Genomic DNA, 72,089 nt, shown 5'->3' on the forward strand with positions numbered 1-72,089 from the left:
CATTAATATTAAAATTTGTATTAGTAATTAATATTTCTCAATATATAATATATAGATATGAAGTGTGTTAATTATAAATTGTTATAATATTATTATTACTAATATTAGTATTATCATTAATAAAATTAGTATTATTATTATAGTTATTATTATTATTATAATTATAATTATAATCCTTATAGATATTGTTATTATAAAAATTATTATTATAAATATTATTTATTATTGACAATATTAAGAGTAGTAGTGTTATTATAATTATATTTATTATTAAGATTAATTATATCATATAGACTTATACGTATTATATACACAGAATATTATATATAGGTATATATACAAAGAGATAAATACTAGTACGCAGATTTATGTATTAAGAATCAGTTTGGGTTCATATATACAGATTCATACGTATTATACACAGATAATTATGTAAATATGGTTAAATACAAAATACATACAATTATGACCGTATTCTGTTTCCATTGTTGTCAATCTGTAGGTAATTTGTTCTTGTCTCATAAATCGTACCAATTAGGAATTTCATCAACAAGAACAAAACAAAATCTGTTAGCATCAATTATTCTTTTCTTTATTTTATGTCTGACAGAATAAATTTTGTCGAGTAAATCAAACAATAATACAAGAATTAATTGAGTCAATTTAGTTGAAATTACATTAATGTAAATCGATTGAAAACAACATAAAGCAAACTCAACAACTCCACTAGCTACGTCGATTTCTAATAACATAAACCGAAACCCATTTCATTTCATCACAAAACTACAATGTCAACATGCTGCTATATTATTTTTTTTCTTTTCTTCTTCAATCACCAATCATGACCCAACCATTCAAACACCCCTTCATATTGCAGCTGCTGTAACCGATTGTTTATGCCAACCATCGACTTAATCACTTCAACACCGTGAAACCACCTTGATCAACCAAAAACCAACACCTTGAGCAACCTTCATGACCCATCTGCTACAACCATCGAACCAACACCAAACCCACCTTTCAACCATCATCATTTATCCTCATGAACTCCATCGAAATTATTATTATCTTTGTATTCCTCTCTTGTCCGAGAACCACCATCTCTTACCCTCGAACCATGATAATCACCATCAACCTCACAAACTACTAACACTCTTTCGTTCTTTCTTATTTGAACAAGAATCAACGAACAACCCGTCACCATAAACCACCATTAAAACACCACCTTCGAACACCATGGAAAAACCACTACTTTCTTCTCTCTCTCTCTCTTAATTTCTCTCTCTACGTTTTCCTCTCATCCTTCAATTTACATAGTGAATTACTCTTTGTTACATCTGTTTTCTGTTACAATTCACAAATCCATTCGAATGTCACCAACACCACCTATAGATTTACCACCGTCTTCCCTTTGATACCTTCTATTTCTGTTTGAAAACAACCGACAAACACCTTTAAAGTCGCCACCTTAAGCCGTTAAACACGATCATCTTCAACTGCAACCTGCAGCTTCTTTCTTTCTGCTTGATACTGCCAAAACAGCAACGTGTGTTACTGCTATAGTATTGTTTCTATTTTTTCATTTCTTTCACTATGATAGATGATAAGATTTATAAAGAAAGGAATGAGATATGTGGTGATAAAAAGGAAGTAATAATTAAAGATGATCAATGATAACAATAAGGGAATTTGGATGGGTTCCAACTAGTTGATGATTAATTAATACGGATATATTGTTGATTGCTGGCCGACATTTTAAGTCACTCAAAAGTGACGTTGTGATGCTTGATAGAAACAGAATACAATGCATTTGTTAATCTAATTCTTTATTTATTTAATTTGGGCCGAAAATGATAGTGATACTAGGCCGAGTTCTAATTAAAGGGTTGGGTCGATTAATTAGTTGGATTTTTCTGTTGGGCCGTTGATGGAACCAAGACAATAAATGAGTTAAATAGATTGAGGCTGCATATATGATCAGAAAAACAGCAAATACATGAGTGGTTTGGAGTGTGTCTCGTTAGTTGAAGGTCGTGGGCTCAATCCTAGTTCATGCCATATTTTTTTTAGGAAAAGCTTTGAAGGTAGTTATATCCTTATTATCATTTTATTATTATTATTATTAGTGTTATCATTATTAATAAAGTTATTATTATTAGAAACTCATTAATACCAAAACTATCATTTTTTAACAAATAAATATTTTGTATACAAAATGCATTTAGTACATACACTATAACGATATTAATATCTCATATAACTATATATTAACATTATATAGATAAATATTTACATGTAACTAACTATTGATTTTCAAACATAATATATATATATATATATATATATATATATATATATATATATATATATGGATATACATACTAATATAACTAAATGAATAGATATTAACTATTTTAAAATATATATATAAAATAAATATATATAACATATAATTTGAGAGATAATATAAATATATGTTTTAAATGGAATTTAATATAAACCCTAAATAACTACAAATATATATATTAATAGATAAATTTATTTGGATTTCATTATATATTTTAATATATATACAAATGATATAGGTTCGTGAATCCGAGGCTAACCTTACACTTGTTCAATGACGTCATATGTATTTTTACTACAAAATACAGTATGGTGAGTTCATTTGAATCCCTTTTACTCTTTACATTTTTGGGCTGAGAATACATGCAAATGCTTTATTAACGGTTTTACAATATTTATATGCGTGAGTTTCATTTACTCCCTTTTTAAATGCTTTTGCAATATATATTTTTGGGACTGAGAATACATGCGCAATTTTTATAAATGTTTTACGAAATAGACACAAGTAATTGAAACTACATTATATGGTTGAATGATCGAAATCGGATATGCCCCTTTTTATTAAGTCTGATAATCTAAGAATTAGGGAACAGACACCCTAATTGACGCGAACTCTAAAGATAGATCTATCGGGCCCAACACGCCCCATCCAAAGTACCGGATGCTTTAGTATTTCGAAATTTATATCATGTCCGAAGGAGGATCCCGGAATGATGGGGATATTCTTATATGCATATTGTTAAGGTCGGTTACCAGGTGTTCAATCCATATGAATGATTTTTGTCTTTATGCATGGGACACTTATTTATGAGAACTGGAAATGAAAACCTTGTGGTCTATTGAAATGATGGAAATGATTATTTATGTTAAACTAATGAACTCCCCAACCTTTTGGTTGACACTTTAAAGCATGTTTATTCTCAGGTATGAAAGAAATCTTCCGCTGTGCATTTGCTCATATTAGAGATATTACTTGGTGTCATTCATGACATATTTCAAAAGACATTGCATTCGAGTCGTTGAGTTCCTCAAGATTATTATTAATTCAGTTATAGTTGAATATATTATGAAATAGTATGCATGCCGTCAACTTTCGATGTAATGAAAGTTTGTCTTTTAAAAACAAATGTAATGTTTGTAAAATGTATCATATAGAGGTCAAGTACCTCGCGATGTAACCAACTATTGTGAATCGTTTGTAATCGATATGGACTTCGTCCGGATGGATTAGGATGGGTCCTCTCACTTGGTATCAGAGCGATGGTCTTAGCGAACTATGTTTGCATTAGTGTGTCTAACTGATAAGTCCTTAGGATGCATTAGTGAGTCTGGACTTCGATCGTGTCTGCATGTCAAAAGTTTTGCTTATCATTTCGTGTCAAAAATTACCTGTTTATCATTCTTAGAGAATCACTTGCTTATCATTCTTAGTCTAGACACGTTTTACTGCATTGACTGCATGAATAGTGTTTAGACAAAATTCATATCTTAGCGTATCTGCTACTTCATATCTTAGCATATCTGTTACTGTAACTTTGCCTGACAACTTCCGTAGATTCCTCCGTAACTTATAGGATTTTAGTATTATATATGCATATGTAAATTATGTATTGCAGGGTACTAATCTACATCCTATAATCTATTTCTTATCGAAAATCCTTCATCTGATCGTACGAGATGAATCCTGCAACCAGTTCGAGTCCCTCAGATTCCGATAGCTATCCCGATAGTTATTCCGACAGCTATTCCGACGTGGACGTTCACCTAAGCTCCGAAAGCAGCGTCACCAGAATGAATCAACCAACCAACCATCCCCAATTCATATGATGAGTTCGTAGTCGACTTAATTAATGGAGACGAGAAGAAGATAATCCTTTCCATCAACCAAATTCACCTCTTGGTGAAGAACCTGAAGCACTTACCGACGAACCACATCGAAACACCATTTTCACCCTCATTTCCCGAATATCTCACCACGATTATATTCTATCAAAAATTCTAAACCTTATTCATCCATTCGTTCCTACTGACAATCATCCTGGAGTAATACAAGAAGTCAGCGAACTTCGCGCCCGAGTTATAGTCTTGGAAAAATATGGTGCAAAATTTACCAGCTTCAGCAACATCACTGGCACCAACAGTACCACCAACATCAATACCAGTACCACCAATAACCCAAGTTTCAACATCACACGCCTCAACATCTCATTATGTACCCAGAGCATAATCATCATTCTACGTATCATTTTACATTATTTATCTTCGTTCGACATGGCGATTATGAAAACTCTAATGTTTTAGAGATTATATATTCTAGTTCTAACGGTAAACCAAATGAGTTTAATATCATATTAACTCAATGAATCCATGATTACATCTGAAGAAAATATATATGTATATATGTTTTCATAAAGATTGTAATTAAAAATTCTTTCGTACAAAGTGTTAATCGTGAAAATATTTTTAACGGGTAGGTAATACCCGAGGAATATTCAGATTTCACATTAATAAATTACATTGTACATTCTTTGAAGCTGATTCAACAGTCATTTATTATCCTACTTACATCCACAGATATACGAATCCGTTCACCACAGAATAACCATTTTCATCCAATTTCATATTTGGATTTTGATTTATCAGAATCCAACAAGTGGCATAATGAAGAAAACATTGGATAAAATAAAATTTGTTAGAAACAAAAAAATTAACTATGAGTAATTTTGTTAAGAATCCACGCTAACTGTTCCTAGCTAGTTATTCCTAGCTAACTTATTACATTTTATTTATCGAAATTTAATTATCGCAATTTACATTCTCTCAATTTTATTTATCGTCATTTAATTTCTGTTATTTATTTTTACGCACTTTAAATATTGGGACATGTATACAAGGTTTTGACATATCATATCGACATATCTATATATATTATTTGGAATCACCATAGACACTCTATATGCAGTAATGATCGAGTTCTCTATACAGGGTTGAGGTTGATTCTCAAATAATATATATACTTTGAGTTGTGATCGAGTCTGAGACATGTACACGGGTCACGATACATATCAATTAATTCGGATATTATGTATTAAACTGTATATGAATTATTAGACTGTCAATGTGGACTATCGACTGTGGACTAAAAATATTGGACAATTAAAATGAATTAAAATATTGATTATAATATATGAAACTAAACAATTCTTCAAGTTTGCCACTTGATTTCATCTTAAACCTCATTTATATCTTGACGATTACAATCTGCGTTCAAACTTTTCATGATTCTTGAAAATACCTCAATCGAGAAGATGAACCAACCGCACTTCATCTATGGAAGAAGAGATTGATGCATATAGTTATGCACCTGAAAAACATTCGGAACTTGAGTAAACGTTTAACACGTATCTGTGCTAGCTTCTTTGGCATTGTTATTACCCAAAATAACTTGGTAATCCCTTTCAAAGTAGCAAATTTTGTCACAGCTCCAGCAAGTCAACTTCGACTTTTCATTCGAAGTAGCCTTACTATAATCCTAATATATACAATAACCCTTTTGATACCGGAGGATTCTTTTATATTCCACCACATTACCAGCAAATGTACCAGCAACCTTGTCGCTCCTTAGTTTAAATTCCTCCAATAAATTACTATATTTATCTATTGAAGTCTCGTCATGTACTCATCCGCATCTTGTAACGAGAACTGCCATAACAATTACCAAGAATCAGCAATCAGTACTTTGAAAACTCACATCATATCTACATCAACAGTTATATGTAAACATATAACATTTATCTCTTAGAATTATGATCTTCCATTATGAAATTCTGCAAAGCACTCTGTCTACAAATCAATACCACAAATTCTGAAAAAGCTGAATACAGCAGCAAAAAAAAAAACTGTACACGACCTTAACCGTAGAAAGTTGATGATAAAGAATGGAGTATTGGAAACACTCAATAGAAAATTTAGTACCGAAAAGCGGATTATGCGAAACTATGAAGGAAGCCGTGGACGAATCACAAAGAATAAGTTTGACTTAAAAAAAAAATATATTCCAAATGATTCAATGCCTGCTGAAGTCTTTAGCGAATATCTTGATCCTTACTCTAAACCATTGCGGACAATAGTTTCCATCACCCTCTGATCTTAGATATTCAAAGATATTATCGTATCTTTCATAATAAATATCCTCCATATTTCTGAAGATATTTTCATAATTATTCTTATCTGAAATCATTAATCTCTTAGTGCTATCAGTGTTACATCATATAGAAACTGTTAGTTTCTTTATTCTGTAAACGTTCGAGCTTAAAATATGAATGTTATTGAAGTAATGTTGGGAACTGATGCATGAGTTAGTATAATATAATGACACTTGATCAACGTGATTATATTACAGTAAGTCATGCTGAGTTTCTAAATGGAATATGATGATTCACAGATTATAACGTCATCATGTGACATCCTATATAACTCTTTCATTCTGATTAACTTCTGAACATATCAAGAAAATATATTCTTGATAGTTCTATTCTCAGTTATTCTGGTAATTTGACAGGGTATAAATCACAGCAAATAAGAGAAAGCATTAACTGTGAATGACAATGATTATAGAAGACGGAAACAGGTACTCCAAAATATAAGAGAAAATATAAAGCCCAATAACAACACGGAGGTTTCAAACCGTGGATATTAATACGAATAGCAATATAAAGACACGGTAGAATTAAGAATAGTATTCCCCCAAGGTAATAGTAGAAGTAAACAGATTTTTCTGGAGAAAGATTGAAAAGAAGAATGACAGAAATGATAATTTGGAAAATGTCAAGGATTAGAATGGGATTAAGCATTTTACAATATTTTGGATGTATGGACTAAGAAAGAAAGCATAGGAATGGTGAGAATAATGGAATGGAAGAGTTTGATTTATAATGGAAGTATCAGACAGAGTAATCGAGGCAGATCACGGTATTTAATTATAGAGATCTTAATTTCTTTATTCGCCGAAGAAATCAAATCTTTTAGATTTCGAAGATTTTCTTCAAATCTATTGAATTTCGGAATTCAACCCTGACTCTGTCAAAAGTTAAGACGAATCTTTACTTTTCCTATTTCAATCTTTTGCGATAGTTTCGTTCGTATTCTTAGAATAATCGAATTATTTTAGCATTATTATTCAATACTGATAAAACTCTATTTATCAATTCATATTCATCATGAAAACATTTTTATTGTTAGCCATGACCACCTCACTCAAATTTCGGGACGAAATTTCTTTAACGGGTAGGTACTGTGATGACCCGAGAATTTTCGACCAAATTTAAACTTAATCTTTATATGATTCCGACACGATAAGCAATGTCTATTAAACAGAATCTCAAAAACTTTGAACTGTGCTCATGTATACATTTGATCTTTGACTAATCCCGACGATTCACGAACGATTGTTGTTAATAAATATATATATAAATGTAAATATATGTGTATGAATAATAATATGAAATAATAAAATATGTAATACAATTTAAAGATATAGTTATTATACTAATTATATTATGACTACTTTCATTAATATTAAAATTTGTATTAGTAATTAATATTTCTCAATATATAATATATAGATATGAAGTGTGTTAATTATAAATTGTTATAATATTATTATTACTAATATTAGTATTATCATTAATAAAATTAGTATTATTATTATAGTTATTATTATTATTATAATTATAATTATAATCCTTATAGATATTATTATTATAAAAATTATTATTATAAATATTATTTATTATTGACAATATTAAGAGTAGTAGTGTTATTATAATTATATTTATTATTAAGATTAATTATATCATATAGACTTATACGTATTATATACACAGAATATTATATACAGGTATATATACAAACAGATAAATACTAGTACACAGATTTATGTATTAAGAATCAGTTTGGGTTCACATATTCAGATTCTTACGTATTATAAACAGATAATTATGTAAATATGGTTAAATACAAAATACATACAATTATGACCGTATTCTGTTTTCCATTGTTGTCAATCTGTAGGTAATTTGTTCTTGTCTCATAAATCGTACCAATTAGGAATTTCATCAACAAGAACAAAACAAAATCTGTTAGCATCAATTATTCTTTTCTTTATTTTATGTCTGACAGAATAAATATTGTCGAGTAAATCAAACAATAAGACAAGAATTAATTGAGTCAATTTAGTTGAAATTACATCAATGTAAATCGATTGAAAACAACATAAAGCAAACTCAACAACTCCACTAGCTACGTCGATTTCTAATAACATAAACCGAAACCCATTTCATTTCATCACAAAACTACAATGTCAACCTGCTGCTATATTATTTTTTTTCTTTTTTTCTTCAATCACCAATCATGACCCAACCATTCAAACACCCCTTCATATTGCAGCTGCTGTAACCGATTGTTTATGCCAACCATCGACTTAATCACTTCAACACCGTGAAACCACCTTGATCAACCAAACACCAACACCTTGAGCAACCTTCATGACCCATCTGCTACAACCATCGAACCAACACCAAACCCACCTTTCAACCATCATCATTTATCCTCATGAACTCCATCGAAATTATTATTATCTTTGTATTCCTCTCTTGTCCGAGAACCACCATCTCTTACCCTCGAACCATGATAATCACCATCAACCTCACAAACTACTAACACTCTTTCATTCTTTCTTATTTGAACAAGAATCAACGAACAACCCGTCACCATAAAACACCATTAAAACACCACCTTCGAACACCATGGAAAAACCACTACTTTATTCTCTCTCTCTCTCTCTCTTAATTTCTCTCTCTACGTTTTCCTCTCATCCTTCAATTTCCATCGTGAATTACTCTTTGTTACATCTGTTTTCTGTTACAATTCACAAATCCATTCGAATGTCACCAACACCACCTATAGATTTACCACCGTCTTCCCTTTGATACCTTCTATTTCTGTTTGAAAACAACCGACAAACACCTTTAAAGTCGCCACCTTAAGCCGTTAAACACCATCATCTTCAACTGCAACCTGCAGCTTCTTTTTTTCAGCTTGATACTGCCAAAACAACAACGTGTGTTACTGCTATAGTATTGTTTCTATTTTTTTCATTTCTTTCACTATGATAGATGATAAGATTTATAAAGAAAGGAATGAGATATGTGGTGATAAAAAGGAAGTAATAATTAAAGATGATCAATGATAACAATAAGGGAATTTGGATGGGTTCCAACTAGTTGATGATTAATTAATACGGATATATTGTTGATTGATGGCCGACATTTTAAGTCACTCAAAAGTGACGTTGTGATGCTTTATAGAAACATAATACAATGCATTTGTTAATCTAATTCTTTATTTATTTAATTTGGGCCGTAAATGATAGTGATACTAGGCCGAGTTCTAATTAAAGGGTTGGGCCGATTAATTAGTTGGATTTTTCTGTTGGGCCGTTGATGGAACCAAGACAATAAATGAGTTAAATAGATTGAGGCTGGATATATGATCAGAAAAACAGCAAATACATGAGTGGTTTGGAGTGTGTCTCGTTAGTTGAAGGTCGTGGGCTCAATCCTAGTTCATGCCATTTTTTTTAGGAAAAGCTTTGAAGCTAGTTATATCCTTATTATCATTTTATTATTATTATTATTATTAGTGTTATCATTATTAATAAAGTTATTATTATTAGAAACTCATTAATACCAAAACTATCATTTTTTAACAAATAAATATTTTGTATACAAAATGCATTTAGTACATACACTATAACGATATTAATATCTCATATAACTATATATTAACATTATATAGATAAATATTTACATGTAACTAACTATTGATTTTCAAACATAATATATATATATATATATATATATATATATATATATATATATATATATATATATATATATATATATATATATATATATATATATATATATATATATATAACTAAATGAATAGATATTAACTATTTTAAAATATATATACAAAATAAATATATATATAACATATAATTTGAGAGATAATATAAATATATGTTTTAAATGGAATTTAATATAAACCCTAAATAACTACAAATATATATATTAATAGATAAATTTATGTGGATTTCATTATATATTTTAATATATATATACAAATGATATAGGTTGTGAATTCGAGGCTAACCTTACACTTGTTTAATGACGTCATATGTATTTTTACTACAAAATACAGTATGGTGAGTTCATTTGAATCCCTTTTACTCTTTACATTTTTGGGCTGAGAATACATGCAAATGCTTTATTAACTGTTTTACAATATTTATATGCGTGAGTTTCATTTACTCCCTTTTTAAATGCTTTTGCAATATATATTTTTGGGACTGAGAATACATGCGCAATTTTTATAAATATTTTACGAAATAGACACAAGTAATTGAAACTACATTATATGGTTGAATGATCGAAATTGGATATGCCCCTTTTTATTAAGTCTGGTAATCTAAGAATTAGGGAACAGACACCCTAATTGACGCGAACTCTAAAGATAGATCTATCGGGCCCAACAAGCCCCATCCAAAGTACCGGATGCTTTAGTATTTCGAAATTTATATCATGTTCGAAGGAGGATCCCGGAATGATGGGGATATTCTTATATGCATATTGTTAAGGTCGGTTACCAGGTGTTCAATCCATATGAATGATTTTTGTCTCTATGCATGGGACGCTTATTTATGAGAACTGGAAATGAAAACCTTGTGGTCTATTGAAATGATGGAAATGATTATTTATGTTAAACTAATGAACTCACCAACCTTTTGGTTGACACTTTAAAGCATGTTTATTCTCAGGTATGAAAGAAATCTTCCGCTGTACATTTGCTCATATTAGAGATATTACTTGGAGTCATTCATGACATATTTCAAAAGATATTGCATTCGAGTCGTTGAGTTCCTCAAGATTATTATTAAGTCAGTTATAGTTGAATATATTATGAAATAGTATGCATGCCGTCAACTTTCGATGTAATGAAAGTTTATCTTTTAAAAACGAATGCAATGTTTGTAAAATGTATCATATAGAGGTCAAGTACCTCGCGATGTAACCAACTATTGTGAATCGTTTGTAATCGATATGGACTTCGTCCGGATGGATTAGGATGGGTCCTTTCATAATAGATAGGGGATATTGTCTAATTGAGCGACAACTCATTGGAACCTGTCAAACCTATCTTCAAATTAGTTAATCTAATAATTATTAAAATGATTATGTATGTCCTATTTAGTGACGTTTATACGACATCTTTTACGATCATTTAATTAATTATTCGGGTTGGGTAATTGATTATTCATTCTGATCAAGTGGATAAATTAATATTCATATCTCATTAAAATTGGAGTGAATTACATACAAGGATAATTGGTGTAATTGTTAACAAAGTATTAAAACCTTGGATTACGCGCAGTCGATAACCTGGTGTAATTATTAACAAAGTATTAAAACCTTGTTACAGTTCGAATCCATAATTAGTTGGAATATTTGACTTCGGGAATAAGGTTAATTTGACGAGCATTTTATAATTATGACCGATGGACTATTATGGACAAAAATCAAATAGGTATCAAATAATCCAGGACAAAGGACAATTAACCCGGATAATAAATTAAAGTCAACACGTCGAACATCATGATTACGGAAGTTTAAATAAACATAATACTTTTATTTCATATTTCATCGTACCTTTATTTACTGTCATTTTAATTACTGCAATTTACTTTATCGCAATTTAAATTCTGTCATTTATATTATCGTCATTTATCTTTACGCTTTATTTAAAATCGACAAACCGGTCATTAAACGGTAAAAAACCCCCTTTTTATAATAATAATAATAATAATAATAATAATAATAATAATATGACTTATATATATAATTATATATATTTATATAATATAGTTGTTAAAAATATAGCGTTAAACTCAGCTAGCTCCATGTGGAACGAACCGGACTTACTAAAAACTACACTACTCTACGATTAGGTACACTGCCTATAAGTGTTGTAGCAAGGTTTAAGTATATCCCATCTATATAAATAAATAAAACTTGTGTAAATTGTATCGTATTTCGTAGTAAAAATATAACTATTTTGTATATACCGCTGCACACATCAAGTTTTTGGCGCCGCTGCTGGGGACCCGGCGAAAACACTATATTTTTCCGCTATATTTCTTATTCTCTAATTTTGTAAAAATATTTTGTAAAAACATAAAAAAAATAAAAAAAATTGTATTTTTATAACTTTGGTTCCTTTTTATATTTATATCGTTTTTATCGTTTAATTCGTAAATTGTATATTTTTCGTTCGTATTTAGTTTAAACTTAGTTTTTGCCGTAGTATTTTATATTTTTAGATTTTTAGACATTGCCGTAAATTCCCTTAAGTGCTTTTTCTTTAGATTAAGATTTAGGTGCTTTAGAATTTTACGACGTCGCTTATCGCTTTAGTTTTAAATAGATTTTAGTGCCTAATTAAGTTATTGCCATTTTGGATATAGAATTCCTTTTAAGCTTTAATTCCTTTAGGCGCAACTTTTTAGATTTAGTTTTTAAAATTTTAAGTTTCGACGTTTTTCTTTCTTATTTTTTTTCGATTTTTATTTTTCGACGTTTTTCGACGCGCTCTTTTTCTTTCTTATTTCTCGACGCTCTAGTTTTTAGGACATAGAATTTTCTATTTCTTCTCTAAAATTTCAAAAGGAAAAATTATTTTAAGCGTTTAAATTGATAGACATCCAAAATTTTCTGGTTCGTAGTAATAGTTGGATTTGTTAGTGGCGAGTTGTGGGCTTCCGATTTAAAGGGTCCTGGCTACCTGCTGCATCTATTGGCTATTCGAAACGTGGGCAAAATCAGAAAAGTCTATTAATTTGATAACTTATATAATTTTTATTTTTATAACTAATAGGATATTCAGTGAATGCACCGAGCAAAACGTTCACCACCTGTAACTCGATCAAGACATCTAGCCAATATTATCACCGTTGATTTTTCTTTAGAATCGTTATCTAGTCAACCAAGTACTCCAATTCGAATTTCCGATAATCCATTTTTTGAACACGACCTCACCATTGAGAACCCAGAGGATATTCAAGGACAATTGAGAGATCCTGAACCACTAATATTTCCTCCGGAATCACAAATCATTCAACCAGAGATTGTCGAGGAAGAAACCATTAAATCAGAATCCTCTAGTGACTCGTATTCAACAAATTCAATTATGGAAGTAACGGAATCTCTAAGTATGGAAGACCGAATGAGAGCTACACGCACGGGCCAAGGACACGCCATTATTAAACCAGACATTAATGCGACAGATTATGAAATCAAAGGACAAATCCTACACATGGTAACTAATCAATGCCAATATAGTGGTACGCCAAAAGAAGATCCAAACGAACATCTTCGAACCTTTAATAGGATTTGTACTCTATTCAAAATCAGAGAATTTGAGGATGAACAGATCTATCTCATGTTGTTTCCCTGGACTTTAAAGGGAGAAGCCAAAGATTGGTTAGAATCGTTACCTGAAGGGGCGATTGATACATGAGATGTTTTAGTTGAAAATTTTATTGAACAATTCTTTCCGGCATCTAAAGCCGTGAGACTTCAAGGAGAAATAGTTAAGTTCACACAAAAGCCAAATGAAACTCTATATGAGGCGTGGACAAGATTTGAAAAGTTGTTAAGAGGATGTCCACAACATGGTTTAGATACTTATCAAATAGTACAAATATTCTACCAAGGATGCGACATTGCTACATGAAAAGACATCGACATAACAGCTGGTGGTTCCATTATGAAGAAAACCGCAACTGAAGCTTACAAAATTATTGATAACACAGCATCCCACTCTCATGAGTGGCATCAGGAAAAAGATATCTTTCATTCATCTAAAGCGGCTAGAGCCGATTCTAGCCATGACTTTGATTCAGTTTCCGCAAAAATAGATGCTTTCGAAAGACGAATGGAAAAGATGACTAAAGATATTCACGCAATACGAATCAATTGTGAGTAATGCGGTGGACCACACTTAACGAAAGATTGTCACATTGAACAAACGATGGAACAACGAGAGAATGTTTCCTACATGAACCAAAGGCCGGGAAATAATTATCAAAATAATTATCAACCGCCATGGCCAAACTTCAATCGAAATCAAAACATTCTTTACAATCCAAATGGACCCAACAATAACTCGTACAACCAACAAGGTCCGAATAACCAACCAACTCAAAACAACACTTTCAATCAACAAAGACCTAGCTTGTATAAACCATCACAACAAACCGAAGAGAAAAAGTCAAATCTACAAGAAATGATGGCAAAGCTAATGGAATCTCAAACACAATTTATTACAACTCAAACCCAAACAAATGAGAGGTTTGATCAGTCATTAAGAAATCAACAAGCTTCCATTTTGAATCTAGAAAAACACGTAGGTACTCTTGCTAGCATGATGAGTGAGAGGGAACAAGGAAAGCTACCGAGTAACACTGAAGTAAATCCTCGGAATGAGAATGTTAATATGGTTTCAACGAATTCTGAAAAACCAGCACCAGAAGATAGGAAGGTTTTCGATGTGAGTAACAATGAAGAAGTTACACCACCACCACCACCACCCGAGTATGTAAATCTAGTGGTGGCACCATACAGACCACCCATCCCGTTTTCAAGAAAAGGAGTTGAGTATGAGCAAGTAATAGGTAATAAAGTTTGTGATACCTCTGGAAAGAAGAAGAAGAATAAGAAAGTACAAGAAACAAAAACCGTAAAAATAAACCTGGAGAAGACAGTTCCACCGAAACCTCCACCCAGGTTGGGTGATCCGGGTGAATTTATTGTTCCTTGTCTACTTAGTGATTGTGTCATGTATGATGCACTAGCAGATTTAGGTGCGAGTGTGAGTGTTATGCCTCTTTCATTATATAAGAGATTAGGAGTAGGTGAGTTAAGTCTAACGGAAATGAGTGTTCGACTCTTTGATCAAACCATTAGGCACCCAGTTGGAATTGCTGACAACCTACCCATTCAAGTAGGTAATTTAACCTTTCTAGTCGAATTTATTGTCATTGACATAGAAGAGGACCCAAACATTCCTCTAATTTTAGGTCGACCATTCTTAGCATCCACCGGGGCGTTATTTGATGTAAGAGATGGTATAATGACACTTAGTAATGATGAAAAATTGATCACCTTTGTGATTCGGAAATCTAAATCTCCACCAACTAAAACCGTTAAACCAACAAAAATGATTGGTAAAAACCATATTGATATACCAACTCCAACGGTAGTGCTTAACAATAATAAAACGCCTAAGTGTGGGGAAGATGAAGTAACACCTAATGATGACCTGATAACAAAGAACCCCGTTGTTGAAACGAAATTAAATGACCCCGTTATTAATAGTTCAATGAAGAAACTTATTAAACAGATTCGCGATGCTAGAACCATGGGGAACTTTAAGTTATGTAACCGGTTAGTATCCAATCTATCGCCTAAAGAAAAGGCGAAACTAGTTGAATTTGTGGAAATTACACAGGAATCCGACCAATGGCTTAAAGCAAAAGTCACAGATATGCAAGTTGATTATGGTCCAAACGAAATTAACGATGAAGTTAATCACAATTTCAAAACCACAGCTACCTAAGTGTGGGGAGATTCAAATGTTCTAAAAAGAAAACATTGTCTAGAGTTAGTTGTTCTGTTCTCATGTAGTTCCGAGAATGGAATCCGATTGGTCTTTTCCGCTAGCAGACACTAAAGAACTAGTTTTCTCCCCCCATTCTAAATTTTTTGTTTTATAGGAAATTTATATGCATTTTTAAATTTAAGTTTTGTGTGATTTTAGAAAAAAAAAATTACGTTATTTCATTAAGTTTAAAAAATGATTTCTAAAAATTCATCATAAGTTGAAGACTAGGTCATAGAACCGAAATTGCTTTACCCGAGGGCGGGGCGAAAAATTTTGTTATTATTATTTTTAATTTTATTGATCTAAAGTATACCAAAAAAAAAAATTAAAAAACCCAAAAATCTTTGCTTTTAAAACAATCGCTTTAAAAATGACAAATTTTAAATTTTGTCGAGGGACCGACTAGGTAAACATACCGAAACTACCTAAAGTAAAAGGAAACAAAATTTTAAAAAAATTATTCATTTAAATTGTTTTAATAAATAAAGGTTTTTATAATATATATATATATATATATATATATATATATATATATATATATATATATATATATATATATATATATATATATATATATATATATATATATATATGTTTGTAGTTTATCGTATGTACAAAACGTGGTAAAACAGCGCATTTTCAAAGACTGACATTAAAGTTCAGCAAAAGCTACTAATTTTGACGACAAGACGCAAAATATCAAATGTGATATAAAATAATATGTTTGCAAACTCGGTATTTTTAATCACTTTTCTACACTAATCACCCTCATGAATTTATAATTATAGTCTGATTTCATGCAAATGAGGGCATTGCAAAATCTCAAGTGTGGGGAAGGGTTATAAATTCTCTCAGGTTTACACTTAGTTTAATTGCCAAATTTTGTGAAAATTTGAAAAAATTTCAACTAAATGAATTCAAAATCATGTTTATACATATTTATGAACGATAAAATTAGGTGTTAATGCCGAAATTATTGTTACCTCGGAGAGAACATAAATGGAGAAACAACCCAAAATGTTAGAATTCATTTAAAATGGAATAGAGGAGAATAAAAAGGCAAAGAAAAGAATAAATAAAAGCTAAGTGTGGGAAGAATTTACCAAATTCTTTAAAACATATATCACATATTTTTGTACAAGATTATTGCAGGTACTTTTGTTTTGGACGATATTAATCAGTTTTACCCGATTTACTGTAATATATTTAAAAGAAAGATGAATCTACACGATGAATCAATTCCATCATTAAAAGGAAGTAAAGTCTTCCGAAAAAGACACGCGCTTCTTAATTTAGGTCAGGAAGTTGTCGTCCAGACCAGCTGTAGGTTGACGAAAAATCTAGAAAAGTCATCTCTAAAATCAGCAGGAAATCCACGGACCTCAGCATCAAACAGGGTCGCCAAGTGGTCAGACTTATCCTAACCATGAGAGGATCTGTCTCGTAAAATAGGGAGGGCACCGTGAAAATTTGCTTGATAAGACTAACGAATCAGACCCCCAGAAAGGATAATCTCCTTAAAGATTAAAAATCAGCTTTTAAGCATGATATTACTCAATCCTTGAGATTGACCTTAAAGATTGAGAATTACAAACTCATGGAATTCGATGATATCTAAACTCGAGCTTGAACGAGAAAATATTTTGATCAAAATTACAAACCGATTTGTTTTCTGAAAACCTATTTTCAATGCGTTCATTACCATTGAACGTAAAATCCTAGGAATTCACCTGGAATTCGTTAGGTCACCTGAACCAAATCGGGTATCAACCGTAAGAACGGTGATTGCATAGCATGGTCGAAGACAGGACCTTGTGCAAGACTGAAAAACTATAGGGTGATCTTTACTATTGCTCCTACAAAGGATAGTAATTGCATCCGACACAATATAGACCATAATCAAAAGCATGTCAAGGGACATTGCCTTAACAGTTGCTTGTTCAACGCTTTCCTTTACAACCGGACGGTAGTTTACCAAAAGGTAATATACAGAGCAAGTATACTGGACGTGTTGCTTTCCCAATACAAGGTTAGCAAGTGGATGACACAAAACCATAAGTTTTGAGCTAAAATTTTCAAATCTGAAACCCACCAAACCCACAAAAACAATTTGCAAACACCGGTGAAGGGTTATTCTGAAAAACTTATCTGGCATAAAATCTAGAATGAATTTTTAAAAGATCAAATGTTTTCATAAAGATCCAATTTTCTTAAAGGATCTAAATTTTTATAGTCATGTGGGACTGTAAACCACATCGTTACTATCATTATTTATACTGCTGTATCAAAATAACTGATGTATAAAGTGTGAAAATAAAAAAGTGATTCGAGTGAAGTGTGATTTAATTTCAAATTCTGTATTGCTTGAGGACAAGCAACGTTCAAGTGTGGGGATATTTGATAATGCTAAAAAGGAACATATTATTAGTATCAATATCCTTCCAATATGTAAAGCTTTTAGTTGCAATTGTTCTATTTTTATGTAATATTCGTTTAAATAAATAAGTGCGAAGACAAAAGAAGAAAACGACTATTTGAAGACGCAAATGACCAAAAAGCTCAAATGTACAAGATATAATTCAAGTGGTTCAATTTATTGATGAGAAACGTCCAAAAATGATAAGAGTACAAGCCGCAAAACGCAAAGTATAAGATATTAAATAGTACGCAAGGACGTTCAAAAATCCGGAACCGGGACCTGAGCCAACTATCAACGCGCGACGCAACGGAGCTAAAATTACAAGTCAACTATGCACAAGAATATAATATAATATTTAAATAATTATATAAATTATTTATATATTATATTAAATAACGTCGACAAACTAGCAAACAAAAAAATATGTGAGCTGGATCTGACGGCCATGCGATCGCATGGGAAATAGGCATAAAACCCATGCGAGTGCATGAGCCCATGCGAGTGCATGAGATTTGCACTAAAATCTCATGCGACCGCATGAGTTACTGTAGCAGGCCAAGTTCTATAAAAAGTCAGTTTTTCGGACGAGTTAGGTACACAAATATCAATATTTTTCTTTCTCTTTACATGTAAAATATCTATTTATAATTTTAATTTTAATTTTAATTTAAGTTAATAATAATAAGGTTATTGTAAGAATGTTTTACGGGTTTTAAGTCAAAATTCTGTCCGTGCAGCGCTACGTGATTAATCACCACTGTAAGCTATGTTCTTCCTTTTTAAATTAATGTCTCGTAACTAAGTTATTATTAAGCTTATTTGAGCCAAAGTAATCGTGATGTTAGACTAAATATTAAGACGGGGTTATTAGATTTTGTACCATAATTAAGGTTTGGACAAAAGACCGACACTTGTGGACATTGGACTATGACTATTAATAGATAGGGGGTATTGTCTAATTGAGCGACAACTCATTGGAACCTGTCAAACCTATCTTCAAATTAGTTAATCTAATAATTATTAAAATGATTATGTATGTCCTATTTAGTGATGTTTATACGACATCTTTTACGATCATTTAATTAATTATTCGGGTTGGGTAATTGATTATTCATTCTGATCAAGTGGGTAAATTAATATTCATATCTCATTAAAACAGGAGTGGATTACATACAAGGATAATTGGTGTAATTGTTAACAAAGTATTAAAACCTTGGATTACGCGCAGTCGATAACCTGGTGTAATTATTAACAAAGTATTAAAACCTTGTTACAGTTAGAATCCATAATTAGTTGGAATATTTGACTTCGGGAATAAGGTTAATTTGACGAGCATTTTATAATTATGACCGATGGACTATTATGGACAAAAACCAAATAGGTATCAAATAATCCAAGACAAAGGACAATTAACCCGGGTAATAAATTAAAATCAACACGTCGAACATCATGATTACGGAAGTTTAAATAAGCATAATACTTTTATTTCATATTTCATCGTACCTTTATTTACTGTCATTTTAATTACTGCAAATTACTTTATCGCAATTTAAATTCTGTCATTTATATTATCGTCATTTATCTTTACGCTTTATTTAAAATCGACAAACCGGTCATTAAACGGTAAAAAACCCCTTTTTATAATAAAAATAATAATAATAATAATACAACTTATATATATAATTATATATATTTTATATAATATAGTTGTTAAAAATATAGCGTTAAACTCAGCTAGCTCCCTGTGGAACGAACCGGACTTACTAAAAACTACACTACTCTACGATTAGGTACACTGTCTATAAGTGTTGTAACAAGGTTTAAGTATATCCCATCTATATAAATAAATAAAACTTGTGTAAATTGTATCGTATTTCGTAGTAAAAATATAACTATTTCGTATACACCGCTGCACACATCAGACCCCGTCGTAGTATTTTATGTATATACTAATAATAATACTAATACGACTAATAATAATATTAGAATTAATAATAATCTTTATTAATAATAATAATAATAATAATAATAATAATAATAATAATAATTAATATATATATATATATATATATATATATATATATATATATATATATATATATATATATATATATATATATATATATATATATATATATATATATATAACAGAGAGATTGAGAGATGTGTGTGTTCTCTCGAGCCAAAAACTGTCGAATTTATAGATGTTGCCAGGAATCTTACCCCATGCGATCGCATGGGTTTCATGCCCTTTTGCCATACGATCGCATGGCCAGCTGGTACGCACCCAATATGTTTTGTTTTCTTGTTTGTCGACATATTTTTCACTGTAGCAAATAGTGTGTACTGTAGCAATAGTGTTTACTGTAGCAAATAGTATTTACTGTAGCAGAGTCGTTTACTGTAGAAAATAGTGTTTTACTGTAGCAAGTCGGTTTACTGTAGTAAATAGTGTTTTACTGTAGCAAAGTCGTTTACTGTAGCAAATAGTGATTTTCGAAAACACTGTAGCAAAATGATTTTTACTGTAGCAAATAGTGATTTTCGAAAACACTATAGCTTTTCGGGTACTGTAGCAATTCGAAAATACTGTAGTAAATTAGTGTTTTACTTGTTCATCTTAAACGTTTTAGTTAACTTATCTAAATATCAATCGAATCAATAAACGAATGTTACTATGGTTTACTAAATAACTTGAAATTATATATATGTATATATCTTTATTTAATATACATAAATCAGCTTTTAAATACACATTGCAAATTATTTATGAATAATTAATATTCCAACTTATTGTGTGTGTATATATATATATATATATATATATATATATATACAAATAGATGTTCGTGAATCGTCGGTCAATAGTCACAGGTTAACTGAATATATAACATCAGTTTAAAAAGTTTGAGAATCAATATTACAGACTTTGCTTATCGTGTCGGAAACACATAAAGATTAAGTTTTAATTTGGTCGGAAATTTCCGGGTTGTCACACATGTGCTTATCATTGTTGATGACTATACCCGATTTACATGGATTTTCCTTCTACGGACCAAGTCAGAAACCCCCGCCATTATCATTGAGTTCATTAAAAAGACTCAACGCTCTTTTAACAAACATGTTAAGAGTATTCGAACTGATAATGGGACGGAATTTAAGAATGATCTGCTTGATAGTTATTTGAAAGACCAAGGCATTGAACATCTGTTCTCTGCTGCACGAACCCCACAACAGAATGGAGTAGTCGAATGACGTAATCGTACATTGTGCGAGGCAGCTTGAACGATGCTTGCTTACTCCAAACTACCTCCACAAATGTGGGGGGAGGCCATTTCCACTGCATGTTATACCCAAAATCTATGCATCATTAATAAACGCTTTGATAAAACTCCTTATGAGTTACTATATGGTATACGCCCGAATTTCAAATATTTCCGTGTCTTTGGTTGTATATTCTATGTGCTTAACAATTTTGATAGCCTCGGAAAGTTTGATCCTCATGGCGATCAGGCCATATTTCTCGGTTATTCTTCAAACAAAGTTGCATATCGTGTCTATCATAAACGGACGAAGACGATTAAGGAAAGCATTAATGTACGGTTCGATGAGTTATCGGGAATGGCTTTTGAACAACTCAGTCAAAACCCGATCCTAACCTGGCTAATACTTCTTCCGCAAAAAATTCAATTTTCTTGATGAAGGGTGTTCCTACGGTAACAACAGAGGAACTGGATATCTTGTTTGATAGTCTCTATGCTCCTTAACGGAATTCAAATGTTCAAGTCGTACCGGTTACACCATCACAGTCAACTACTGTGGAGACTCAACCAAGTCTTTTTGATGTAGATACAACACCAAATGATTCACCTGTTGCTTCTTCATCCTCCCTCCTACCTCCTATTAGTGATAATCTTGAACCAATTCAAGATTCATCCGTTGATACAACTCCAGTTGTTTCTCCAGATACTCATAAGAATCCATTAGAAAGTGTTACATCAGATCAAGTGGATCAAGGATTAACGTCAACAACGGTTGATGTTTCCATTGATACCACTGATGTACAACCTCTTCCACATAACAACCGATGGACTAAAAGTCATCCAATAGATCTTATTATTGGTGATGCTTCTACTCCAGTCTCAACTCGAAGGGCTACTCGGAATATGTGTCTATACACTGCCTTTTTTAGTAAGATTGAACCAACAACAGTTGATTAAGCTTTACTAGATCCGAACTGGGTGGTTGCAATGCAAGAAGAGATCAATCAATTTGAACGGTTAAAAGTATGGCGATTAGTTACAAGACCAATGGGTCAATGACCGATAGGGGTTAAGTGGATTTTTAAAAACAAGAAGGATTCTGATGGAATTGTGGTGTGATGACCCGTCCTAATCCACCTGGACGAAGTCTTCAACATATGGTCCAGTTGCGAGGTACCGTCCTAATATGCCATGAACGACTCCATGTAATATGAGCAAATGCACAGCGGAAGATTTATTTCATACCTGAGAATAAACATGCTTAAAAGTGTCAACCAAAAGGTTAGTGAGTTCATAGGTTTATCATAATAATCATTTTAGTATATTAATAGACCACAACATTTCCGTTTATAAATATATGTACACTCGCAAGTGTATAAAACCGTTCTGCTTATGTTGAGGCCTCAGTAACCAACCTTAACAATAATATAATAAGACATCTTCGCAAAGATGGATATGTACACTCGCAAGTGTATAAATAATCCTCGAAGTACTAAACATCCGCCCACTAGTTCTTATGTCTAGTGCAGCCTACAGGATGGGGGTGTTAAGCCCGATAGATCTATCTTTAGGATTCGCGCTTATATGCTCTTATAACATATAACTAAATTACCTAGCACATCAATCTGCAGAATATTATTTTTAATCACTTGTCTCTATTTCATAAATCATTTATAAAAACAGCGCATGTATTCTCAACCCAAAATTGTAAAGAGTAAAAGGGAGCAAATGAAACTCACCATACTGTATTTTGTAGTAAAAATACATATGACAATATTGAACAAGTGTAGGGTTGGTCTCGGATTCACGAACCTATATCATTCATATATATATTAAAACATATAATCATAATTGAACAAATTTATTTATTATATCTTTAATTTATATATTGCGTATGTTTAATTTGTGTATGTTTTCATAATGGTTAATATTTATACAGTTATATTAATATATCCATATTTATATACATAATTGTTTAAATGTTTTATTTAAAAAAAATTGATAGTTTGTTTTTTGTATGTATTTATATCAATAATATTAATAGGTTGGATATATATATATATATATATATATATATATATATATATATATATATATATATATATATATATATATATATATATATATATATATATATATATATATATATATATATATATATATATATATATATATATATAGTTATGTGAAGTTTTAATATAATTATAGTATATGTACCAAGTATATTTTAGGTACAAAATATTTATCTGTTTAAAAGATAGTATTGATAGTAATAACGATTTACTAACAATAATAATAATTTTACTAATAATAATAATAATAATAATAATAATTTTGTTAATACTGATACTTATAATAATATTAGTAATAAAGATAATAATAATCTTAATATCAATAGTAACGATAATAATAATTATAATTATGATAATATTTATTTTAATGATAATAATATGTAATTACGTTATTATAGTAATGCTAATAATTAACTTAACCATAATAACAATAATAATTATAATTGTAACTATAATTATAATAACAATATTTGATAGTTGTAGTTAAAATTCTATTAATAATAATTATTATAATAATAATAATAATAATAATAATAATAATAATAATAATAATAATAATAATAATAATAATAATAATAATAATAATGATATAAATTATAATTCTATTCATAATAACAATTATAATAATAATAATAAAGGTTTTTGGAAATCAAGAACTACCTCAAAAAGCCTTTAAAAATAAAGTCCCGAACCGGGCTCGAACCCGCGACCCCTTGCTAACCCGACACCCTCCAAAACCATTCGGCTATCTCCTAATTTCTGTTTATATTCTTCACACAATTTATTATAACCCGTATATGTATCACTCCATTCTCCTTCTTCTTCATCTTGATCAGACGCCCAAATCAATCAACAAAATAACAATTTTTGGTTTTGGACTTTCAAACGAAACAGACCCAATATGTTGTGTATTTATTTAACAGACATTATCGATCAGCAGAATGAAAAAGAAAATAAAAAAAAATACCGCTGTTATTCATTTAAGGACTCATAATCACTTTTCGAAATCTAGATTGTTTTACCTTATACTTACAAAATAAAAGATGTTTTAAATCGTTAATAGAATCTTTAAAAGTCGTCAATTTCTCCAAAAACTCAAAAACGACCTCGAATTTTTCCTTGAATACTTCGTTGACTTTTTAAAACATAATCTTTGACTCAAAAATTGAAACGCGTTAGGATGAATTGAACGATGAAATCTTGCAGATAGCTTAAATAAAACATTTACAACAGAACTGCATTAAATTATTTTGAAATTAAACTCAAATTCAATGTTTTTGGAGTATGGATGAAGAACAGAGGTATGTCGTGCAATATTTATAAAATTCTAATTGATTCTCACAATGCAGATATTCGAAATTTATAAAGGATATTGATGATGAGAGAACTGAACGAATTACCCTTATCTTTGAATACTGTGTTTGGTTTATAGCCAATTGGCATCGAGAGTCATGGATCAATTATAAAGAGAATAAAAATAAAAATAAAAAAATAAATTAAAAGTAGATTGAGACCTACAACCGAATTTGTTTGTTAATGGGATCAACTGGAATCAATCGTACCAATTAACAGACAGATTAAGCAGTTTGGAAAATGACAGGGATTTGAACTCGTTCATATCTGTGTTTATTTGTATAAATACTATATACCGTATTTATGTGTATACATTTATATATATAAATCTGTATTTTGTATTTGTATATGTATTTTTTTATATATCAGTTATTTATATATCTTGTATATATATATATATACCTATATATATCTAATTATTGAATTTTGATCTATAAATATATTAATTATATTAATAATAATAATATTATTACTAATAATATTATTAGTAAGGAGACTATTAATAATAAATGATAATTAAAAATATTATTACAAAAATAATGATAATTTGAATAGATTTAACTACTTAATAATGATAAATAAATAAAAATGATAAGAATAATCTTATTAGTTATATTAATATTAATAATAATAATAATAATAATAATAATAATAATAATACTATTAATAATATAATAACTTTTTCATATCAAATTTTATCTATATACATTTTTTTATATTTGAAATAATAATATTAATAATACTAATACTAATATCAATATTAAAATAACGAAATTATTGGTAATATTATTATTATATTTCAAATTATCAATTAAATATAATACCATTTATTATTTATGTAGTGTTATATTATATGATGACATTTATTGAAAAGTTAAGATTTATATATTTTATATATTTCCACTACTACCTAATTAATCATGTTTAAATACCAAGTTTAAGTATTCTTTCTAATCATATAATAGTTTGTTAATATATTTAATTCACGATATATAGTTATTTACATGTATAATTATTTATATATATGTATATATATATGTATATGTATATATATATATATATATATATATATGTATATATATATATACATTTCTATTTACGATTAATGGCTCGTGAATCGTCGAGAGCAGTCGAAAGGACAATTATTTACATGAATATAATTCCAAAACTTTTTGAGACTCGACAATACAGACTTTGCTTATCGTGTCGCAACCATATTAAGATTAAAGTTTAAATTTGGTCGAAAATTTTCGGGTCGCCACAGTACCTACCCGTTAAAGAAATTTCATCTCGAAATTTGATCGAGGGAGTCATAGCTAACAATAAAAATGTGTTCATGACAAATATGAGTTGATAAATAGAATTTTATCATTGTTGAGTAATATGGATAGGATAATTCGATTACTCGAAGCGTACGAGTGAAGCTATCACAAATGAGTGAAATGCGAAAGACATGTTTCATCATAACTTTTGACTAGTCATGGTTGAATTCCGGAATTCAATGGATTTAAAGAAAATCTTCTGAATCTAGAAGATTTGATTTTTCAGCGAATAAGAAAATTAAGATTCTCTAATTAAATGCGGAGATCTGCCTTGATTTTTCTATCAGATATTTCACTATAAATTAACTTCTTCCATTCTGTTATTTTTACCATTCCTATACCCAATTCCCAAATTCAAAAGATTATGAAAATTCTTAATCCAGTTCTGATCCTTGTCCTTATCCTTATTATCGCAACATTCATTCTCCTTTTCTAACTTCCACCGGAGGAATCTGTTTTCTTCTACTTCGCCCTTGGGGTTATAGTGTTTTTAATTCTCTCGTGTCTTTATGTTGCGATAAACATTGATATACACGATTTGTAATTTCCATGTTGTTATCTGGTTTTATATCTTCCCTTATGTTTTGGAGCTCTTTCCCTTTTTCTTCTCTTCTCGACCCCTAGTAAAGCGAGTGACGGTCCAGAATTCGTAAATATGGAGTTTCGAAGAACTTAATGTTCTAATCAAGAAAGAACATAATAGCACGATTTATTTGTCAAATTACCAGAATCACTGAGATTAGAACTATCAAGAATATTTTCTTGATATGTTCAAAGGTTAATTAGAATGAAAGAGTTATGTAACATGGCACATGATGACGTTATGATCTGTGAATCATCATGCTCCAATAGAAATTTAGCATGACTTACTGCAATATAATCACGTTGGTCGGGCGTCATTATATTATACTAACTCATACTTCAATTCCCAACACTTCTCTACAATTCATTCATAATTTATACTTAGATTTTACAGAAGTTCCCAATATAATGAAATACAGAAAACACGTAGAGGTAGATAATTTCGGACAAGAATATTTATGAAAATATCCTCAGAAATATCGAAGATATTTATGATGATATTTTGGAATTTCTAAGTTCGAAAGTTGATAAAGAAAAATTTTCCGCAAGATTTTAACATGACTTCAGAGCAAGATATTCTCTACAGATTTCATCGGAAACAGAATCATCAGGATTCTTTATGTACAAGTTAAGTCCTCGTGATTTGTTTAGAGTCTCCTTCATGGTTAGCTCAATTCGTTTTTCAGTACCAAATCTTCTATCGAGCGTCCCAACACTCCATTCTTTATCATCAAACTCTTGGCCAATTAGGCCATCTACAATTTTACTGTTTCCTCTGCATTTAATGCAGCCATATCTGAATAGTCGGTTATCATTCCGAGGTGGTTTTAAGAGAACTGTGTTTTGAGATGATTAAACGCTGATGGTAGTATGGTGGAATATAAAAGGTTCTCTGGTAACAATAAATGAGCACGCATATATATCAAGGTTATAATAAGGTTATTTTGAATGAGAAGTCGGAGTTGTCTTGTTGGAGCTGTGACAAAATTTGCTACTTCGCAAGGAATTACCAAGTTATTTTGGGTAATAATAACACTAAAGGAATTAGCACAGATACGTTTTAAACGTCTACTCAGTTTCCGAATGTTTTCAGGTGCATAACTATGTGCATCAATCTTTTCTTCCGTAGATGAAGTGTAGTTGATTCATCCTCTCAATTGAGGTGTTTTCAAGAATCATGAAAAGTTTGAACGCATATTGTAATTATCAAGATACAAATGAGGTTTAAGATGAAATCTGGTTACAAGGATGTTTAAGATGAAATCAAGTGGCAAACTTGAAGAATTGTTTTGTTTCATATGTTATAATCAATATTTTAATTCATTTTTAATTGTCCAATGTTGATAGTCCAATAATCGGTTTATATATATATAATCTTAGAATTAACCCACGACGTATTATATACGTATTGTCTTTGCATCAACGCAGAGACGTATTGTATACGTATTGTCTTAGAATTAACTAAGACGTATTGTCTTAGGATTTATCAAAACGTATTGTATACTTATTGTGTTAGGATGTACCAAGAATATTATTATACATATATACAATTACAGAATTCGTGTACATGTCTCAGACTCGATCACAACTCAAAGTATATATATTATTGTAGAATCAACCCCAACCCTGTATAGCGAAATCAAACATTATAGCATATAGAGTGTCTATGGTTATTCCAAATAATATATATACATGCGTCGATATGATATGTCAAAACTTTTGAATACGTGCCCCAATATTTAAAGTGCGTAAAATAAATAACGGAAATTAAATGACGATAAATAAAATTTGCGAGAATATAAATTGCGATAATTAAATTGCGATAAATAAAATGTAACCAGTTAGTTAGAAACAGTTAGTTAGGAACAGTTAGCGTGGATTATTAACAAAATTCTTCTCATAATTAAATTGTTTGTTTCTAACAAATTTTATTTGTCCAATGTTTTCTTCATTATGCCACTTATTGGATTCTGATAAGTCAAAATCCAATTATGAAATTGAATGAAAATGATTATTTTGTGATCAACAGATTCGTATATCGGTGAATATAAATAAGATAGGAAATGACTGTTGAACCAGATTCGCAGAATGTACTGTGTAACTGATTAATGTGCAATCTAAATATTCCTCGGGTATTACCTACCCGTTAAAATATTTTTACCATTAACAGTTTGTACAAAAGAATTTTAAATTACAATCTTTATGAAAACATATAAACATATATATTTTCTTCAGATGTAATCATGGATTTAATGAGTTAATATGATATTAAACTCATATGATTTTCGTTTTGAGCTAGAATAAGTAATCTCTAAAACTACTAGGAATCATATATTCTTCGCAGAATATTAATGAAGTTATGGATCAATACTTCATCGTTCATTGTTGTTGGTACTACTTGGTATCTATGGTGCGTATGATATTGATGTTCAAGATAAAGATTATGATGTTGAGGTGTGAGATGCGGATGTTGATGTTGGTGGTGGTGACGGTACTGTTGATGTTGTTGATGGTGGTACTGGTTATGCTGCTGGTGCTGCTGATGGTGGTACTGTTGCTGCCGGTGTTGCCGCTGGTGCTTGTAATCTTTGCACCATATTCTCCAAAGCTGTAACCCGGGCACGAAGCTCGTTGACTTCTTCTATTACACCGGGATGATTGTCGGTTCGGACAAGCGGATAAATAAGATCTAGAATTTGATGTAGTATATAATCGTGACGAGATACTCTGGAAATAAGAGAGAAAATAGTGTTTTGGACAGGTTCGCCGGTAAGTGCTTCAGGTTCTTCGTCAAGAGGGCAATGTGGTGGATGGAAGGGATCACCTTCTTCTTGTCTCCAATGATTGAGAAGGCTACGAACCCATCAGATGAATTGGGGATGGCTGATTGGCTGATTCACTCTGGTGATGCTGCTTCTGAAGCTTAGATGAACATCCATATAGGAATAGTTGTCAGAATCCGAGGAATTTGAACTAGTTGTAAGTTTCATTGTGTACGAGTGAATAAAGGATTTTTCGATATGAAAAGATTTTCGGATATCGGATGATATTCTAATTACATAGAATATCTATGTATAGTACAGAAGATTTCATGGATTACGGAGAGAATTAAGGAAACGTGTCAGACAAGATTTAATGTGATGGGATATGAATTTGTCTGTACACTATCCATGCAATAACTGCGATAAGACGCATCGAGACTGAAAATGATAGGTAGATATCTTTCGACAATTGGTGGTAAGCAAAAACTTTTAACATACAGACCAGGTTCAAGTCTAGACTCATTAATATAACCTAACAACTACTAGGTCGAAGTCCATGTAGTGACCCGAACTTTTCCATGTTTATATATATTAATTGAGATTGATATTTACATGATTAAATGTTTCCAACATGTTAAGCAATCAAACTTGTTAAGACTTGATTAATTGAAATATGTTTCATATAGACAATTGACCACCCAAGTTGACCGGTGATTCACGAACGTTAAAACTTGTAAAAACTATATGATGACATATATATGGATATATATATAGTTAACATGATACTATGATAAGTAAACATATCATTAAGTATATTAACAATGAACTACATATGTAAAAACAAGACTACTAACTTAATGATTTTTAAATGAGACATATATGTAACGATTATCGTTGTAAAGACATTTAATATATATATATCATATTAAGAGATATTCATACATGATAATATCATGATAATATAATAATTTAAAATCTCATTTGATATTATAAACATTGGGTTAACAACATTTAACAAGATCGTTAACCTAAAGGTTTCAAAACAACACTTACATGTAACGACTAACGATGACTTAACGACTCAGTTAAAATGTATATACATGTAGTGTTTTAATATGTATTTATACACTTTTGAAAGACTTCAATACACTTATCAAAATACTTCTACTTAACAAAAATGCTTACAATTACATCCTCGTTCAGTTTCATCAACAATTCTACTCGTATGCACCCGTATTCGTACTCGTACAATACACAGCTTTTAGATGTATGTACTATTGGTATATACACTCCAATGATCAGCTCTTAGCAGCCCATGTGAGACACCTAACACATGTGGGAACCATCATTTGGCAACTAGCAAGAAATATCTCATAAAATTACAAAAATATGAGTAATCATTCATGACTTACTTACAAGAAAACAAAATTACATATCCTTTATATCTAATCCATACACCAACGACCAAAAACACCTACAAACACTTTCATTCTTCAATTTTATTCATCTAATTGATCTCTCTCAAGTTCTATCTTCAAGTTCTAAGTGTTCTTCATAAATTCTACAAGTTCTAGTTACATAAAATCAAGAATACTTTCAAGTTTGCTAGCTCACTTCCAATCTTGTAAGGTGATCATCCAACCTCAAGAAATCTTTGTTTCTTACAGTAGGTTATCATTCTAATACAAGGTAATAATCATATTCAAACTTTGGTTCAATTTCTATAACTATAACAATCTTATTTCAAGTGATGATCTTACTTGAACTTGTTTTCGTGTCATGATTCTGCTTCAAGAACTTCGAGCCATCCAATGATCCGTTGAAGCTAGATCCATTTTTCTATTTTCCAGTAGGTTTATCCAAGGAACTTAAGGTAGTAATGATGTTCATAACATCATTCAATTCATACATATAAAGCTATCTTATTCGAAGGTTTAAACTTGTAATCACTAGAACATAGTTTAGTTAATTCAAAACTTGTTCGCAAACAAAAGTTAATCCTTCTAACTTGAATTTTAAAATCAACTAAACACATGTTCTATATCTATATGATATGCTAACTTAATGATTTAAAACCTGGAAACACGAAAAACACCGTAAAACCGGATTTACGCCGTCGTAGTAACACCGCGGGCTGTTTTGGGTTAGTTAATTAAAAACTATGATAAACTTTGATTTAAAAGTTGTTATTCTGAGAAAAATGATTTTTATTATGAACATGAAACTATATCCAAAAATTATGGTTAAACTCAAAGTGGAAGTATGTTTTCTAAAATGGTCATCTAGACGTCGTTCTTTCGACTGAAATGACTACCTTTACAAAAATGACTTGTAACTTATTTCTCCGACTATAAACCTATACTTTTTCTGTTTATATTCATAAAATAGAGTTCAATATGAAACCATAGCAATTTGATTCACTCAAAACGGATTTAAAATGAAGAAGTTATGGGTAAAACAAGATTGGATAATTTTTCTCATTTTAGCTACGTGAAAATTGGTAACAAATCTATTCCAACCATAACTTAATCAACTTGTATTGTATATTATGTAATCTTGAGATACCATAGACACGTATACAATGTTTCGACCTATCATGTCGACATATCTATATATATTTCGGAACAACCATAGACACTCTATATGTGAATGTTGGAGTTAGCTATACATGGTTGAGGTTGATTCTAAAATATATATAGTTTGAGTTGTGATCAATACTGAGATACGTATACACTGGGTCATGGATTGATTCAAGATAATATTTATCGATTTATTTCTGTACATCTAACTGTGGACAACTAGTTGTAGGTTACTAACGAAGACAGCTGACTTAATAAACTTAAAACATCAAAATATATTAAAAGTGTTGTAAATATATTTTGAACATACTTTGATATATATGTATATATTGTTATAGGTTCGTGAATCAACCAGTGGCCAAGTCTTACTTCCCAACGAAGTAAAAATATGTGAAAGTGAGTTATAGTCCCACTTTTAAAATCTAATATTTTTGGGATGAGAATACATGCAGGTTTTATAAATGATTTACAAAATAGACACAAGTACGTGAAACTACATTCTATGGTTGAATTATCGAAATCGAATATGCCCCTTTTTATTAAGTCTGGTAATCTAAGAATTAGGTAACAGACACCCTAATTGACGCGAATCCTAAAGATAGATCTATTGGGCCTAACAAACCCCATCCAAAGTATCGGATGCTTTAGTACTTCGAAATTTATATCATATCCGAAGGGTGTCCCGGAATGATGGGGATATTCTTATATATGCATCTTGTTAATGTCGATTACCAGGTGTTCACCATATGAATGATTTTTATCTCTATGTATGGGATGTGTATTGAAATATGAAATCTTGTGGTCTATTGTTACGATTTGATATATATAGGTTAAACCTATAACTCACCAACATTTTTGTTGACGTTTAAAGCATGTTTATTCTCAGGTGAATACTAAGAGCTTCCGCTGTTGCATACTAAAATAAGGACAAGATTTAGAGTCCATGTTTGTATGATATTGTGTAAAAACTGCATTCAAGAAACTGATTTCGATGTAACATATTTGTATTGTAAACCATTATGTAATGGTCGTGTGTAAACAGGATATTTTAGATTATCATTATTTGATAATCTAAGTAAACCTTTTTAAACCTTTATTTATGAAATAAAGGTTATGGTTTGTTTTAAAAATGAATGCAGTCTTTGAAAAACGTCTCATATAGAGGTCAAAACCTCGCAACGAAATCAATTAATATGGAACGTTTTTAATCAATAAGAACTGGACATTTCAGTTGGTATCCGAGCGTTGGTCTTAGAGAACTAGAATTTTGCATTAGTGTGTCTTATCGAGTTTGTTAGGATGCATTAGTGAGTCTGGACTTCGATCGTGTTTACTTGAAAAATGATTGCTTAACAAATTTTGTTGGAAACTATATATTTTTAACATGTGAATATTATGTGATATATTAATCTCTTAACGCGTTTGATATTATGTGATAGATGTCTACCTCTAGAACAAGTCCCATTGACTCACCTAATAATAATGAAGGGTCAAATGTAAATTGGAATGATTCGTGGACTGATTCACAAGTTCCCGAAGAGGAACCGAAAGAAGAGTCGGAACCGGAAGAAGAATCGGAACCGGAAGAAGAATCGGAACCGGATGAAGAAATAGAACCGGTGGGGGAAATAATAAAACGGTTAAGTAAAAGAAAATCCTCAACCAACCAACCAAGGTTAATTATGGTCAATGGTGTTTCCGCCAAGGAAGCAAAATATTGGGAGGATTACCAATTCTCCGATGTATCGGATTCCGACGAGAATTCCGATGATGTTATAGAAATTACCCCAACTGAATTTAAAAAGGCAAAAAAAAATAATAAGGGAAAGGGCATAAAAATAGAGAAATCTAATTCCAAACCCGATGAACTTTATATGTATCGTCAACCCCCGAAGCCCTTAAGTTGTAACAATGACCCGGGAACCTCTAAACCACCAGGTTTTTCTAAACCGTTGTGGAAAACGACAGCTCGTATTAGGGGAACATCATATATCCCTAGAAATTTGGCAAAACGAACTAAAACCGAAGAAGAAGAAACGAGCGAGTCAGAATAAGATAGTTGTATTCATGTGGTGTAATATATGTAATATAGTGTGCTTATGCTTTATGATATATGTAAAAATTGCTTGTATTAATAAGTATTTTTTTTTTATGAATCTAACTCTTGTCTATTTTACAGTATAAAAACACAAAATGGATAGACAACCCAATATTTTAAGAGACCTACCCGGAGACATGATTGATGAAATCTTGTTTAGAGTCGGTCAGAATTCATCGACACAACTATTTATGGCGAAATCAGTTTGTAAGACATTCGAAGAACGTTCCAAGAATGTCTTGGTTTATAAGAGACTTTCGCTTGAAAGATGGGGGATATCACATTGGGAAACCCATAAGTTACGATGTGTTTACTTTGACGCATATATTGCGGGGAACCCAAATGTTATTTTACGCAACGGGTTAAGAAATTATTTTGACTCAATGTATCCGAATATAGGACTTCATGATTTAGAAAAAGCGGCTAACATGCAACATAAAGAAGCATGCTATGCTTACGGGTTAGTAATGTTCGCTTCTCACCAAAGTGAAAAAAAGAACATCGGGCTACAACTATTAAACAAAACGTTCCCACAAGTGACGGAGTCGGTAATTGGGGAAAGAAATGAGGTTTTTAGGTTATTACGAGACTGTTGGTCATTACGTAACCCTCGTCCCTTTGACGACGTTACAACACGCTGTCTTATCAACAGCCATAACGGTTATGTTCCACAAGACCAAGGATGGGAAGTAGTCCTAGTAAAACCAGAATGCATGACTTGTTTCTGGACGTATGAATTACGTGTCTTTATTGCCTTTGCTGAACGACTTGTGTACTAGCTAGAATCATCTTCACAACCATCTTGTATCAAATTTATTGTGTGCTATATTTCATGCTATATGTAAAATAAGCGGTATTGTAAGTTTGTAAAATATTGTGTAAAAGTTTGAACGCGAAATATTATTATAATCAGTTTTTCATATAGAATTGTAGTAGTTGAATTGTATATTAGCTACTAAGTATGAACTTAACGGGTAGGTACTACCCGAATTTAAACTTATAAAACGCTAATATGAAGAAAAAGCTTTTATAAATGAGTTCATATTATGCTACGAAATACTATTAACTACTCTTAATATTCTGTATGATTAACTTGTTCCATTTGACTATTTTGAAGGAAATGGCACCGACTACTCGACACACCATGAATATGAATGAAGAGGAATTCCGTACTTTTCTAGCTTCAAACATAGCCGCAGTACAGGCTGCGCTACATACCAATAATAACCTTGGATCTAGCAGTACAGGAAATCGTGTAGGATGCACCAACAAAGAATTCACTGCCTGCAAACCTTTGGAATTTGATGGAACCGAAGGACCGATCGGATTGAAACGGTGGACCGAGAAGGTCGAATCGGTGTTTGCCATAAGTAAGTGTACTGAAGAGGACAAATTGAAGTACACTACGCATACCTTCACAGGTTCTGCGTTAACATGGTGGAATACCTATCTAGAGCAAGTGGGACAAGATGATGCGTACGCACTACCGTGGTCAGCATTCAAGCACTTGATGAACGAGAAGTACCGTCCCAGAACCGAGGTCAATAAGCTCAAGACAGAACTTAGAGGGTTACGAACCCAAGGATTTGATATTACCACATACGAAAGACGATTCACAGAATTGTGCCTATTGTGTCCGGGAGCGTTCGAAGATGTGGAAGAGAAGATCGACGCGTTTGTGAAAGGATTACTGGAAAGAATCCAAGAAGATATAAGTTCACACGAGCCCACCTCCATACAACAGGCATGTAGAATCGCTCACAAACTAGTGAACCAGATTGAAGAAAGAATTAAAGAACAGACTGCTGAAGAGGCCAATGTGAAGCAAGTCAAAAGAAAGTGGGAGGAAAACGGTGATAAGAATCACCAATACAACAACAACAGCAATTACAACAATAATCGCAACAATTATCCCAACAATCGCAACCTCAATCGCAACTTCAACAAACGGCCCAACAACAACAACAACAACAACAACAACAACAACAACAACAACAACAACAACAACAACAACAACAACAACAACAACAGCAACTACAACAATCATCCCAACAACAATAACAACCGCAACAACAACAACAATTAGAAGCAGCTATGCCAAAGGTGTGAAAAGTATCACTCGGGGTTCTGCACCAAATTTTGCAACAAGTGTAAAAGAAATGGTCATAGCGCGGCGAAGTGTGAGGTCTATGGACCAGGGGTTAATAGAACGAAAGGAACAAATGGTGTCGGACCGAGTAATGGCGGAGCAAGTAGTGTCGGAGCAAGTTATGCCAATGTAGTTTGTTATAAATGTGGAAAATCGGGCCACATTATTAGAAATTGCCCGAACCAGGAGAACACGAATGGACAAGGCCGCGGAAGAGTTTTCAATATTAATGCGGCAGTGGCACAGGAAGACCCGGAGCTTGTTACGGGTACGTTTCTTATTGACAATAAATCTGCTTACGTTTTATTTGATTCGGGTGCGGATAGAAGCTATATGAGTAGAGATTTTTGTGCTAAATTAAGTTGTCCATTGACGCCGTTGGATAGTAAATTTTTACTCGAATTAGCAAACGCTAAATTAATTTCAGCAGATAATATATGCCGGAATCGAGAAATTAAACTGGGTAGCGAAATATTTAAGATTGATTTGATACCAGTAGAGTTAGGGAGTTTTGATGTAATAGTTGGCATGGACTGGCTGAAGAAGGTGAAAGCAGAGATCATATGTTATAAAAATGCAATTTGCATTGTACGAGAAGAAGGAGAACCCTTAATGGTGTACGGAGAAAAGGGCAACATGAAGCTACATCTTATTAGTAATTTGAAGGCACAAAAACTAATAAGAAAAGGTTGCTATGCTGTTCTAGCACACGTCGAGAAAGTACAAACTGAAGAAAAGAGCATCAATGATGTTCCCATTGCAAAAGAATTTCCCGATGTATTTCCGAAAGAATTACCGGGATTACCCCCACATCGATCCGTTGAATTTCAAATAGATCTTGTACCAGGAGCTGCACCAATAGCTCATGCTCCTTACAGACTCGCACCCAGCGAGATGAAAGAACTGCAAAGCCAATTACAAGAACTTTTAGAGCGTGGTTTCATTCGACCAAGCACATCACCGTGGGGAGCTCCTGTTTTGTTTGTCAAGAAGAAAGATGGTACATTCAGGTTGTGTATCGACTACCGAGAGTTGAACAAACTTACCATCAAGAACCGCTACCCACTACAGAGAATCGACGACTTATTTGATCAACTACAAGGCTCGTCTGTTTATTCAAAGATTGACTTACGTTCCGGGTATCATCAAATGCGGGTGAAAGAAGATGATATTCCAAAGACTGCTTTCAGAACACGTTACGGTCATTACAAGTTTATGGTCATGCCGTTTGGTTTAACTAATGCACCAGCTATGTTCATGGACCTTATGAACCGAGTGTGTGGACCATACCTTGACAAGTTTGTCATTGTTTTCATTGATGACATACTTATTTACTCAAAGAATGACCAAGAACACGGTGAACATTTGAGAAAGGTGTTAGAAGTATTGAGGAAGGAAGAATTGTACGCTAAGTTTTCAAAGTGTGCATTTTGGTTGGAAGAAGTTCAATTCCTCGGTCACATAGTGAACAAAGAAGGTATTAAGGTGGATCTGGCAAAGATAGAAACTGTTGAAAAGTGGGAAACCCCGAAAACTCCGAAACACATACGCCAGTTTTTAGGACTAGCTGGTTACTACAGAAGGTTCATACAAGACTTTTCCAGAATAGCAAAACCCTTGACTGCATTAATGCATAAAGGGAAGAAATTTAAATGGAATGATGAACAAGAGAAAGCGTTTCAGTTATTGAAGAAAAAGCTAACTACGGCACCTATATTGTCATTGCCTGAAGGGAATGATGATTTTGTGATTTATTGTGACGCATCAAAGCAAGGTCTCGGTTGTGTATTAATGCAACGAACGAAGGTGATTGCTTATGCGTCTAGACAATTGAAGATTCACGAACAAAATTATACGACGCATGATTTGGAATTAGGCGCGGTTGTTTTTGCATTAAAGACTTGGAGGCACTACTTATATGGGGTCAAAAGTATTATATATACCGACCACAAAAGTCTTCAACACATATTTAATCAGAAACAACTGAATATGAGGCAGCGTAGGTGGATTGAATTATTGAATGATTACGACTTTGAGATTCGTTACCACCCGGGGAAGGTAAATGTGGTAGCCGATGCCTTGAGCAGGAAGGACAGAGAACCCATTCGAGTAAAATCTATGAATATAATGATTCATAATAACCTTACTACTCAAATAAAGGAGGCGCAACAAGGATTTTTAAAAGAGGGAAATTTAAAGGATGAAATACCCAAAGGATCGGAGAAGCATCTTAATATTCAGGAAGACGGAACCCGGTATAGGGCTGAAAGGATTTGGGTACCAAAATTTGGAGATATGGGAGAAATGGTACTTAGAGAAGCTCATAAAACCAGATACTCAATACATCCTGGAACGGGGAAGATGTACAAGGATCTCAAGAAACATTTTTGGTGGCCGGGTATGAAAGCCGATGTTGCTAAATACGTAGGAGAATGTTTGACGTGTTCTAAGGTCAAAGCTGAGCATCAGAAACCATCAGGTCTACTTCAATAACCCGAAATCCCGGAATGGAAATGGGAAAACATTACCATGGATTTCATCACTAAATTGCCAAGGACTGCAAGTGGTTTTGATACTATTTGGGTAATAGTTGATTGTCTCACCAAATCAGCATACTTCCTGCCAATAAGAGAAGATGACAAGATGGAGAAGTTAGCACGACTGTATTTGAAGGAAGTCGTCTCCAGACATGGAATACCAATCTCTATTATCTCTGATAGGGATGGCAGATTTATTTCAAGATTCTGGCAGACATTACAGCAAGCATTAGGAACTCGTCTAGACATGAGTACTACCTATCATCCACAAACTGATGGGCAGAGTGAAAGGACGATACAAACGCTTGAAGACATGCTACGAGCATGTGTTATTGATTTCGAAAACAGTTGGGATCGACATCTACCGTTAGCAGAATTTTCCTACAACAACAGCTACCATTCAAGCATTGAGATGGCGCCGTTTGAAGCACTTTATGGTAGAAAGTGCAGGTCTCCAATTTGTTGGAGTGAAGTGGGGGATAGACAGATTACGGGTCCGGAGATTATACAAGAAACTACCGAGAAGATCATCCAAATTCAACAACGGTTGAAAACCGCCCAAAGTCGACAAAAGAGCTACGCTGACATTAAAAGAAAAGATATAGAATTTGAAATTGGAGAGATGGTCATGCTTAAAGTTGCACCTTGGAAAGGCGTTGTTCGATTTGGTAAACGAGGGAAATTAAATCCAAGGTATATTGGACCATTCAAGATTATTGATCGTGTCGGATCAGTAGCTTACTGACTTGAGTTACCTCAACAACTCGCGGCTGTACATAACACTTTCCACGTCTCGAATTTGAAGAAATGTTTTGCTAAAGAAGATCTCACTATTCCGTTAGATGAAATCCAAATCAACGAAAAACTTCAATTCATCGAAGAACCCGTCGAAATAATGGATCGTGAGGTTAAAAGACTTAAGCAAAACAAGATACCAATTGTTAAGGTTCGATGGAATGCTCGTAGAGGACTGAGTTCACCTGGGAGTGTGAAGATCAGATAAAGAAGAAATACCCACATCTATTTCCAGAAGATTCGTCAACACCTTCAACAGCTTAAAATTTCGGGACGAAATTTATTTAACGGGTAGGTACTGTAGTGACCCGAACTTTTCCATGTTTATATATATTAATTGAGATTGATATTTACATGATTAAATGTTTCCAACATGTTAAGTAATCAAACTTATTAAGACTTGATTAATTGAAATATGTTTCATATAGACAATTGACCACCCAAGTTGACCGGTGATTCACGAGCGTTAAAACTTGTAAAAACTATATGATGACATATATATGGATATATATATATATAGTTAACATGATACTATGATAAGTAAACATATCATTAAGTATATTAACAATGAACTACATATGTAAAAACAAGACTACTAACTTAATGATTTTTAAACGAGACATATATGTAACGATTATCGTTGTAAAGACATTTAATGTATATATATCATATTAAGAGATATTCATACATGATAATATCATGATAATATAATAATTTAAAATCTCATTTGATATTATAAACATTGGGTTAACAACATTTAACAAGATCGTTAACCTAAAGGTTTCAAAACAACACTTACATGTAACGACTAACGATGACTTAACGACTCAGTTAAAATATATATACATGTAGTGTTTTAATATGTATTTATACACTTTTGAAAGACTTCAATACACTTATCAAAATACTTCTACTTAACAAAAATGCTTACAATTACATCCTCGTTCAGTTTCATCAACAATTCTACTCGTATGCACCCGTATTCGTACTCGTACAATACACAGCTTTTAGATGTATGTACTATTGGTATATACACTCCAATGATCAGCTCTTAGCAGCCCATGTGAGTCACCTAACACATGTGGGAACCATCATTTGGCAAATAGCAAGAAATATCTCATAAAATTACAAAAATATGAGTAATCATTCATGACTTATTTACATGAAAACAAAATTACATATCCTTTATATCTAATCCATACACCAACGACCAAAAACACCTACAAACACTTTCATTCTTCAATTTTCTTCATCTAATTAATCTCTCTCAAGTTCTATCTTCAAGTTCTAAGTGTTCTTCATAAATTCTACAAGTTCTAGTTACATAAAATCAAGAATACTTTCAAGTTTGCTAGCTCACTTCCAATCTTGTAAGGTGATCATCCAACCTCAAGAAATCTTTGTTTCTTACAGTAGGTTATCATTCTAATACAAGGTAATAATCATATTCAAACTTTGGTTCAATTTCTATAACTATAACAATCTTATTTCAAGTGATGATCTTACTTGAACTTGTTTTCTTGTCATGATTCTGCTTCAAGAACTTCTAGCCATCCAATGATCCGTTGAAGCTAGATCCATTTTTCTCTTTTACAGTAGGTTTATCCAAGGAACTTAAGGTAGTAATGATGTTCATAACATCATTCGATTCATACATATAAAGCTATCTTATTCGAAGGTTTAAACTTGTAATTACTAGAACATAGTTTAGTTCATTCTAAACTTGTTCGCAAACAAAAGTTAATCCTTCTAACTTGACTTCTAAAATCAACTAAACACATGTTCTATATCTATATGATATGCTAAATTATTGATTTAAAACCTGGAAACACGAAAAACACCGTAAAACCGGATTTACGCCGTCGTAGTAACACCGCGGGCTGTTTTGGGTTAGTTAATTAAAAACTATGATAAACTTTGATTTAAAAGTTGTTATTCTGAGAAAATGATTTTTATTATGAACATGAAACTATATCCAAAAATTATGGTTAAACTCAAAGTGGAAGTATGTTTTCTAAAATGGTCATCTAGACGTCGTTCTTTCGACTGAAATGACTACCTTTACAAAAATGACTTGTAACTTATTTTTCTGACTATAAACCTATACTTTTTCTGTTTAGATTCATAAAATAGAGTTCAATATGAAACCATAGCAATTTGATTCACTCAAAACGGATTTAAAATGAAGAAGTTATGGGTAAAACAAGATTGGATAATTTTTCTCATTTTAGCTACGTGAAAATTGGTAACAAATCTATTCCAACCATAACTTAATCAACTTGTATTGTATATTATGTAATCTTGAGATACCATAGACACGTATACAATGTTTCGACCTATCATGTCGACACATCTATATATATTTCGGAACAACCATAGACACTCTATATGTGAATGTTGGAGTTAGCTATACAGGGTTGAGGTTGATTCTAAAATATATATAGTTTGAGTTGTGATCAATACTGAGATACGTATACACTGGGTCGTGGATTGATTCAAGATAATATTTATCGATTTATTTCTGTACATCTAACTGTGGACAACTAGTTGTAGGTTACTAACGAAGACAGCTGACTTAATAAACTTAAAACATCAAAATATATTAAAAGTGTTGTAAATATATTTTGAACATACTTTGATATATATGTATATATTGTTATAGGTTCGTGAATCAACCAGTGGCCAAGTCTTACTTCCCGACGAAGTAAAAATCTGTGAAAGTGAGTTATAGTCCCACTTTTAAAATCTAATATTTTTGGGATGAGAATACATGCAGGTTTTATAAATAATTTACAAAATAGACACAAGTACGTGAAACTACATTCTATGGTTGAATTATCGAAATCGAATATGCCCCTTTTTATTAAGTCTGGTAATCTAAGAATTAGGGAACAGACACCCTAATTGACTCGAATCCTAAAGATAGATCTATTGGGCCTAACAAACCCCATCCAAAGTATCGGATGCTTTAGTACTTCGAAATTTATATCATATCCGAAGGGTGTCCTGAAATGATGGGGATATTCTTATATATGCATCTTGTTAATGTCGATTACCAGGTGTTCACCATATGAATGATTTTTATCTCTATGTATGGGATGTGTATTGAAATATGAAATCTTGTGGTCTATTGTTACGATTTGATATATATAGGTTAAACCTATAACTCACCAACATTTTTGTTGACGTTTAAAGCATGTTTATTCTCAGGTGAATACTAAGAGCTTCCGCTGTTGCATACTAAAATAAGGACAAGATTTGGAGTCCATGTTTGTATGATATTGTGTAAAAACTGCATTCAAGAAACTGATTTCGATGTAACATATTTGTATTGTAAACCATTATGTAATGGTCGTGTGTAAACAGGATATTTTAGATTATCATTATTTGATAATCTACGTAAAGCTTTTTAAACCTTTATTTATGAAATAAAGGTTATGGTTTGTTTTAAAAATGAATGCAGTCTTTGAAAAACGTCTCATATAGAGGTCAAAACCTCGCAACGAAATCAATTAATATGGAACGTTTTTAATCAATAAGAACGGGACATTTCGGTCCAGACTCATTAATGCATCCTAACAACTACTAGTTAGACACACTAATGCAAGACCTGGTTCGCTACGACCACCGTTCTGATACCAACTATGATGACCCGTCCTAATCCACTTGGACGAAGTCTTCAATATATGGTCCAGTTGCGAGGTACCATCCTAAATATGCCATGAACGACTCCATGTAATATGAGCAAATGCACAGCGGAAGATTTCTTTCATACCTGAGAATAAACAAGCTTAAAAGTGTTAACCAAAAGGTTGGTGAGTTCATAGGTTTATCATAATAATCATTTCAGTATATTAATAGACCACAAGATTTCCGTTTATAAATATATGTACACTCGCAAGTGTATAAAACCGTTCTTCTTATGTTGAGGCCTCAGTAACCAACCTTAACAATAATATAATAAGTGTAACACCCTAGTTATTATCGTACAGAAGTGTATATAGTGTACATAAAGCGAGGGGAACTGTGTGTAATTAAACTGTGATCAGAATCTGTTCAGACAATAGTGCGCGCCGCGCACCCTTAAAGGAGCGCGCCGCGAACCACTACTGTAGCCGGGTTCTTTTTCTTTTAATCAGATATTTTGGAAGGGTATTGAGGTAATTTCACTTGGGGACGAGTTAAGGTCACAGATCAGTGGTTTGGGTGAGTCATAACTCCACTTTCAACAACCATTTTCATCCTACTTTAATTCTAGTAAGAGAACCCCAAAATTTAGAGAGAGAAAGCTCAAGTAAAGGAAGAAGGAGCTAGTTTCGGGTCTTAGCTCGGGTTATAAAGTTGTTCATCTCCTCGCTAGCTACAATTTGGTTGTGTTGGTAAGTTCTAATTTTGATTTCCTTGATTTAATTTGTTTAAAGGTTAGAACTTGGGTTAGTGATGAACACAAAACCCATTAATGGTGATTTTGGGGGTTTTGGGTAAGATTGAGTCATTAGGACTCAAGGATGAATAACCTAGGGTTTCAAGGTAATAATTGGTGTTATTGAGTCTATAATGGTTAGTTATTCACTAGCTTACTTGTGTTGTTAATAAAATTGGTTCTAGGGTTCATGGTGGACTTGAAATGGGTCAAATGGGTAGGTTTGACCTAGTGGGTTAAATTATGTATGAAAACACCCTATTTATGTGTTGATGGAAGTCTTAGAACCTTAATCGCTAGCTTTTAGTGATTAGTTGGGAGTATTGACCTCTAATGAGTGTTTATAGTGCAAATGGGTCATAAATACACTAGTGGGTCTAGTTGGTGGAAAGTCCAACTTATTATGTGAATTAATTGAGAATTAATTGTGTTAGGTGACTCGCTTTGAAGTTACAAGTGTTATTGGAAATCTCGCCAAGTCGACAAGGTAAGTGGAATGATTATACATGTGTGTATTTAATGTATCTATTTGTAGGGCGGGGAAGGGGCCGGGGTATATGTTGTTTATACCACCAAGAGTTAGTGATATATTTCGTTGTACACTAACGATGGATATTTCGTTGTTCAAATTGCCCAAGAGTTAGTGATATATTTCGTTGTACACTAACGATTGCTTGAACGGATATTTTGTTGTCCGTGTCACCTCGGGGTTAGTGATATATTTCGTTGTACACTAACGGTTGTTATGAACACCGATGGGAAATTCGAAGTACCATTCCCTTGTGTGTTGGTTAACCTTAATTATGCGTTGTATTGTAGTATATTATATCATTCGGGTTATATATATGCTATTGCGGTGCTAGCTTGTGATCTTGAAGGGTTTAGAGTTATACTTGTGATGGTATGCTATGTAAATTGCTAGCGTGTATGAAGTAATTGTATAAGTGCTTGCAAGTAGGTGTATTATATATGTATATGTATAATTATTGCATTCACTAAGCGTTAGCTTACCCTCTCGTTGTTTACCTTTTTAGGATCCGGCTTGGTTAAAGGAAAAGGTATTCGCTTGGACTAGTGGCGCCTCGGGGGTTTTAGCTTTTTGGAAGTTCGACCAAGATTTGGGTAGTTTAACCCCAAACACCATGCTCTAGTGACGTTTGGCAATTAAACTTTTTGTGGTCGAAACTCGTATTTCATACTTAATGGCATTTTGGTCATATGTGGGCCCCGCAATGTAAAACTCGTTTTATCATTGATTCGTGCTTGTTTTACTTATACTAATATGATGTGAAAAGTATTTAGCCTAATAATGATGGGAAGTGTTAGATCTTTTTACGAAAATGGAACATTTTGGACAGCGGGCTGCCAGGCCCTGTGCGCGCTGCGCACAGGTAGGGGTGCGCGCCGCGCACCCAGCCTGGGCAGGCCTGCTTCGAATATTTTTTTTTTATTTCGTAGTTTTGGTTGGTTAACGGGTTGGGTCGTTACAAGTGGTATCAGAGCATGGTCTAAGGGATTTAGGTGACTTGAGATAGGCGCCTAGACTTAGACTTTTGTGTTGTGGAATTATATGTGGGACTTGTAGGACTACGGGTCAGTGCGGGGTTTGGCTAGTTCTTTGATGCATAAGTGGACAACTATGCTATGTTATGATGTTACTAATTGTGTGATATCGTTTTGAACATCGAGCAAGATGATTGTGATACGTTTGAGCATGGCACGGCATGTGAGCGTAATAGTGAGTCGCGACCACTATTACGGTTGCAAGTCAAGTCAAGTCAAGCAAGGATGTGCGACAAGTATCGAGCTAGATGTGGTGTGTGTGCGGTCATATGCATAGGTATATATGTGTATTAAATTGTTGGTGATGTCTAATCCGTTTTTAATCTTTAGAATGAAGACGAGAAAAGGAACGAATACGAATGGCAATGGTGGTCCCTCTCATGTAGAGGAAGATGAGATGACTACCAAGATCGAGACCACTTTAGAAAACTATGTTTCGGTTTTCTCACGAAGGGTTAAACAAATATTCGAAGAGTCGGTTTCGGAACAAATTGTTGATATGATTCAAGAACGGATGACTAATGCCATTAAAGAAGAAGTTGAAAAGAGGTTTCCTAGACCTCAAAATGTGGGCGAGTTGGAGATTAGCTATAAGAACTTCTTGGCGACTAAGCCTCCTCACTTTCATGGGGATCCCGACCCCATGAAAAGTGCGGCTTGGATCTCCGATGTTCAAGGTTGTTTTCGCACGACCGAGTGCCCACCCGAAAAGAAGACTAGACTTGCTACTAGTTTGTTGAGGGGTCATGCTAAAGATTGGCTCGATGGTAAAATTGATATGGTGGGTGATGCGGCTTTTGTAGGGTTATCTTGGGCGGATTTCAAGAAAGAGTTTTTCCTTGAATATCGTACGCAAGCGGATCTTTCCAAATTGCGCAACGAGTTAAGGAACATGCGTCAAGGGTCTTTGGACCTAAACACTCTCAAAACCAACTTTCACGCAAAGGCGCATTTTTGCCCTGAGTATGTGGGGAATGATCAATTGTTAATGGAAGACTTTCATGTGACCCTTAGAGACGATTTGAAGGGTAAAATTAGTATTGGTCAAGTTGAGACTTTTGCTAAGCTTTTGGCGGTGGCGAAGGGGTTTGAAGCGCAAGCTCCGAGTCCGGTTAGTTATGCGCCAAGTAAAAGAAAGTTTGAAGCTTCTAGTTTTTCGAACAAGAAGAGTAAAGGAGTATCCGAAAGTGTTGGTAGTGTGAAGAAGGGTGCTCCTAGTGTTCACGTAACCACATGTTACAATTGTGGGTAAAAAGGTCACTACTCTCGTGATTGCCCAAAACCGCATACTAATGTGATCACATGTTTTAATTGTCAACAAGAAGGGCACCGAAAGTCGGAGTGTCCCGAACTCCGAAATGATCAAGTTAAAAGAATGGAGAAGGAAGCGGGGTCGGCTAGGGGACGTAATTATTTGATGACCAATGACGAAGCTAAGCAATCCAATGAAGTTGTTTCAGGTACTTTCATGGTTAACTCTAATCCGGCAAGGATTCTATTTGATAGAGGTGCAAATTCATCTTTGTGTCTCCAAAATTTGTGCCTAAATTTAATAAACCGTTAGCTAAGTTAAGTCGTCCAGTAGAAGTCGAAATAGCGGATGGCAAGACGGTGCTAGTGGTTGATGTATGTAAGAATTGTAATGTTGTATTTGGTTCCGAGAACTTTAGTATTGATCTCATTCCGATGACTTTGGGTGATTTTGATATCGTGGTTGGTATGGATTGGCTCGATCATAATAGAGCTGATATTTCGTGCCATGAAAAATCTATTCGTGTAAAGACCCAAAGCGGGGGAGAGTTAATTATTCATGGCGATAAGCGTAGAAGACTTATGCCGATATGCACTTTTGCACGGGCACGTCGTTTCCTTGTTAATGGTGGCATGGCTTTTCTTGCCCATGTTGTCGATACTCGTGATGAGCCACCACCCATTCGTGAAATTCCGATGGTAAGTGAATTTGAAGATGTTTTTTCGGACGAATTACCGGGTGTTCCGGCGGAAAGACAAGTCGAATTTCGCATTGAGTTGGTTCCGGGAGCTACTCCCATTGCTAAAACTCCTTATCATTTAGCACCAACGGAAATGCAAGAATTGTTGAATCAAATTCAAGAGTTACTTGAGAAGGGTTTTATTCAACCGAGTGCTTCGCCATGGGGTGCTCCGGTCTTGTTCGTGAAGAAGAAAGATGGTAGTATGCGTATGTGCATCGACTATCGGGAGTGAAATAAAGTGACGATCAAAAATCGTTATCCGTTGCCTAGGATTGACGATTTATTCGACCAACTTCAAGGCACTACGTACTTCTCAAAAATTGACCTACGGTGTGGCTATCATCAAATGCGAGTCCGTGAGGAAGATATCGAGAAAACGGCCTTTCGTACTCGTTATGGGCATTTCAAATTTGTGGTTATGCCTTTCGGTCTTACGAATGCACCGGCGGCGTTCATGGATCTTATGAACCGAGTGTGCCAACCTATGTTGGACAAGTCGGTAATTGTGTTCATTGATGATATTCTTGTCTATTCTAAGAGCATAACGGAGCATGAACACCACTTGCGTGAAGTATTGAAGACGTTGAGAAGAGAGAAGTTGTATGCTAAATTCTCAAAATTTGAATTTTGGCTAAGGGAGGTTCAATTCCTTGGCCATATTGTGAACAAGAATGGTATTCAAGTGGATCCGGAGAAGATAGAGACGGTAAAGGATTGGGGACGACCGACTACGCCTACGGAAATCCGAAGTTTTCTCGTATTGGCCGGTTACTATCGTCGGTTTATCCAAGACTTTTCTAAAATTGCTTCTCTATTGACGAGATTGACGAGGAAGAACGCGAGTTTTAATTGGGAAAACGAGCAAGAAATCGCTTTTCAATTATTGAAGGAGAAATTGTGTAAAGCTCCGGTCTTAGTATTGCCGGAAGGTGTAGATGATATGACGGTCTATTGTGATGCTTCTTTGAATGGTCTCGGGTGTGTTCTAATGCAACGAGGTAAAGTCATCGCTTACGCCTCTCGCCAATTAAAGGAACATGAAAAGAGATACCCGACTCATGATCTCGAATTAGCGGCGGTGGTCCATGCTTTGAAAATTTGGCGCCATTACTTGTATGGTGTCAAGTGTACGATTTATTCGGATTACAAGAGTTTGAAACATCTTTTTGATCAACAGGATTTGAATTATCGTCAACGTAGATGGATGGATGTGGTGAAGGACTATAATTGTGAGATACTCTATCATCCGGGCAAAGCGAATGTGGTCGCGGATGCGTTAAGCCAAAAGAGTCACCACCCGGCGTTACGATTGGGATTGTTACATATGGTTATTACTAACAATTTTCTCGAAAAGCTTGGTGAAGTTCAAATAGAGGCTTACGTTCACAACAAGCATGCGGAACGAATCGTGGGGCAATCGGAATCCATTACTATGGGTTCGCGCGGGTTGTTGTCTTTTCAAGAAAGAGTATGGGTGCCAAAGATGGGTGACTTCCGAAAGGTGCTTCTTGATGAAGAACATAAGTCTAAATATTCTATTCATCCGGGTGCGACGAAAATGTATCTTGATTTGAAGAAAGATTATTGGTGGCCGGGCATGAAACGCGACTTTGTTAAGTATGTTGAGCAATGCGTCACGTTTTTGCAAGTTAAAGCCGAACACCAAAAGCCGTATGGTAAGTTGCAACCGCTAGAAATTCCAATGTGGAAGTGGGAGCATATTACCATGGATTTTATAACCAAGTTGCCGAAAACGGCAAGAACCCAATTTGACACTATTTGGGTGATTGACGAAGAGTGCGTTGTTTCTTCCTATTAAAGAAGCAATATCGTCGGAGGCACTCGCGAAGATGTTCATTAAAGAGGTGATATCGAGACATGGCATTCCCGCATCTATTGTTTCGGATCGGGACACGCGTTTTATTTCTCGATTTTGGAAGAAGTTTCATGAAGACATGGGTACGAGGGTGAATATGAGTACGGCGTATCATCCTCAAACGGATGGTCAAACTGAACGTACGAATCAAACATTGGAGGATATGTTACGTGCGTGTATTATTGATTTTGGCGGTAGTTGGGACGAACATTTACCATTGGTGGAATTCTCGTACAATAATAGTTTTCACTCTAGTATTGGAATGCCACCATATGAGATGTTATACGGTAGGAGGTGTCGAACCCTGATTTGTTGGGGTGAAGTAGGTCAAAAGGAAGTCGGGAGCACCGACTTGGTATTGGAGACAAATAGCAAAATCGATATGATTCGGGCTCGTTTAAAGGCGGCACAAGATAGACAAAAGTCTTACGTCGATAAACGTAGGCGACCGATCGAATTTGAAGAAGGCGATATGGTGATGCTTAAGGTTTCACCATGGAAGGGTATTATTCGGTTTCGAAAACGGGGAAAGTTAGCTCCTCGGTTTATTGGTCCATTTAAGGTTTTAGCTCGTGTTGGTGAAGTTGCGTATCATTTGGAATTATCCGAAGAGCTTGCGGGGATCCATAACACATTTCATGTTTCCCATCTTCGTAAGTGTCTTGCGGATGATTCATCATGGATGCCATTAGATGAGATCGAATTAAACAAGTTAGAGTATGTTGAAGAGCTGATAGCTATACTTGATGAGAATGTGAAAATGTTGCGTAACAAAGAGGTGAGGACCTTCAAGGTCCAATGGCGTCGTAGTAAAGGTTCCGAATTTACATGGGAACCCAAAGAATTTGTGTTGGTTTATCTTCCTGCTTGTCATGCAGCTTGGATCGCGAGGACGCACTCCGATTCAAGTGGGGGAGATTTGTAACACCCTAGTTATTATCGTACAGAAGTGTATATAGTGTACATAAAGCGAGGGAAACTGTGTGTAATTAAACTGTGATCAGAATCTGTTCAGACCATATTGCGCGCTGCGCACCCTTAAAGGAGCGCGCCGCGTACCACTACTGTAGCCGGGTTCTTTTTCTTTTAATCAGATATTTTGGAAGGGTATTGAGGTAATTTCACTTGGGGACAAGTTAAGGTCACAGATCAGTGGTTTGGGTGAGTCATAACTCCACTTTCAACAACCATTTTCATCCTACTTTAATTCTAGTAAGAGAAACCCAAAATTTAGAGAGAGAAAGCTCAAGTAAAGGAAGAAGGAGCTAGTTTCGGGTCTTAGCTCGGGTTATAAAGTTGTTCATCTCCTCGCTAGCTACAATTTGGTTGTGTTGGTAAGTTCTAATTTTGATTTCCTTGATTTAATTTGTTTAAAGTTTAGAACTTGGATTAGTGATGAACACAAAACCCATTAATGGTGATTTTGGGGGTTTTGGGTAAGATTGAGTCATTAGGACTCAAGGATGACTAACCTAGGGTTTCAAGGTAATAATTGGAGTTATTGAGTCTATAATGGTTAGTTATTCACTAGCTTACTTGTGTTGTTAATAAAATTGGTTCTAGGGTTCATGGTGGACTTGAAATGGGTCAAATGGGTAGTTTGACCTAGTGGGTTAAATTATGTATGAAAACACCTTATTTATGTGTTGATGGAAGTCTTAGAACCTTAATCGCTAGCTTTTAGTGATTAGTTGGGAGTATTGACCTCTAATGAGTGTTTATAGTGCAAATGGGTCATAAATACACTAGTGGGTCTAGTTGGTGGAAAGTCCAACTTATTACGTGAATTAATTGAGAATTAATTGTGTTAGGTGACTCGCTTTGAAGTTACAAGTGTTGTTGGAAATCTCGCCAAGTTGACAAGGTGAGTGGAATGATTATACATGTGTGTATATAATGTATCTATTTGTAGGGCGGGGAAGGGGCCGGGGTATATGTTGTTTATACCACCAAGAGTTAGTGATATATTTCATTGTACACTAACAATGGATATTTCGTTGTCCAAATTGCCCAAGAGTTAGTGATATATTTCGTTGTACACTAACGATTGCTTGAACGGATATTTCGTTGTCCGTGTCACCTCGGGGTTAGTGATATATTTCGTTGTACACTAACGGTTGTTATGAACACCGATGGGAAATTCGAAGTACCATTCCCTTGTGTGTTGGTTAACCTTAATTATGCGTTGTATTGTAGTATATTATATCATTCGGGTTATATATATGCTATTGCGGTGCTAGCTTGTGATCTTGAAGGGTTTAGAGTTATACTTGCGATGGTATGCTATGTAAATTGCTAGCGTGTATGAGGTAATTGTGTAAGTGCTTGCAAGTAGGTGTATTATATATGTATATGTATAATTATTGCATTCACTAAGCTTTAGCTTACCCTCTCGTTGTTTACCTTTTTAGGATCCGGCTTGGTTAAAGGAAAAGGTATTCGCTTGGACTAGTGGCGCCTCGGGGGTTTTAGCTTTTTGGAAGTTCGACCAAGATTTGGGTAGTTTAACCCCAAACACCATGCTCTAGTGACGTTTGGCAATTAAACTTTTTGTGGTCGAAACTCGTATTTCGTACTTAATGGCATTTTGGGCATATGTGGGCCCCGTAATGTAAAACTCATTTTATCATTGATTCGTGCTTGTTTTACTTATACTAATATGATGTGAAAAGCATTTCGCCTAATAATGATGGGAAGTGTTAGATCTTTTTACGAAAACGGAACATTTTGGACAGCGGGCTGCCAGGCCCTGTGCGCGCCGCGCACAGGTAGGGGTACGCGCCGCGCACCCAGCCTGGGCAGGCCTGCTTCGAATATTTTTTTTTTATTTCACAGTTTTGGTTGGTTAACGGGTTGGGTCGTTACAATAAGTCATCTTCGCAAAAATGGATATGTACACTCGCAAGTGTATAAATAATCCTCGAAGTACTAAACATCCGCCCACTAGTTCTTATATCTAGTGCAGCCTACAGGATGGGGGTGTTAAGCCCGATAGATCTATCTTTAGGATTCGCGCTTATATGCTCTTATAACATATAACTAAATTACCTAGCACATCAATCTGCAGAATATCATTTTTAATCACTTGTCTCTATTTCGTAAATCATTTATAAAAACAGCGCATGTATTCTCAGCCCAAAAATGTAAAGAGTGAAAGGGAGCAAATGAAACTCACCATACTGTATTTTGTAGTAAAAATACATATGACAATATTGAACAAGTGTAGGGTTGGTCTCGGATTCACGAACCTATATCATTCATATATATTAAAATATATAATCATAATTGAACAAATTTATTTATTATATCTTTAGTTTATATATTGCATATGTTTAATTTGTGTATGTTTTCAGAATGGTTAATATTTATATAGTTATATTAATATATCCATATTTATATACATAATTGTTTAAATGTTTTATTTAAAAAAATCGATAGTTTGTTATTTGTATGTATTTATATCAATAATATTAATAGGTTTGATATATATATATATATATATATATATATATATATATATATATATATATATATATATATATATATATATATATATATATATATATATATATATAGTTATGTGAAGTTTTAATATAATTATAGTATATGTAACAAGTATATTTTAGATACAAAATATTTATCTGTTTAAAAGATAGTTTTGATAGTAATAACGATTTACTAACAATGATAATAATTTTACTAATAATAATACTAATAATAATTTTGTTAATATTAATACTTATAATAATATTAGTAATAAAGATAATAATAATCTTAATATAAATAGTAACGATAATAATAATTATAATTATGATAATATTTATTTTAATGATAATAATATGTAATTACGTTATTATAGTAATGCTAATAATTAACTTAACCATAATAACAATAATAATTATAATTGTAACTATAATTATAATAACAATATTTGATAGTTAATACTTTTATTATATTAATAATAGTATTAATAGTTAAAATTCTATTAATAATAATAATTATTATAATCATAATAATAATAATGATATAAATTATAATTCTAATCATAATAACAATAATAATAATAATAATAATAAAGGTTTTTGGAAATCAAGAACTACCTCAAAAAGCCTTTAAAAAATAAAGTCCTGAACCGGGCTCGAACCCGCAACCCCTTGCTAACCCGACACCCTCCTAAACCATTCGACTATCGCCTAATTTCTGTTTATATTCTTCACACAATTTATTATAACCCGTATATGTATCACTCCATTCTCCTTCTTCTTCATCTTGATCAGACGCCCAAATCAATCAACAAAATAACAATTTTTGGTTTTGGACTTTCAAACGAAACAGACCCAATATGTTGTGTATTTATTTAACAGACATTATCGATCAGCAGAATGAAAAAGAAAATAAAAAAATACCGCTGTTATTCATTTAAGGACTCATAATCACTTTCCGAAATCTAGATTGTTTTACCTTATACTTACAACATAAAAGATGTTTTAAATCATTAATAGAATCTTTACAAGTTGTCAATTTCTCCAAAAACTCAAAAACGACCTCGAATTTTTCCATGAATACTTCGTTGACTTTTTAAAACATAATCTTTGACTCAAAAATTGAAATACGTTAGGATGAATTGAACGATGAAATCTTGCAGATAGCTTAAATAAAACATTTACAACAGAACTGCATTAAATTATTTTGAAATTAAACTCAAATTCAATGTTTTTGGAGTATGGATGAAGAACAGAGGTATGTCGTGCAATATTTATAAAATTCTAATTAATTCTCATAATGCAGATATTCGAAATTTATAAAGGATATTGATGATGAGAGAACTGAATGAATTACCCTTATCTTTGAATACTGTGTTTGGTTTATAGCCAATTGGCATCGAGAGTCATGGATCAATTATACAGAGAATAAAAATAAAAATAAAAAAATAAATTAAAAGTAGATTGAGACCTACAATCGAATTTGTTTGTTAATGTGATCAACTGGAATCAATCGTACCAATTAACAGACAGATTAAGCAGTTTGGAAAATGACAGGGATTTGAACTCGTTCATATCTGTGTTTATTTGTATAAATACTGTATACCGTATTTATGTGTATACATTTATATATATAAATCTGTATTTTGTATTTGTATATGTATTTATTTTTTTTATATATATCAGTTATTTATATATATGGTTTATATATATATATATATATATATATATATATATATATATATATATATATATATATATACCTATATATATCTAATTATTGAATTTTGATCTATAAATATATTAATGTTATTAATAATAATAATATTATTACTAATAATATTATTAGTAAGGAGATTATTAATAATAAATGATAATTAAAAATATTATTACAAAAATAATGATAATTTGAATAGATTTAACTACTTAATAATGATAAATAAATAAAATGATAAGAATAATCTTATTAGTTATATTAATATTAATAATAATAATAATAATACTATTAATAATATAATAACTTTTTCATATCAAATTTTATCTATATACATTTTTTTATTTGAAATAATAATATTAATAATACTAATACTAATATCAATATTAAAATAACGAAATTAATGGTAATATTATTATTATATTTCAAATTATCAATTAAATATAATACCATTTATTATTTATGTAGTGTTATATTATATGATGACATTTATTGAAAAGTTAAGATTTATATATTTTATATATTTCCACTACTACCTAATTAATAATGTTTAAATACGAAGTTTAAGTTTTCTTTCTAATCATATAATAGTTTGTTAATATATTTAATTCACAATATAATTGTTTACATGAATATAATTCCAAAACTTTTTGAGACTCAACAATATAGACTTTGCTTATCGTGTCGAAACCATATTAAGATTAAAGTTTAAATTTGGCCAGAAATTTTTGGGTCATCACATGTGGTTCGAAATAAGGCACGTGTTGTGGCCAAGGGATATCGACAATAAGAGGGTATTGATTATGACGAAACATTTGCTCCGGTTGCTAGGATTGAGGCTAGTCATCTTTTCCTTGCATTTGCTTCTCATATGAAGTTCACGGTGTTTTAAATGGATGTCAAAACTGCTTTTCTAAATGGTCATCTTCAAGAGGAAGTTTATGTTGATCAACCAGAAGGCTTTGTCGATCCCGTTCATCCAAACCACGTCTACTACTTGGAGAAAGCTTTGTATGGTCTGAAGCAAGCACCGAGTGCATGGTACGAGACCTTGACAAAGTATTTACTGGATAATGGCTTCTCTCGTAGAACGATTGATACAACCCTATTCATTCGTAAAAACCGCGGTCACATTCTCTTGGTTCAAATTTACGTTGATGATATTATTTTTGGTTCCACGTCTCCGACCTTATGCAAAGAATTTGGTGACCGTATGGCCAACAAATTCGAAATGAGCATGCTTGACCAGTTAAATTTCTTCTTGGGGTTACAAGTAAAACAATTACCAAATGAGATTTTTATCTGTCAAACAAAGTATATCAAGTATATGCTAAAACGTTTTAAAATGACTGCTTTAAAACCAATGACAACCCCAATGAGGAATTTACTGGATGCTGATGCTAATGGGGAACCCTTTGACATTACGCTTTATCAAAGCATGGTTGGATCTTTGATGTATCTGACTGCAAGTAGACCAGATATTACACTTGATGTAAATGTTTGTGCCCGCTTTCAATCAAACCCTAAGAAATCCCACTCCAAAGCAGTTGTTAGGATTTTTCAATACCTTAAAGGTACACCTAACCTTGGAATCTGGTATCCTCATGGATCCGATTTCAATCTCACTGCTTATACTGATGCGGATCATGGCGGTTGCCATGTTGATAGAAAAAGCACATCTGGATCAATTCAGATATTGGGGAATAAGCTAGTGGGTTGGTCATCCAAAAATCAGAAATGTGTGTCTTTATCAACAGTTGAGTCTGAGTACATTGCTGCAGCTCACTGTTGTTCACAAGTTTTGTGGATGCAAATTCAACTTTTGGACTATGGCTTTAAGATTTCTAAGACCCCAATTTACTGTGATTCACAAAGTGCTATTACAATTACAAACAACCCGGTCCAACATTCTAAGACTAAACACATAGATATTCGTTATCATTTCATTAAGGACCATGTAGAGAAAGGGGACATAGAGTTATACTTTGTGCCTACCAAAGTGCAATTAGCTGACATGTTCACTAAGCCCTTAGATGAACTTAGGCTAAAATTCTTGATCAAAGAAATTGGCAAGGTAGAATATAGTGCTTGACATTCCTTAGATCTTTTGGGACTTATACTTGAGATCTTGTGTTCAGGGGGAGTAGATACTTTCTAAGGGGAGCAACTGATTTCTTCTGCTTTAGATATTATCTTTCAAGGGGGAGCCTTTTAGAATTCTGTTAACTTCATGTGATTAAGTTTCAATGGTTACGAAAAGGGGGAGGTAACTCATTGATATCGTATTTCAAGGGGGAGTTAATTCATTTTCTTGGCAATATATCAAAATGGTGATTTACTTTCTTGTATATCACATTTTGAGGGGGAGAAACAGGGAGAAAATGAAAAGAAAATTGATTTTCAAAAGTGAATTCATAAAAATCTTTTTTTATATCTGAAATAATTCACTAAGGCTTGTATACATCTCAGTATGCAACCCGTTCTATCAATTGGTATCACTGAAGATTTGTACTTTATACATAATTCAAAGTTTTCTAAGTACAAATCTTGTTTTGAGAAAATTCATAAAAATTGGAAAAGATAAAATCCAAAAAGATTTGAATTTTACTGAATAAATGCTGTTTTTAGCATCATACCGAATCTGACAACCAACAGTACAGATTCGGTAAGTTCTAAATTTTTAAAAATTGTCTCAAAAATGTTTTTCATTAAAAATGTGATAATTTTGAATGATTTTTAGTAAAGATTTGTCAAAATTTGAAGTGAATTTGTTTAAAATTGGAAATTGGACTACATTCGGTATATAAGGCCCATTCGGTAAGGCCCAAGTTTTTCAAAAACATTCGGTATCTATAAATAGCAGGGTCAAAGTCAAACTTTCTCTCACTTTATTCTAATTGCATACCGAATCTGATTAACATTACCGAGTCTACCTAATCTACCGAATCCCGTCTTCTGTATCTTCAAATATTTGGTAATTCTTTGTTTTAATTGAATCTAAGATGCACATATTGTAGATCTGAGATAATTGAACATTTATAAACCAGAAAATAATGCAAATAACATGATTGTGACACTTAATTTTGAAAAAAGTGTTGATTATAACGAATCTGAGTCGAACTTCTTAATTCTTAGATTAAACTCATCTAATTTGGTTAATTAACATAAAATCTTGTCAAATCTATGTTAAATTAGTTGATCTATCAATTGACCGAGTCTGATTACATGTTTAATTGAGTATTTGATAGATTCTGTATATACCGAATGTGTTCTTGCTACAGTACCGAGTCTGTTTAAGTTATTAACATGTTTTTCTGATTTGTTTGAGTTGTTAATTGATTATGACTATGTTTTTGCATGATATAAGACTGAATATGAATGTTTGGGTGATTATATGTGATTTTTTGAAAATAGAGAATCTGTTCTTGGCATTTTACCGAGTCTGTGATTTGGTACTTTAAAAATAATGTGATTTTCAACTTGATAAATCTTACATGCTTTATTTAAGTCTTTGGTATGAAAACTCAAGCTTATTTAGTTACAGGATCTGAAGTTTTCATGACTACCGAATCTGCTTGATTTGTGCTTAAATTTGACTAAGTGTTGTTCTGATTCTTTGTGTTATATAATTGAGTTTGCATGATAATTTTGTACTGTGATGAATATTATATGAATGTCATGTTTGTCAAATGTTTGGAATAAATGATTTTTATAACTTAGAAAAACCATAAAAATTATAAAACTTGAAAAATACAAAGGATTTCAAAGGAAAATAAGAATAGAGATGTGTGCTTTATTATAAATATCTTGTGGTCTTCTATTTCTTATTTATACATCTAAATGGCGAACAATCACTTCATCAACTCTGAAACCAACATTCCCTGCAACTACTGGACAACAATTCTAGAGAGACATACATTATGGCCTGCTCTAAGCTCTACTGCTAGTGTGGCTGTGACAGATCTGGAGCTACTGAATAGAACTATTAGGTTTGTGGAGGCTACACAACCTACTGCTGCAAATCCAGAGGGTACACAAGCTCGTTTTGAATTTGAGCTAAGAGGAGTACAAGGGATGAGGAGTATCACAAAAGCTGACTTTAGGAGGATCTTTAGGCTTCCGCTTGTACAGAATGCTCCTGCTTTCCCTGCTACTCAGCAGATGATGACATCAGTCTTTGATCTTGGTTATATTGGAACTACCAATGTTTAACCGGCTAAGTTTCAGAAGAAATACCTGCACTCAAGGTGGTATGTGATCTTCTCAATCATCAACAAATGCTTGCTGATGACAAGGAGTGGATTCGACAGCCTGACCGTGCCAATGTTGAGACTGTTCTACTCTTTCACAAGAGTAGAGACTCCTGACTATGCAGAACTTCTATGGGATTTGGTTCAGGCCCAAGTTGATAAGCCAAGGGGTTCATACATCCCTTGTGAAAGGTTTTTCTGTATCTTTATCCATGATGCTATAACTGCTTGCAGAAATGCAAATATATTTGTACCAGGTACACATGGATTACAGATGAAAAGATTTGGGGAGCTGAAGATGAATACCCCGGTGCTTTCTGACAACCAATTCACTGCGCCGATTCCAAATTGGCTAGTGGGGCTATCTGCACCCCAAGACAGTCGAATGCGTTCATATTTTGAGGCTGTAGGAATACCTCTTCCGAACCCGGTACAACAAGAACAAGTTGAACCCGCCGCGGTTCCAGCCCCAGAGGTTGTAGAGGAACATGTAGTACAACCACCCGGGCTAGCTAATCCTCCACTTAGGGTAAACCTTAAACGTTATAGGGTACCACACAAAGCTCAACCTGTAAGGATCAGGGAACCTAGATCATCTAGGATTGAACCAACCCTTTCCACAACACCTGAGATGAGCAGTGACACCGATTCTTCAGCAACTGAATCATCTCCTGAACTTTCTCCTAAGAGAACTCGATTTATGCCCGATGAGATGATTCAGACTCCGCCAACCCAATGAGTAACTAGATCTAGGACTTCGACACCTATCGTCCGCCAAACAGTTACTCCAACCATTGGTGATACGGATCAAGACTTAGAGCCTATTAGGTCACCCTCACCCATTTCCGTATCACATCTAATAATAACAGTAAGCCCTACACTAAATGAAGTGCAAGCTTCGGTAGGCAAGAGAGCTAAATGCACGGATGGTAAAAAGACCAATAAGCCCATCCAATCTAAACAGGACTTAATAATAAATCCTACACAGCAAGATGCTTCGGCATCTAAGGAAGTAAAGTCTTCCTCTGCAGTAAAGTCTGCGTTGACTCAATCGATTGAGGAAACTCAATCATTGAAGTCCAGAAAGGCTGAAGGGGAGCTGAAAAGTCTTGAAAAGGCACCCTGCATATCGGCTGAAAATCCTCCTGTGCCTCAACGTACAACAGGGTCTCGAGGTCCAGCTTATCTTGATGAGGGAGATCTGCCGCGTCAGGGAGATCTGCCACGTCCCATGGAAACGAGTCAACATGACAATCCTTCGGGATATTTATCAGACTTCCAGCAGACTGATCCCTTGGTTCATGAAAGTGATCCATTGATTCAAACCACTTCTCTTTCGGATTCTGAATCTCAGGGTCAGGAGGAAGAGTCTTTAACTGAAAGAGATGTGCCCTCATGGTATATCAATGATTTCAGGAGTCGGAGATAGCAATATCTCTACGAGAACTAAACCGACGGGTAGTTCTACTACTTTGTCAGAGTCCCATGAGAATAAAGTCATGGAGGCGGATGCTTTGAAAGAAACTTCACCGGTGACAACTCCGGTTGTTGCCCAACCTCCATCAGAAGGGGATATCATGAATCTGACTAGTAGTACGTATCACCCTACATATAAGAATATTCCCGCACATATATCCTTACCTGCCCTCACGGCAACTCAAACAATTTCATCGACATCGCCTTCAACAGTTGCTGCTGATGCTGATGATTTCACTATTGTTTCACCAACTAGGTCACCTTCTCGTAGTTCAAACAGATATGGACTTAAATATCTCTCTGATAATGAGGTGGAGGATCTATATCTTACTGAGTTTGCTAAACAAACTGACATTGATGAAGTTCGCGAGACTATGATGATTTATCTTGAGTAAGCGAGAGTAGTATATCCTTTATCTCCATGCAAGTCACCTGGACCAATCCACATGCCGGACCATGATGATTTCGATCCCGATAATCTTCATGAGGGGGAGAATAGATATGGTGGTTATCGGTCCAGTGGTTTTCAAAGATCAACTCATGAAGTTGGTTCGTCTACCCAATATAAGGATCATGGTGTTGTTGATATATCTGATTCTGCAAGTGATGAAATTGAGGAAATTCAATGTGAGAGTTTTCTAGATGAATCAGAAGGTCAGAGAGAGGGTGACTCAGGGATGCTTATGATTATGGATTCAGCTGATCAATCAGAGAATAAGTCAGCTCAAGAGGACAATCAAAATTTTGATAATATTGAAGATATTTTAAAGGGGTTGTCCAGTGTCGTCAATGAATTCAATGAACATCAGTTTGTCAATTTGACATCTCCAATCGATGAATTTGGGATACACTTCGAAAAGGAGATTTTCTCTAATGGCAAGGAAGATACTACGACTCCTCCTGATCTGAATGTTCCATTTCAAATTGCAGAGATTGTTCTTGAGCATGATGCTGATTTCCAACTGAGTGAGGATGAAGAGAAGATGATTCTTCGTTCACCATTCATTGAACAACAAGCTTATAGAATTTATGGTGATTCCGATTGTAACATCCCGCGTTTTTCCGTTAAATTTATTTTTAACACCGTCTTTTTTTTTTAATAATATCTTTCGCTATTTAAATTCCCAGTTTCCGTTGACTAACGTTCATAATATTTCCGCTATTCAATTTTGACATCACCCGTTTACTCGAGCGTTTTAAAAATATTCGTTTGGTTAATTCCCGCACCCGCTCTGAAACTTGAGGGACTAGTTCCGCCACTTGACCAAAGAGGTGGCTAGTAGTTGACTAGTCAACCACTCACCACCTCCACCCACTCATTCATCCATTTCTTTTTCTTTCTTTCTTTTTTTTTTCTCTCTCAAGAACACAAACATAAATCATCATCTAAATCCGGATCGGGAAGCAAACTTCAAAACAAATTACATATTCGTGATCCTCTCATCATCCTCTTCGATTTGGTACCGATTTCATCAATTTTGGGTAACTTTCTAAAATCACTAATTTTCTTTAAATTCGTGTTCTTGACTTGAAATTGTGTTAGTTAGTGTCTATGGCTCGTGTATAACATGAATATATGTTTTGTTTGCTCGATTTGTCGATTTGGAGTAACTAATATGAACTTTGAAATGGGTGTGCTTAATTCTTGATTTTGAAAGAGTAAATGTTGTTAAATTGTTAAAGTTCATGTTTTAATTGTGTTACTAGTATCACTAGCTTCGTTTTGATGCGTAGGTTGATTAAGGAAACTTCAAAAACATGAATATTGATTTTTGCGGATTTTGGTTAGGGTTTGATAGACTTTGAAATGAACTTTTGATGCGTTGAATGCTTGTTAATATTGTTAGTAAGTGTTTAGTTGTAATGTATGCTTCATTACCTTCAAAACGGCATATCGTATGTGTAAATTGGATTTCCGAATCATAAAATACGTTTTACGAACTTGAAACTTTGAAAATAAACCTTTCTTGATCAATTGACGAGTTTTCGGTTATTGTAAATGATGTTTTTGATTGATGATATGTGGTTAGTTGTATTCCTCGTCAAAATACCTTTTCGACGATATAAGATACATGTTTTGGTTGTTTGCGGATCATAAATGGTGAATGTTTGATGTTTGGTTCGTGCATACTTTGAAAAACTGACTAGAAATCTCTGCCCAGATGGTGGCGCGGCGCGCCCCATCCCCGCGCGGCGCGCGGATTGGCCTGGCCAGATTCTGCCTTGTTTGGCGCATTTCACGCGAAATGTTTGACTAGCTACCGACCTCCGATTCACATGAAACTTGTTTTAATATACTTGTATATGAATATTTAGCATAGAAAAATAGTTCGGGACCCGACCCGAACGCGTTGACTTTTCGTTGACTTTGACCAAGTTTGACTTTTAGTCAAACTTAACCAAACTTTTATGCGATCGTTCTAACATTCTTTTATACTTGATTCTCGCATGAAACTTGGCAACGTGATTCACATGCTATACTTAATCGAGTCGTAACGAGCCATAGGACTAATTGAACACATTTCACCCGACCTTGTGTCGTAACCGGTTAATTGATACAACTTATTTGTTTAGGTCAAGGCTAAGCAACTATCATGCACACGTTTACTTTGTGAAGTACTTTTATACTCGTGCACTCGAGGTGAGATCATAGTCCCACCTTTTCAACAACTTTTTATACTTTTAAATTGTGGGCTGAGAAACATATACTTTGTTACATTTTGTACTACTTGCTTTTATACTTTGAACACAAGTACAAGGAAAACAAACATTCCACAACGAGTTAGAACAAAAATCCTCAATTCGATTATCATTAGTTACACTTGCAGGGTGTAAGCGAGAACTTATATTGTGTGGCCATACGGGTTTGACAAACCCTCATTACGGACGGTTCGCTACCGTCTACGGATGAAATATATTTTCGAGAAACAGTGTATGTTCTAACACTATTGTGATGGGGTTCTATGGAAGGAAACGTTAAGTCTTGATAATTGGGTGCTCGCGAACAATACTTTTGGAATGCAAACGATTATGATAATCAACGTTATGGGAATACTAAATCTTGTGGTTCAAAAACAACGTTTATTACAAACACCTATGATTTCACCAACGTTTTTCGTTGACAGTTTTCTATATGTTTTCTCAGGTTCATACTTGGCTATTTGATACATGCTTCCGCGTACACTCATACTTGCTTGGAGTCGAGCATACATGCATACACTCTGATTTCTTGCTTGGAGTCAAGCATACATACATACATACGCTAGGGATAGCACTTTTGGATTCAAACTTTTGTTTACATACTTACGCTATTTATAGCAACTGTGGTTTCAAACTAATTATGTCGCAAGTTATTTCATTCATACTTTATAACTTTGTAAACTTAAACTTATTGTCGATCCGTTTGTTAAACTAAACTTTGTACCTTTCAAATGAACGCGACATAATTTTGGTCAAACGAGTCTCATATAGGGACTACGACCACGCAACGGGACCTAAGTTAACGACGCCGTCAATAACGGTTTTGGTCGGGTCGTTACAAGTGGTATCAGAGCGTTGGTTGTAGGGAACTAGGACGTGCATTAGTGTGTCTAACAGAGTCGTTAGGACGCATTAGTGAGTCTAGACTACAACCGGATAGTTAGCCCTTGCATTCTGACATACATTTGCTATAGATAGCACTTACTTGACTACTTGTGCATTATACTTGAATCATTCTTAGGCAAACTTTTTAATGGTACCCAACCTTCATCATACGAACTCGTATTCCGCCACTTTTTGGTAACACACGTAAATTCATGATTCATACACGTATGGATGACGACGACTTCATTAGTCACACTCGTTCGGGAACTCTGTCTCCCGGATTGTTATTTGCCACCGTTTCAACTTACTATCGGTTTCCCACTGGTGTTTCTTACTATCTACTTTTTGGTGTTACTACCATCACTACTCTAGGTGAGTATCGTCATCAACATTTATCACTACGGTTGCGTGCTACTCGTTATCATGACTCGTTACTCTTTTCATACCTGAATACCTTATTGTCTGACTCGAACCACATTGACGTGAACGATCATTTATACACTTCCCTCGGGGAACGCTTCTTTATAGTTGCACTAATTCTTTCGATTCAATACGAGTCACGTTTGAGACGTCGTTACATTTTGTTCATTTTAGGTCTTCACGATGACACGAACTTGAATCTATGGAGTGATGTGGGAATGGAGGTATGAGTTAGCGTAATATAACGACACTCGATCAACGTGGTTATATTACGGTAAGACATACCAAAGTTCTAGTGACGCGTGATGGTGGTTAGACTCGATCAACCTAAACATCACCATGAGCCATGTACATGACTTCATCTATTCATGTTGGACATCTGAAAACTTCGAGAATATTGATAACAACCATACCGGGGACACACCTTCGATTTTTGTCGAACTATACTTATGCTTCCGAATGAATTACCGATTCCTTTCGACTTCAACCGTATGTTACACGTGTATACTATCTCGTCCTCGCACAGTCTTATTGACTAATTACAATTTACTCGTTAGGCTCGCACTGAGGCGGAAACTTCTCTCTCACCACACTCGTACTTCCGGTTCAGGAAATCTTTATTCTAAACTCTCAATGGAGGGAGGGACTCTCCACGTTATACTAGTATTCACCTCGAGGGTGAATAGTTCCGACGAACGTTTTTCTTTCAGAAACCGAGGAGAACTTGCCCCGACGAACGTTTTTGGAAACCGATAAATCTTCCGCGACGCGAATTTTCTTGAGAAACTTGTCCTAGCTAACGTTTTCAATTCCTAGCAAACTTGTTCAATATGCCTTAGGGAAATGTACCCCGTTTCGGATCGAGATCCTCGTTCCACTTCTAGATTTTGGAGTACCTTACAAAAAGCCTCGGGACCGCGTTTAGACATGAGTACCGCGTACCATCCACAACCCGACGGACCGAACAAACGTGTGATTTAAACCTTGGAAACCATAATACAAGTTTGTATTACCAACTTCAAATTTACTTGAGAAAAGTATTTTCCTTTAACCGAATCCTCGTACTACAATGATTTTCATTCGAGTTTTTAACGTCACTCCTTTTGAAACCACATGTGACCGGAAACGTCATTCTCTTTTGTCGAACAAAGTAAACGATGATCAATTCACCGGGGCCGAGTTTATTCATGAACAACCGAGAAAATTTATACATATTCAAGCAAGACCCAACGCGACTCGTAATCACCAGGAGCTATGCCGATGTTACAAGTAAACCTTTCGAATTCCATGGGAAACCACGTCACGTTAAAAGTCGCACCTTGGAAAGGTGCAATCCGTTTCGGGAAAACGTAGGAAGCTAAATCCGCGATATTTTGATCCTTTAAATTCTTGGGGCGTTTTGGACCCGTCGCTAGCCGTTTAGACTTTTCCGACTCATTTTGGGTCTCCGTTTATCCTACATTCGATGTATCAACTCAAAGACGTGTTTTGCGAAACGAGAACTTGTTATCTCCTTTGATGAACTCACTATCGACGATAAACCTCACTTCCTAGGAGGACCGGTTGAAACCATGAATCATGGAAGCCAAACCTTAAAACAACATATGATCCCGACCGTCAAAATTCGTGGAAATACTCAAGGACGTACCTTCACTTATTCGTAGAATTTACAACGCAAGATCTCGAGTAAGATTCAACAACTACTACTTCCAACTAAATTTCGGGACGAAATTTCTTTTGAGGCGTGGATAATGTAACATCCCGCGTTTTTCCGTTAAATTTATTTTTAACACCGTCTTTTTTTTTTAATAATATCTTTCGCTATTTAAATTCCCAGTTTCCGTTGACTAACGTTCATAATATTTCCGCTATTCAATTTTGACATCACCCGTTTACTCGAGCGTTTTAAAAATATTCGTTTGGTTAATTCCCGCACCCGCTCTGAAACTTGAGGGACTAGTTCCGCCACTTGACCAAAGAGGTGGCTAGTAGTTGACTAGTCAACCACTCACCACCTCCACCCACTCATTCATCCATTTCTTTTTCTTTCTTTCTTTTTTTTTTCTCTCTCAAGAACACAAACATAAATCATCATCTAAATCCGGATCGGGAAGCAAACTTCAAAACAAATTACATATTCGTGATCCTCTCATCATCCTCTTCGATTTGGTACCGATTTCATCAATTTTGGGTAACTTTCTAAAATCACTAATTTTCTTTAAATTCGTGTTCTTGACTTGAAATTGTGTTAGTTAGTGTCTATGGCTCGTGTATAACATGAATATATGTTTTGTTTGCTCGATTTGTCGATTTGGAGTAACTAATATGAACTTTGAAATGGGTGTGCTTAATTCTTGATTTTGAAAGAGTAAATGTTGTTAAATTGTTAAAGTTCATGTTTTAATTGTGTTACTAGTATCACTAGCTTCGTTTTGATGCGTAGGTTGATTAAGGAAACTTCAAAAACATGAATATTGATTTTTGCGGATTTTGGTTAGGGTTTGATAGACTTTGAAATGAACTTTTGATGCGTTGAATGCTTGTTAATGTTGTTAGTAAGTGTTTAGTTGTAATGTATGCTTCATTACCTTCAAAACGGCATATCGTATGTGTAAATTGGATTTCCGAATCATAAAATACGTTTTACGAACTTGAAACTTTGAAAATAAACCTTTCTTGATCAATTGACGAGTTTTCGGTTATTGTAAATGATGTTTTTGATTGATGATATGTGGTTAGTTGTATTCCTCGTCAAAATACCTTTTCGACGATATAAGATACATGTTTTGGTTGTTTGCGGATCATAAATGGTGAATGTTTGATGTTTGGTTCGTGCATACTTTGAAAAACTGACCAGAAATCTCTGCCCAGATGGTGGCGCGGCGCGCCCCATCCCCGCGCGGCGCGCGGATTGGCCTGGCCAGATTCTGCCTTGTTTGGCGCATTTCACGCGAAATGTTTGACTAGCTACCGACCTCCGATTCACATGAAACTTGTTTTAATATACTTGTATATGAATATTTAGCATAGAAAAATAGTTCGGGACCCGACCCGAACGCGTTGACTTTTCGTTGACTTTGACCAAGTTTGACTTTTAGTCAAACTTAACCAAACTTTTATGCGATCGTTCTAACATGCTTTTATACTTGATTCTCGAAAGAAACTTGGCAACGTGATTCACATGCTATACTTAATCGAGTCGTAACGAGCCATAGGACTAATTGAACACATTTCACCCGACCTTGTGTCGTAACCGGTTAATTGATACAACTTATTTGTTTAGGTCAAGGCTAAGCAACTATCATGCACACGTTTACTTTGTGAAGTACTTTTATACTCGTGCACTCGAGGTGAGATCATAGTCCCACCTTTTCAACAACTTTTTATACTTTTAAATTGTGGGCTGAGAAACATATACTTTGTTACATTTTGTACTACTTGCTTTTATACTTTGAACACAAGTACAAGGAAAACAAACATTCCACAGCGAGTTAGAACAAAAATCCTCAATTCGATTATCATTAGTTACACTTGCAGGGTGTAAGCGAGAACTTATATTGTGTGGCCATACGGGTTTGACAAACCCTCATTACGGACGGTTCGCTACCGTCTACGGATGAAATATATTTTCGAGAAACAGTGTATGTTCTAACACTATTGTGATGGGGTTCTATGGAAGGAAACGTTAAGTCTTGATAATTGGGTGCTCGCGAACAATACTTTTGGAATGCAAACGATTATGATAATCAACGTTATGGGAATACTAAATCTTGTGGTTCAAAAACAACGTTTATTACAAACACCTATGATTTCACCAACGTTTTTCGTTGACAGTTTTCTATATGTTTTCTCAGGTTCATACTTGGCTATTTGATACATGCTTCCGCGTACACTCATACTTGCTTGGAGTCGAGCATACATGCATACACTCTGATTTCTTGCTTGGAGTCAAGCATACATACATACATACGCTAGGGATAGCACTTTTGGATTCAAACTTTTGTTTACATACTTACGCTATTTATAGCAACTGTGGTTTCAAACTAATTATGTCGCAAGTTATTTCATTCATACTTTATAACTTTGTAAACTTAAACTTATTGTCGATCCGTTTGTTAAACTAAACTTTGTACCTTTCAAATGAACGCGACATAATTTTGGTCAAACGAGTCTCATATAGGGACTACGACCACGCAACGGGACCTAAGTTAACGACGCCGTCAACAACGGTTTTGGTCGGGTCGTTACACCGATCTTGTCCTTTCTCCATCAATGAGTGTTCTGGGTGCATGAAAATATCATAAGAAACCAGAATATCTCAAAGCCTATCTGAGTGTTCGCGACAAATACAAATTGATGAATGAAGAAAATTTTCAAGTACAGCGGAATTCAGAGATCAAAAGCATAAATAAGGTTTTGATGATTAACAAGGATGGAGTGAAGATGCCAATATTTCAAGTAACAAGAATGGATGATGAGGATTATCAATTCTCTGAAGCAGATTTTGATAAACTGAAGATGGACGACATTATTTTCATCTACAATTACTTGATAAACTTGAATGAATCTGCAACAACTTATCATGCTACTACGATGAAGGCAGTCTACAGATTTATTCTTGACTCAATGAGATGAATGTCCGTTCACGATTTTCAGATGGGGTTAGAATCTGGACACAAAAAGCTCGGAATCAAACCGTCAAATCAAGTGATTGAAGAGTTAAGATATATGTCCTTACTTGAAGCGAGTGACTGTCCATATGGGTTTGCATTTGTCAATTCTCACTATACAAAGATCTTTATCAGAGTCTTAGATTTCAGAAGATACTCAGACGGAACGTTGATGTATGCTTTCAAATACTTGAGATGGAGACTGATCAATAACTGCTATTCAACTGAAGATAATGAGATTGTCAAATACATTCTCACGAGATTGAAAAGTCATCTAAAGACAAGAGTGAACATACGAAGATATGAGAATCTCAAGGGATTCAAATCCAAAGTTCACTTCAGAGGAACAAAGTTCCTTTAGATGTTTTAAATAGGATTATATTGTAAAAAGTTCACATTTAACACTAAGGGGGAGATTGTTAGGACCCCGAAGTTGTATAGTATTAATGTGAAATATGCTTAAATGATGGTTCCTTAGAAGAGGGCTATATAAGGAACCTAAGTAGTCCTAATTAGATAGCCATTGCATTGTAAACGAGTTCTAGAAGTTGTGGAATGTAAATCTTACTGATTCTCTCTCTTACCGAGTCTCCTTCATCTTTACCGAATCTCATTCTAACTTGTCTTTTCTTCTAATCTCAACATTATCTGACCTATCAATTTCCTTATTACATTTTATTTTTTGTCATTTTAATTTTCACAATTTATTTATCTCAATTTTAATTATCGCAATTTATTTATCGCAATTTTAATAATCGCAATTTATTTATCGCAATTTTAATACTCGCAATTTTATTTATCGTTATTTAAATACTGTTATTTATTTTACGCACTTTATTTATCATCATTTAATTACTGTTATTTATTTTACGCATTTTAAATATCGTCGGATAAATCGGGACACATGTACAAAATACGTCGAGATTACTTCAAAGACAATAGCGGTACAATGGGTCACGATACGTCTCGATTAACTAGATTATATATTGAACTATTGGACTATTGTACTATTGGACTACTAACATTGGACTGCTAACCTTGGACAATTAAAAAGTATTAAAAGAGTAGAAAATATTAATTACAACACATTTGGACTTAAAATATCTTTAATAAATTACATCTACTACAGTTAAATATTTCCTCAAGTTGCCACTTGATTCATCTTAAACATCATTTGTATCTGACGATTTCGATCTGCGTTCAAACCCTTCAAAATTCTTGAAACACCTCGGATTGATAACCAATGATTCAAATATGGTGACATTGAATGCTGATGAAGCAGTAAAAGTTGTAGATGGTCTTAATGGCCAAAAGTTTGATGATAAAGAATGGAGTGTTAGAAACACTCAATAGAAAATTGGTACTGGAAAATGGATTGAGCAAGCCATGAAGGAGACTGTGGACAGATCACAAAGACTAAACCTGTACTTAATGAATCCAGATGATTCAGTATATGCTGAAATCCTTAGCGAATACTTTGCCCCTTACTTATTCTAAATCCTTGTGAAAAAGTTCTGCAACATCCTTTGATTCTAGATATTTTAAATTCTAAGATATCATCGTATCTTTCGTTATAAATATCTTCGATATTTCTGAAGATACCTTCATAAATATCTTTGTCCGAAATTATCTATCTCCTCGTGCTATGTATGTTACATCATAAAAGAAACTGTTTTAGTTTCTATCCTTCTATAAAATTTTAGTTTAAATTATGAATGATTTCTGGAGAAGTGTTGGGAGTTGAAGCATGAGTTAGTATAATATAAAGACGCCCGACCAATGTGGTTATATTACAGTAAGTCATGCTAAATTTCAAATGGAACGTGATGATTCACAGACAATATCGTCATCATGTGCTATGTTACACGACTCTTTCATTCTACTTAATCTCTAAGCATATCATGGAAATATTTCCTTGATACTTCTGTTCTTCCAAAATTTCAACAAGTTGCTAATAAAACGTGCTATTACATTTTCTTTCTGATTAGAAGATTTCCTTAAATTCCTTGAATTCCGGAAATCAACCGTGACTACGTCAAAAGTTAAGACGAATCTTTATTTTTCTCATTTCAGTCTTTTGTGACAGCTTCACTCGTACGCTTCACATAATCGAATTGTTTTATCCATATTACTCAATGGTGATAATACTCCTTTTATCAAATCATATTCGTCATGAAAACATTCCTATTGTTAGCCATGATGACCTCGGTCAAATTTCGGGACGAAATTTCTTTAACGGGTAGGTACTGTAATGACCCGAAAAATTTCGACTAATTTTAGATCAAACTCTCGATACGATTTAACATTTTTGACACGATAAGAAAAGTCTGTTAGGTTGAGTCTTAAAATTTTTGGACTATTTTATATATGCAATTGACTTTCGACCGTCCCGACGATTCACGAACAATTACTTGTAAATAGATACGTGTATATTTAAATATATAAATAATAAATTGAAATATATTTAGATATAATATTAAGATTTAATTGTTAGAAATAAATATGTAAATAAATAAAAGAAATGATAAAAATTTATTATAAATCTATATATATAAAAAGTATATTGAATATATATAT

At 33.7% G+C, this 72,089-nt stretch overlaps 1 non-coding gene across 1 annotated transcript; it reads right to left on the reverse strand.

The window, feature by feature from the left end:
- Positions 1–14,037: 14,037 nt before the first annotated feature.
- On the reverse strand, positions 14,038–14,144 carry LOC139846236 (small nucleolar RNA R71). Its single transcript, XR_011758964.1, has one exon. It is a non-coding gene; the product is annotated as a small nucleolar RNA R71 (small nucleolar RNA).
- Between the last annotated feature and the right edge of the window lie 57,945 nt (positions 14,145–72,089).

Source organism: Rutidosis leptorrhynchoides, chromosome 4 (assembly GCF_046630445.1).
Source record: "Rutidosis leptorrhynchoides isolate AG116_Rl617_1_P2 chromosome 4, CSIRO_AGI_Rlap_v1, whole genome shotgun sequence".
Lineage (NCBI taxonomy): Eukaryota > Viridiplantae > Streptophyta > Magnoliopsida > Asterales > Asteraceae > Rutidosis > Rutidosis leptorrhynchoides.